Here is a 72,089-nt window from a genome sequence, read left to right as displayed (position 1 = left end):
CCGTCAAATTCGTCGTCTCCGGCGCGTCCCCGAGCCCGCTTCGACGCCCACTGCAACCGCGGTGAGCCCCCGGAGCGTTTCCCCCTTCTTCCCTGGTCTCTCCCGACCTCTAGGCCCTAGCTCCACCTCGACCGAGAGCTCCACGCCGCCGGCGATGTCGCCGTCGTGGCCACGGTCACCGTAGCGCCCAACCGAGCACACCATCGTGCTCCACACATCACCAGGAGCACGTAGAACGCACCTACGCCTCCCCAAACCCCCTGCAACACTGATCCCGACCGCACCCGAACTCCGGCCGCCGCAGCCGAGCTCATCGCCGTCGACTCCGGCCACCCCGACCCCAACAGGCTCCGCCAAGAGCTGCGGGTTGCCCTCAGCTCCACTCCGGTGGCCTCCGCGGTCCATTTGGTGGCCGAAACGACCAAAACCACTCTCGCCGCCGCGCTAATGGTCGCCGCCGGCCAGAACTCCGGCGGGCTGACGTGGCCTAGTTAATTAGTCACTAACCCCCCACCTACTGACGCTGACAAGTGGGCCCCAGGGCCTTAGTCAAAGCTAACCAGCCCGGGTCAACGCGGGATTAGCCCCTGTGTCACTGACGTGTGGACCCCACACGTCAGGTTTGACCCGAGCCAGCCCTGTTGACCTGCTGATGCCACTGTGACGTCAGGCTGACGCAGTAATTGAATTTCTGGATTTAAATTAAATCAGGAAATTCCAGAATATTAGTTAAACTTCAAAAATTCATAACTTTTATTCTGTAACTCCAAATTGGACAAATTATATATGAAAAATGATCAGAAAAATCCAATCTATCCATCTGTACTATTTTCATGCATGATCAAACAAGTTAAATTGATGTTTTAATCAGAACAAGGAAAAGCACTTTAAAAGGCCATATTTGAATTTGAAATTTGAATCTTTGATTCAAATTTGTTCAAACACTTCTGGTTTTAGTTGCATTAGCCCAACACACTCATATTGCCATGTTTCATGCATGCATCATATTGTTGCATATTGTTTGGTAATGTTTGTGTATCGATGTCCTTTGCGACAGGATCTGTTCCCGAGGAGTACCCTGATTACCCTAGCGAAGAACCGTATCCGTGCAACGAACCATCAGGCAAGCAACCAACCATTTGATCATATCGATACAATCCCATGTTCTCGCTCCTGCTCTCTTTTACTGCATTAAGACAACGCGATTCAAACTGCTGTGTGCTACGGTAGTTGAACCCATTTCCTCTGCATGACCTGTCATTGCCACAGTAACTAGATGAAACCCACTAGCATGTGTAGGAGTTGATTGAGCCATATGTATGTGTTGTTCCTACCTTGCTATGCCTGCTATGCTTAGAGTCGTGTCAGGTCTGGTTCATCTGGGTGATGGGCTAGAGTGAAATGATTATGTCGGTAATGAGAGTGGTGTGGTGAACACGATTTGGTAAAGGTATCGATGAGAGGCCATGTAGGAGTACATGGTGGGTTGTTTCATTGAAGCCGACCTTAAGCACTGAGATCTGTATGTGTGATTTAAGAATCAGCTACTACCATACATTGGGCCCTGAAATATGACCCCGCTCGACTTCTTATTCACCCTAGCTCTCTGTCCAGGAGTTGCAAGTAGTTTCTGGTGTTTGTAGCCTACTGGAGGCCGTGGACAGCGCTGACCGTAGGGGTGGGCTGTGATGCGGTAGGTACGTGGCACGGTGTACCGAATACCCGTTAGGTATCTCGGGAACCCTGTTCACATCGTTCGGGGCCGTATGGGAAACCTCGGCCGGACTCCCTGCGGATGGAACCTGAATAGGCGATAAACCTGGACTAGAGGCTTAAGTGTTTAGGTAGGTCGTGGTCTACACCCACGTCGGCTTTCGCTTGAAGTCTGCCGAGCACATGTCGTGTGCAGACGCTAAGTGGTGGAAACATGTATGAAGAAGTACACCCCTGCAGGGTTAACATGATCTATTCGAATAGCCGCGTCCGCGGTAAAGGACTACTTGGTTGCCTATACAGTTCATAGACAAGTAAATGGAAACTACTAAAAGCCTCAAGATAAGTGTGAGTGCCGAGGATGGCTCTTCCGTAGGAAGACGGAGGTGGATCCTCGGTAGTGTATTGAAGTGGTGAGTAGTGGACTCGTGTGCGCAAAACTATTTCAAGTTGGAGTATCGTAGGATAGTCTAGCCAAGAGTCAAAGCTGGCTTGCTGCAATAACTCCACCAACCCTTCTTGATACTATGCATGTATGTAGGATCTGATGTAAGTCTTGCTGAGTACCTTTGTACTCATGTTGCTATAATCTACATTTTTACAGAAGACGCTGCAACCCCTTCTGATGGGTTCTATGTAGACGTTGACATCAACGAGTAGGCTAAGACCCAGGTGGTGACCCTGAGCTTGTGATGGACCACGTAGTATAGTTAGGCTTCCAAGCCTCTTTTATTTTACTAGTTGTCTGTACCCAGACAAAGTACTTCCGCTGTTGGCTTGTATGACTGTATGACTTGTATGTTGGGTCGTGAGACCCGTACCTTTGTGTATGATATGTATGGCTCCCTGAGCCTTAAATAAAGTACTTGTGTCATAGAGTCATGTTGTGATGCTTCGTTGTATTTGCACATATCGAGCATATTGTGTGTATGATTGAAATGCTTGGTATGTGTGGGATCTGACTATCTAGTTGTTTATCTTTAGTAGCCTCTCTTACCGGGAAATGTCTCCTAGTGTTACCGCTGAGCCATGGTAGCTTGCTACTGCTCTGGAACACTTAGGCTGGCCGGCATGTGTCCTTCTTCGTTCCTGTGTCTGTCCCTTCGGGGAAATGTCACGCTTTGAGTACCGGAGTCCTGTTAGCCCGCTACAGCCCGGTTTACCGGAGTCCTGCTAGCCCAGTGCTACAGCCCGGACCCACTTGCTGATGACCGACACGTTCGAAGCTGGGTCATGGATGCCTGTCCCTGTAAGTCTGTGCCACTTTGGGTTTACGACTAGTCATGTCAGCCCGGGCTCTTTATCATATGGATGCTAGCGACACTATCATATACGTGAGCCAAAAGGCGCAAACGGTCCCGGGAAAAGGTAAGACGACACCCGTGGGGATACCGTGCGTGAGGCCACAAAGTGATATGAGGTGTTACCAGCTAGATCGATGTGACATCGAGTCGGGGTCCTGACACACTCTTCCAAACCTAGTTTCATCAATATAATCATCATAAATAGGAGGCATGCTATTATCATAATAAATTTTCTCATGGAAAATCCAGGGACTAAAAATATCATCTTCATCAAACATAGCATCCCCAAGCTTATGGATTTTCATACCATTTGCATCATGGATATTCAAAGAATTCATACCAACAACATTGCAATCATGCTGATCATTCAAAGATTTACTGCCAAACATTTTATTGCATTCTTCTTCTATCAATTGAGCGCAATTTTCCTTTCCATCATTTTCATGAAAGGCATTATAAAGATGAATAATATGAGGTAACCTCAATTCCATTTTTTTGTAGTTTTCTTTAAAAAATCAAACTAGTGATAAAACAAGAAACTAAAAGATTCAATGGCAAGATCTAAAGATATACCTTCAAGCTCTCACCTCCCCGGCAACGGCGCCAAAAAAGAGCTTGATGTCTACTACACAACTGTTGGTGTCACAACTGGCGGATCTCGGGTAGGTGGTCCCGAACTGTGCATCTAAGGCTAATGATAACAGGAGGCAGGGGACACAATGTTTACCCAGGTTTGAGCTCTCTCTATGGAGGTAATACCCTACTTCCTGCTTGATTGATGGTGATGAATATGAGTAATACAAGAGTTGATCTACGACGAGATCGTAATGGCTAAACCCTATAAGTCTAGCCTATGAGATTATGATTGATGTGTCTCTAACCCTAGAAGTCTAAACCCTCCAGTTTATATCGACATCGGGGGGGACTAGGGTTGTACAAAGTCGGTTACAGAGAAAGGAATCTAAATATCCGAATCGCCAAGCTTGCCTTCCACGCCAAGGAGAGTCCCATTCGGACACGGGACGAAGTCTTCTATCTTGTATCTTATAGCCCAACAGTCCGGCCAAAGTATATAGTCCGCTGTCAGAGGACCCCTTAGTCCCGGACTCCCTCAGTAGCCCCTGAACCAGGCTTGATTGACGATGAGTCCAGCGTGCAGATTATCTTCGACATTGCAAGGCGGGTTCCTTCTCCGAATACTCCAACATAGTCTTCCAAACACGGGAAACGCGTCCGGCTCTGCAAAACAAGTACCACACACAACCGTAGAGAGTATAATATTTCACGAGTCTAATCCGCTGACAACTTTTGGTAGCATGACATCACGCCACTGCCCGGTCATTATTCGAACCATTTTCAGCCTGCCGCCCCGTATTTAGAGGTGTGGTTTCACTGGCATGTCTTGTCGAAGGAGAGATCGTGTCACCTTATCACAGGATTCTCATCAATACGGGCATGTGTAACCCAACCGTGTCATCTGCACGGTGCATGGGGAATAGGTGGATTTTGAGGCAAGCCGGGAGGCGCATAACTTTCACTGCCTTTATAAGGGGATAGGGATTCATCCTCGTTCACCCATGCCTTCTCCTTCCTCTGCCCATCCACTCTCGAGCTCCAACGCCCAAGCTCCAGCTTTCTCCACCCAAAAAAGCACTCCAACCATGTCCAGATCCGGAGCTCGAGGCAAGTGGATGGCCTCCTCCTTCAAGAAGGAGGACATCAAGAAGCTTCGGGAGGCCGGGTACCTGGCCAAGGACATCGCTCATCGACTTCCAGCCAAGGGACAGATCATCCCCACCCCAGAGCCCCAGGAGAGGGTGGTGTTTCTCACCCATTTCGTGTGCGGGCTAGGATTCCCCCTCCACCCATTCGTCCGCGGAATGATGTTTTACTACGGGCTAGACTTCCATGACTTCGCTCCCAACTCCATCCTCAACATCTCGGCATTTATTGTCGTGTGTGAGGCCTTCCTCCACATCCCACCTCACTTCGGCCTATGGCTAAAGACTTTCAATGTGAAGCCAAAGGTGGTGAGCGGCCAACAAGCGGAGTGCGGAGGCGCCATGGTGGGCAAAATGCCCAACATCATTTGTCCCGAAGGCTCATTTGTGGAGATCGTGAAGGGGTGGCAATCGGGGTGGTTCTACATCACCGAGGCGCGCAACACCAACTGGGCGGCGGCCCCCGAATTCCAATCGGGAGTGCCAATGCGGCTCACCTGCTGGCAAGAGAAGGGCCTAGCATGGGGCTCTTCGGATGAGCTGACGGGCCACCAGACGTGTGTCAAGAACATGATAAGCAAGAAAATCAAGCTTGTCAATGTGATCCAGGTTATGCTCTTCCACCGGATCCTTCCATGCCAGCGCCGGACCTGTAATTTGTGGGAGTTCGACCCGACCAAGCACCAGACGCTGCTGGAGTTCTTCAGCACGACGAATGAAGACATCTGTAAGGTGCTCTTCAAGGCCCGCAAGGTACTACCGCCCACGATCGAGGATCGTGGGCTCAGCTCAAAATGTCAGGCTAATCCGGTAAGTTCTTTCGTGTTTTCAAGGTATATCCTTTACAGGCATATCTGAGGGAGGAATCTAAGCCTCCCTACCAATTTTTCAGGCCTGGGTAGAGATAGCGGAGCAGATTAACTGTCCGGCTCTGCTGCCCAAAGATCCAGAAATGCCTCTTCTAATGAAGGTGCTATTTCCGGTGCCTTATGAGGTGCCAGAGAAGAAGGCCAAGAAAAGGGCCCCGGGGACCAGAAGTGGTCTCCGTCGCAAGGGCACTTCGGACATGATATTAGAAGACACCAAGACGCACTCCTCCACCGAAGACGACGAGGAAGAGGAGGAGGAAGAAGAGATCTATTCCCCCCTGCTGGGGGAGAAAGAAGAGGAAGGGCTCTACACACAGGGAGGCCGATGAGTCCAAGAAGGGGAAAAATTCCCTTCCGGACAACTCCGCAGCGGCCACCAACAGCGGCGGGGAGTGGGAGCCCAGGGTCAAGCCCCTAGCCAACTCGTAAGTGTCCCAATAGAGTAATATATCCGGCATTTTTACTTTATTGTCTTTAATGTGCTACATCATGCACTCGCAGCCCGGCCCAGTCCAACATCACCCTGTCATCCTCTTTGGAGGGATTGCTAGACCCGTCGGCGATGAACAGCCTGTCCCTTCCGGCGGCCTCCTCCCCCAAGGCCACGGACAACACCGAGGTGTTGGCTTGAAGGATCCCAAGCCTAGGAGAGGATCAGGAGGCCATCATAGCGGTGCCTGAGGGTAAAACCCTAGTTGCCGAACACATTGGGGGACAGACCCCTATGGACACCGACGATGGGGGCCGTATCCAATTCGAACCTCAGTCGAATACAGCTCCAGAGACCCAAGTGGCTCCGGATTCAGGCCGGCTGCCTCTTTTGGACGAGGGGGCGAGCCAACCCCACCGATGACCTCTGTCCATACAGAGGCACCAGATAGATTACTGGAAGCGCTGCAAGGCGCTTCCTTTGTGGAAGAACACCGTAATCTTATAAGTACAGTGATTGCGAAGGTCCAGTCCACCAAAAATGGACTGACTGAAGCCTGCACTAGCCTTCTAACAGGCTTTGAGGTAAGTAATATAATTGTAAAAGAATATCACAGTGTAGACAGTAGCCCCTGATGCTTTGTTCGGTGTTCGGGAAGAAAAGCCAAACAGAGGATCAATATAATTTGCGTAGAAGTCTAACATAATATGTCTATGTGAATAAGCAGGCTTCGCTGCTAGCTTCTGCCGCTCATACTGTGGAGGTCTCCAGACTGAAGCAGAACCTGGAGCGGGCCGAGGAAGAGCTCGGCCTCGTGAAGAAGCAGCTGGTAGAGAACAAAGGTTTGTAGTAACCTGTATATTTAGGAGGGATTAATAGTTCGTACTGACTAAAATCTCATGAACTTTATTAGGGGCCATGACCGAGGTGGCGGCCCTCAACAAGGCATTAGCCGAGGCCGAGGACAAAGTGGCCAAGGAACGCGCCTTGCGTGATAAGCAAGAGGTCCGGGTCAGCGAGGTCCAGCAAGAGCTCCAGTACGCCATCAAGAAGTAGGAGTCCTTCGAGCGTGATTCTAAGACTCAAGAGTTCGAACTTGCCAAGTCCCACCAGAGCACACAAGATGCCCGAGCCGAAGCCTAGGGCGCCCTCCAGGAGATCCAGGCGGCCAAGTAAATTACAGCGGGTAAGGCTTTCATTATGCAAATCAGATATGTGAAGGAAACATTCCTGTTACTTACCCGGATTTGGAGCTCTCAAGGGACGTTTACAGATCTGCCGCGCATCATATCAGATGCTGCATCATTTTATCGAGCTGAAGAAGGGAGCTCGAAGGAGAAGCTATTCTAGTCTCAATACCTTGGACCAGAACTTCCGGTGCCCTTTAGCGAGTAGCTAAAACAGCTGGTCGAGCTGCATAAGGCGGCCGAACTGGCCATCAAGGACTTAATCATACAACTATGGCCTGCCGAGCCCATGCCTAACAGCTACTTCAGACTCGTCAAGCAGCTTGTGAGTACCTTCCCGCGGCTTGAAGCCATCAAGCGATCGGTTTGCATCGAAGGTGTGCGGATGGCCTTTGCCCATGCCAAGGTGCACTGGGCGAAGATGGATGCCAAGAAGCTGATGATCGAGGGGGCGCCTGAGGGCAAGGAGCACCGCCGTCCCGAAATGTATTTTGACAATGTCCTGGAGGGATCCCGCCTTGTGGCTGAGCAATGTACGAAGGATGTTATATTCCCATGAAAACATTCGTTTTATCCCAACCAGTAATTGTGAAACAAGGTTTTTATGTAATATAATGCTTGTTACTTTAAAATTTTACCTCCTGTGCGGCCGTTTATGAAATCTGAGAGTTGGCGAGTCGTCGGCTTCTGCCCCCATGTAGATAGTACGGGGGTGTTCAGGATAAATATAAACACTCTTTACTCCAAATTTTGGGTCCTTAAAGGAGGTGTTTAACACAACGAACAAGGCAAACGGACTATACGACTTTATCACCCTCACTTAGGCATAGGAATTTGACAATGAAAATTTTGGTGAAGCGCCTGGTATTTAGAAGACCGAAGTTGGGGCGCTAGACATGCCTAATAGGATAAGAACCGATTCCTCGCATAAAGCAGAAAAAATCTCTAAGGATTTGAAGACCTCTCGAACAACTAACCAGCTCTCGCCGCATCATGACAGTCAGTTTTTGGCTTTCTCTACTCAAGTGCTCATCCGGAAGAACCAGGACACAATCGTAGTAGTTCTCCCTTTAGTACCCTAGCCGATATAGCGGAACGTAAGGTAGTAAGCACAGGAGCCGGGCAACCCACCTATTGAGCAAAGACATGATTCGGAGCCGATGCATATAATGTTATAAGTTCGGGGTGCCAATCTATACTGTGAAAGTGTTCGGACTTTATTGCCGTGTTGCGGGGCGTGATGAAGCACCTGGCGAAGTACGTACCAGAGTGTACGGGTGCAACAAGTAATAAATACAAAGACAAGGAAAGAGTCAAGTAATAAGCTGACACCAAGAATATTGAGCCGATAATTATTTTCCATTGTAATTTGATTGATATGTCGAGGCGTAGTTGTACAAATAATGCGATAAGCAAGTAAGGCTATTTAACATGCCATGACCAAGGACAAGCTGCATATGGGTACTTAAAACAGGTATAACGATCATTAGCAGAGACCACTTGGGAATTCCCTTGTACGTCGAAGCCCCCTGCCTTGTTGGTGTGTCCGTCCCGCGATGGGTCCAGTGATCAGGTTATCAGAAAAGCCTCGAGAAGAGAAAAACCTGAAATAAAAAAGAAAAGGTGAAGGTATTCGGATCCAGGCACGGTTGAGCCGCATTGTGGACCATGGTCTAGCTATGCCTCTGTCCCTTCCAATGGTACTTTGAGTGCGTAGTTATGTACGCGTGGCACAAATTTCATCGCTTGATTGGGACTGGGACGGAGGCAGAATTGCTAGCTGAACTCTGGAAGAGCTGGACGGTCCTGCTGTAGTGTAGTTCGGACTCGCTTGATGGTGTCCGGGGGCTTTACTGCCAAATTGAGGTTCTGCTAAAGAAGGCTACTCTGTACTTCTACTGCAAGGGCCGCGGTGTGCTCCTCAGTACGGAGGGAGCGCCATGTATTTCCATTGACTGTTATAACACCGTGAGGTCCGGGCATCTTGAGCTTGAGGTAGGCGTAGTGCGGTATCGCATTTAATCGAGCAAATGCGGTTCGTCCGAGCAGTGCATGATAGCCACTGTGGAAGGGGACGACATCAAGGATTAACTCTTTGCTTCGGAAATTATGCGGGGATCCGAAGACCACTTCAAGTGTGATTGAGCCCATACAACAGGCCTCTACACTTGGTATGACACCTTTAAAGGTGGTTTTTGTGGTCTTGATCCTTGTGCGATCGATACCCATTTTATGCACTGTATCCTGATAGAGCAGGTTCAGGCTGCTGCCCCCATCCATGAGGACTCGCATGAGATAGAATCCGTCAAGAATTGGGTGAAGTACCAGTGCGGCTGAACCGCCATGATGGATATTGGTCGGATGGTCCCTGCGGTCGAAGGTGATCGGACAGGAGGACCATGGGTTAAATTTTGGGGTGACTGGCTCCATCGCGTAGACGTCCCTGAGTGCACGCTTGCGCTCCTTATTGGGGATATGTGTGGCATATATCATGCTCACCATTTTAACTTGGGGGGGGGTGGATTTCCTCTGTCCCCTGTGTTCAGTGGTCGGGATTCCTCATGATCGTCTTTGCTTTGTCACCCTTTCTCCTTATTCTCGGCATTTAACTTGCCGGCCTGTTTGAAAACCCAACATTCCCTATTGGTATGATTGGCTGGTTTATCCGGAGTGCCATGGATTTGGCATGATCGATCTAGTATGCGGTCCAGACTGGACGGGCCCAGATTGTTCCTTTTAAATGGCTTCTTCCCCTAACCGGACTTAGAGCCGCTGAATCCGGCATTGACCGCCGTGTCTTCGGTATTATCACCGTTGTTTCGACGCTTATGTCTATTGCGTCGGGGCTTGCCATTGCTTTTTTTGGCTTCAGAAGTGCCAGGATCACTTGTAATATTGTTGCTACGGGCTAGCCAGGTGTCAGGACCCCGACTCAATGCCACATCGATCTAGCATGTAACACCTCATATCACTTTGCGGCCTCACGCACGGTATTCCCACGGGTGTCGCCTTACCTTTGCCCGGGACCGTTTGCGCCTTTTGGCACACGTATATGACAGTGTCGCTAGCATCCATATGATAAGGAGCCCGGGCTGACATGGCTAGTCGTAAACCCAAAGCGGCACAGACTTACAGGGACAGGCATCCATGACCCAGCATCGAACGTGTCGGTCATCAGCGAGTGAATCCAGGCTGTAGCACTGGGCTAGCAGGACTCCGGTAAACCGGGCTGTAGCGGGCTAACAAGACTCCGGTATTCATCGCGTGACATTTCCCCGAAGGGACAGACACAGGAACGAAGAAGGACACATGCCGGCCAGCCTAAGTGTTCCGGAGCAGTAGCAAGCTACCATGGCTCGGTGGAAACACTAGGAGACATTTCCCCGTAAGAGAGGCTACTAAAGATAAACAACTAGATGGTCAGATCCCACACATACCAAGCATTTCAATAACATACACACAATATGCTCGATATGTGCAAATACAACATGGCATCACAACATGACTCTACGACTCAAGTATTTATTCAATAGGCTCCGAGGAGCGAGATATTACAAACATGGGTCTCATGACCCAACACTCAGAGCATACAAGTCAAAGCACAAGCGGAAGCTATCATGTCTGAGTACAGACATCTATAAATGAAAAAGGCTGAGAAGCCTGACTATCTACCAGATCCTGCCGAGGGCACAAGATCGTAGCTGAGGTATCAAGCTAAACGTCGAAGTCCACGTGAAACTACTAGCGAGACCGAAGTCTCTCTGCAAAAACATAAAATAGGCAAACGTGAGTACAGATGTACCCAGCAAGACTTACATCAGAACTATCTACATATGCATCATTATCAACAAAGGGGTGGTGGGGTTTAACTGCAGCAAGCCAGCTTTGACTCGGTGGCTATCCTAAACTACGACTGCGAGTAACTCTTTTGAGGTGGCGCACACGAGTCCACATATTCACCATATCAATACACCACTATGGATCCGCTCCCGTCTCCCTACGAAAACGCCATCCATAGCACTCACGCTTATCTTGCGTATTTTAGAGTATCCACTTTCACTTGTCTATGAACTGATATAAGCAACCCAGAAGTCCTTTTCCGCGGACACGGCTATTCGAATAGATGATATTAACCCTGCAGGGGTGTACTTCTTCATACATGTTTCCACCACTTAGCGTCTGCACACGACATGTGCTCGGCAGACTTCAAGCGAAAGCTGACGTGGGTGTAGACCATGACCTACCTAAACACTCAAGTCTCTAGTCCAGGTTTATCGCCTATTCGGGTTCCATCCATGAGGAGATCCGGCCGGAGTTTCGCTCACAGCCCCAAACGATGTGAACAGGGTTCCGTGACACCAAACGGGCGCCCGGTTTACCCGGCCACGTGCCTACCGCATCACAGCCCACCCCTACGGTCAGCGCTGTCCACGGCCTCCAGCATACTACAAACACCAGAAACTACTTGCAACTCCTGGACAGAGGACAAGGGTGAATAAGAAGTCGAGCGGGGTCATATTTCAGGGCCCAATGTATGGTAGTAGCTGAATCATGGATCACAAACACAGAACTCAGTTCCTGAGGACGGCTACAATGAGACAACCCACCATGTACTCCTACATGGCCTCTCACCGCTACCTTTACCAAATCGTGTTCACACACTTAGCTCACACACAGTAGGACATGTTCACACGCCTCTGATTCATCCCCGATGAATCAGACCTGAGTCAACTCTAAGCAGTAGCAGGCATGACAAACAAACATGAATGAGTACGCACAACAGGGCTCAAACAACTCCTACTCATGCTAGTGGGTTTCATCTATTTACTGTGGCAATGACAGGTCATGCAAAGGATAAAGGGGTTCAGCTACCGCAGCAAGTAACAGATAAATCGGTGTTGTCCTAATGCATTAAAAGAGAGCAGGGGCGAGAGAGTAGGATTGTATCGGAATGAACAAGGGGGTTTTGCTTGCCTGGCACTTCTGAAGATAACATTGAGTCTTCATCAGTGTCAACGATCACAACGTTGGACATCGTCTACCGGGATGGAACAGATACCGGCAACAAGAAGAATACAATCAATGCAATGCACAATATGATGCATGATCATGACATGGCAAAATGAATGTGTTTTGGGCTAATGCAACTAGCAATGGATTAAATGAAGTTGGTTTGAATACAAGATTCAAATTCAAACTCCATATGTGATTATTCAAATGCCATTCACTTCATTTGCCCTAAACAGTAGTGATAAGTTGTTCTAACATGCATGAAAATGGTACAGATGGATTCCTTGAATTTTTCTGATAATTTTTCATATATAATTTATTTAATTTGGAGTTACGGTTAATTTTCTATGATTTATTGAAGTTTAGGGCATTTTCTGGAATTTTCTGAATATAATAAAATAAACTAAATTCCAGAAAATGAATATTGCGTCAGCATAACGTTGGCATGACGTCAGCAGGTCAACGGGCGCCGTCCACGGCCGACAGCGGAGGTGCACCGTGCGCTCGCTACGGAGCACCATTTGACGTGCGGTTTGCTCCTACGGGTTCCTGGGAGGAAGGCGCATCTAAAGAGGTAAGTGACAGCAGCTGGGGTGGCCGGAGCTGCCGGCGGTGAGCTCTTTTGCGGCGGCCGGAGCTCGGGCAAGGTCGGGGTTGGCGTTCGGGGGCACGGGAGGGGAAGCTAGTGGCGGCTACGGGCTCCTGGAGACGTGTTGAGTGCGATGGTGTGCTCGGCTTCGAGCTGCAACGGCTCCAGCCACGGTGGTGACGAGGCACGGCGGCGGCGAGCTCTCGGGTCCGGCGGAAAGGCGGCTAGGGTACGGGAACGAGCGCGAGGAGGAGGGGGAATGGAAGAGTAGCTCACAGGGGTTGCGACGGTGGCCTCGGGGAGCTCGGGGAGGCACCCGAGCCGACGAATTTGACGAAGATGGCCGGCGGTCCCGAGGTTGAAGAAGCCGGCGGTGGCGACGTTGCAGGGGCTCCCACGGTGCGCTTCTCGGCAAGGAGGAAGAAGTGGTCGAGGCGGATCCCCTGGGTACTTCGGGTGGCAGCGAGGAGCACGGTGGCTACGGCGAACGGCGTCGGCGACGACGAGCTCCGCTCGGGCGCGTGCAGGGAGGAAAGCAGAGGAGAGAACGGGGTCCAGGGGAAAAGAGGGGAGGTGCAGGGGGCGGGGGGAAGTGCGTGGCGTGAGGGGGAGGCTCGGGAACGCCTCGGTGGAAGCAGGAGGTGGCCGAGGCGGCATCGGCGCTCGCCACCGAGCTGCTTCGGTGCGAGGGGAGGAAGAAGACAAGGGGGAGGGAGGAGGTGGGCTGGGCCAGCGGGAGGAGCTGGGCCGGCTACAGGTAAGTGGCCCAGGTGGGCTGCAGGTAATGTTTCCCTCCCTCTCTCTGTTTTTCCTATTTTACTTCTGTTTTCTATTTTTCTGACATTTGTTTGATTTAATAAATATATTAAATCATTTAATTTTATTATGCCAATTTTTGTAGGGGCTAATGGTATTATTCCAGAGCTCTTTTATAATTGGCATAATTTTTGGACCATATTTCATATATATAGAAATATCTTTCCAATGCAAATATTTATCGAATTAATCCAAATGGCCAAAATAAATGTCCATGAGCTCCTAAAAATATTGTTTTGATTTTTATCTCTGTCCAATATTTTCAGAGGCAACATGAGCATTTTCTTGGACCCTTTTGGGGAATTTTTTTATTTGGGTCATTTTCAAAATGATTCTGAGGGTTCCACCAATCCTCATTTCAAATTTAAATGAAATTTAAACATGATGCACACATGAAGCTAGCCTAGAGCATTACCAGAAGCTAGGGATGTGACAACTCACCCCCACTAAACAAGAATCTCGTCTCGAGATTCAAGCGTAGGGTAGGATGAAGGGGAAACACAAACTAGTACAAACTTCACGATCCAGGTTGCACTTCAAATGAACGTTGAGTTGAACACCATCTTTGTCTTGTCGTCTTGCTCTGAGAAATCCTGTCAACATGACAGGGGGGGGGAAAGAAGGAGACTCTAGAAGGGTCGATCTCCTCGAAGATCGAACAACTCAAGATTAACTTACGGAATGAGACATAGAACCATCTTTCGGGTTGAGACACGGGATACACATCAAGAGGGGTGGAGAGAAACGGATGACGAAGGTTCACTAGGTAGACAACAATTCCACACCTAAGAAGGTGGTAAACGATTGTCAACGTAGCGAGGAGTTGAGTTGCCATGATACCACGAAGAAACATCCTGGAGGAGGGTGATTCATAGACTATTACCCTAAGTGGCAAAAAGAATTACCTTTGATCCAGAGATCATTGAAACTCTTTAAACCAGCCTAAGACAATTCTCGAGCGATCGTTTGGAGGGGGTCGGTAGAATGGCATACTCAAACTTGGGTGCTGTGGATTACCTTGTTGAAGACAACGTAATGGATGATTTTTGCTTATCACCGGAAATGGAAGGGACCCATGGTAGAATGGCCCATTGGCGGTGCAAGCTGGGAACAAAATGCAAATGCTGAGAATGATTCTAGTAACTGGGGAGAGGCTCAACAATAGAGAGTTATTCCACTATTGGAATGGTTATAGCATAACCGAGGAAGTAGAGAGCAAACCTAGTTAGTGTCGACGGTAACACCTAACGCTTGTGCGTGCTCTCAAGAACTTGAGCATTTCCATATTCATCAAGATTTTACCAATTTCCGTGTCAAGGATCCTGGCAACACAACATACCACCATGATGAACAACGATGGACGATGCAGATGCATAGGAAGATAACATCAACTCAGGTTTCACCCTAGCAAGGCCAAGGAAACAAAATCTGGATGATCGACCGAGAGACATTTAGCACTCCGCTTCTAATGTTCTCCTTGACGTGCTAGTGTAACCTATTCATAGATATGGTTTGATAACTAGAACATCAAGTAAAGGTCGGACTTCGGGAGCAATAGAATCCATAAGGAACAGTTACAGAGGTAAATCCTACGAAATCCTTATGGGGAGGTGGCCAACTTCCTCAAACAAGATACTACAATAATAAGTCTTCCGGCTGGTGTGTTGGCCACGACATCCACTTTACCGGTTATCGAGGAACCAATATTATAGTTCTTGGGAAATATTCCAACCATCATATCTGCCTGAGACTCAGATCTGGTTGGTGTCAGGATATTCCAGACTCATCGAGTCTAGGAAGAAAAATGAAAGTTTGCAACACAAATCGACGAGATGACGTTGCGGGATTCTCGGGAGATGAACTACGATAGCAAGCTCCAAAACATGAGCTGGTTCTGCTACAAACATGTGAACACGTTGTCCCAGACAAGCATGCCCACATGGTAGTCTTACAATAAAACACTACCGAGTTCTGGTTGGGAACCATCATTGAGGATATAGGAATCTTGTGCAGGAACTAGTATTTGCACAGCAACTCCTTTACCTTGAACAAATCAATCAGTGGCTTGGTGTGCTAGGGATACATATAGAATGAAGGTTGCAAGTCTCCAGACCACAGAATACTTCGCACATGTGTATGACTGACTTGGGATGATTCCAGAGGAAGCAGAACTAACTTTCCCAAATTCACGGCGGCAACTTTCACCAAATGCACGTGTATAAGAGAAAGTCACTCCTTTCATCAAACAAATACTTCATGAGCTAGCATGAAGAAAATGCTTTCAAAAGTTTCCAACACTAGCTTAATGTTCAACAACATCATGGAGGAGATAAGGATGTTGTCAATGGGCTCAGCAACAATTCATCCAGATTCCCATGGAGATGGAATTCCATAACTATGTGATCAAGGTGATAGTATTGGTCAGACCAAAGATGTAATGGTGTATGCTCGAGGGATCCACCACGAATAAGACAACATTACGAGCATCGTTGGTACTGATTTGATTTGACGATAGCCCACACTCAAATCAAAGGATTGATAAGACAATAGGTCCAGCAACTGATCACAAGGACCAATCGATGAAGATATCATCTTTCTTCAACACACACTACACAAGAATATCCCTTTGGAACGAACTAAGTCAGACAAGCTTTTATCTTCCAACTCTCCAAGTTGTTGTCTAGCTTAACCAACTAGCTCAGGGATATCTAACACCGATTCTTGGAGAGAAGGTGGTTCACAAGAAACCAACTTGATCACGAACTCAACATAGCGGTCAGGTGACAACCCGGTAACACCTCCAAGAAGATATTTGGAAAGTCACGAACCACCGGTATGTTACTAAGCTCGAGAACAATCTTGCTTTTGAGGGCAAGACGATATGATCAGATGAGTGAGGACTTGACAAGATCCTAACTCATCAATCGAAGGGTGCACCGAAATAAGGACTAGGTAGCACGATCAGTCTTAGAAGGATGATTCAAAAACCAACATACTAAGAATGAAATTATTATCCTTTAACTACCAAGCAACGAGGTTGCTGGGAGTATTGATTTCACACATCACAATTCATTTGTCGGTATTCCGGTTGCATCAACACGAAGACCGAGGAATGACTAATGACGACAAGAAGTATCACTGTACCAGGAGTTCATAGGATGGGGTGCAATTCCTATAACAATCCCGATTTAAAGATGGTAATACTCCAAGATAGAGCAGAACAAAAGCTGGATTAGCAATTTGTTCTGTGGAGCACAACTTTTTTGACCCAATCCTAGATATGGAAGAGGTACTGGAGTTTGTTTCTCCTAGTCATTCCGCGATAGAATGGCTTGATGGACCACAAGAGTAATAGGCATCGATAAACGAACGCACACATACTCTTGACTATCAATTGATAGACGAAGGTCAGTAGACAACTAAAGAGGGACAACTCAAAGGAACATATAATTTTCTGAGTTGTGGATGCATAGATTAGTATGTCGAGCGAGATCAACATTTCTTCCAGATAACCCATGCAGAGAGGTAGGACTGGCAGAGTCGTAACATATAATGGAGAACTCATCAAGAGCACTCTGGTTGTGATCGTTCAGTTCAACGAGGAACTTCTGCCATAAGTAGTTCATGGTATTTGGAAGAAGGATGTACCACGAACCTCGAGGACTATCGCAAAGGTTACTAATATCCTAAAGGCACTAGCAATTACTATCAACATGAAGTGGGTAGAGTGAATCTCGGGTTCAGAACCCAGGAGTAGAATACCTACTACTAAGTAGCATCACGGGATGCTTTCGAGAATAAAAGCCAGAATCATCACACTGGGGATCACAAAACATTGCTAGATTACTAGGTGACTCCCTAAACACCTAGGGCCATAATAGTAACTCCAACATAATGTCAAGGCAATAGAATACCTCAACTCAACAATTAGTGTGATTGAGCTGGCATAAAGGAGCATCGAAACCAGAGGAAAAGGATTTTGCAAATGCATCAGACTATTTAGAAACCTGGAATGACTCGGACAGCATAACGGCTGTAAATGCTCAGAAGAGATTTAAGACATTCACAAAAATGGTGGCATAACCACTCAGAAGCACAATATCAAGGTTTCGAGATCAACAGTTAACATACAGAAGATAGTAGGAACTGAACTGAGGCTTGAATCCAACAATCTTATAAGTCTACTGATTAGTAACACGTGATCCTGATGGAAAGAAGAGATAGCCTAGTTCTTAATCCCCGCAGGAAAGATAAGATGACTCAGATCAGAAGGGCATGAGGTATAAGGAGTAAAAAGAGCCTTACGTTCCATCCCACAATCAATTCCCTTATATAACTAAAGAATTTCTAGACTCAACTTCGACCAGTTTGGCTTGGTAATCCTACAGGCAGTCAAGCTCTGATACCAACGCTGTCAGGACCCCGACTCAATGCCACATCGATCTAGCATGTAACACCTCATATCACTTTGCGGCCTCACGCACGGTATTCCCACGGGTGTCGCCTTACCTTTGCCCGGGACCGTTTGCGCCTTTTGGCACACGTATATGACAGTGTCGCTAGCATCCATATGATAAGGAGCCCGGGCTGACATGGCTAGTCGTAAACCCAAAGCGGCACAGACTTACAGGGACAGGCATCCATGACCCAGCATCGAACGTGTCGGTCATCAGCGAGTGAATCCAGGCTGTAGCACTGGGCTAGCAGGACTCCGGTGAACCGGGCTGTAGCGGGCTAACAGGACTCTGGTATTCATCGCGTGACATTTCCCCGAAGGGACAGACACAGGAACGAAGAAGGACACATGCCGGCCAGCCTAAGTGTTCCGGAGCAGTAGCAAGCTACCATGGCTCAGTGGAAACACTAGGAGACATTTCCCGGTAAGAGAGGCTACTAAAGATAAACAACTAGATGGTCAGATCCCACACATACCAAGCATTTCAATAACATACACACAATATGCTCGATATGTGCAAATACAACATGGCATCACAACATGACTCTACGACTCAAGTAATTTATTCGATAGGCTCCGAGGAGCGAGATATTACAAACATGGGTCTCATGACCCAACAATCAGAGCATACAAGTCAAAGCACAAGCGGAAGCTATCATGTCTGAGTACAGACATCTATAAATGAAAAAGGCTGAGAAGCCTGACTATCTACCAGATCCTGCCGAGGCACAAGATCGTAGCTGAGGTATCAAGCTAAACGTCGAAGTCCACGTGAAACTACTAGCGAGACCGAAGTCTCTCTGCAAAAACATAAAATAGGCAAACGTGAGTACAAATGTACCCAGCAAGACTTACATCAGAACTATCTACATATGCATCATTATCAACAAAGGGGTGGTGGGGTTTAACTGCAGCAAGCCAGCTTTGACTCGGTGGCTATCCTGAACTACGACTGCAAGTAACTCTTTTGAGGTGGCGCACACGAGTCCACATATTCACCATATCAATACACCACTATGGAATCCGCTCCCGTCTCCCTACGAGAACGCCATCCATAGCACTCACGCTTATCTTGCGTATTTTAGAGTATCCACTTTCACTTGTCTATGAACTGATATAAGCAACCCAGAAGTCCTTTTCCGCGGACACGGCTATTCGAATAGATGATATTAACCCTGCAGGGGTGTACTTCTTCATACATGTTTCCACCACTTAGCGTCTGCACACGACATGTGCTCGGCAGACTTCAAGCGAAAGCCGACGTGGGTGTAGACCACGACCTACCTAAACACTCAAGTCTCTAGTCCAGGTTTATCGCCTATTCGGGTTCCATCCATGAGGAGATCCGGCCGGAGTTTCGCTCACAGCCCCAAACGATGTGAACAGGGTTCCGTGACACCAAACGGGCGCCCGGTTTACCCGGCCACGTGCCTACCGCATCACAGCCCACCCCTACGGTCAGCGCTGTCCACGGCCTCCAGCATACTACAAACACCAGAAACTACTTGCAACTCCTGGACAGAGGACAAGGGTGAATAAGAAGTCGAGCGGGGTCATATTTCAGGGCCCAATGTATGGTAGTAGCTGAATCATGGATCACAAACACAGAACTCAGTTCCTGAGGACGGCTACAATGAGACAACCCACCATGTACTCCTACATGGCCTCTCACCGCTACCTTTACCAAATCGTGTTCACACACTTAGCTCACACACAGTAGGACATGTTCACACGCCTCTGATTCATCCCCGATGAATCAGACCTGACTCAACTCTAGGCAGTAGCAGGCATGACAAACAAACATGAATGAGTAGGCACAACAGGGCTCAAACAACTCCTACTCATGCTAGTGGGTTTCATCTATTTACTGTGGCAATGACAGGTCATGCAAAGGATAAAGGGGTTCAGCTACCGCAGCAAGTAACAGATAAATCGGTGTTGTCCTAATGCATTAAAAGAGAGCAGGGGCGAGAGAGTAGGATTGTATCGGAATGAACAAGGGGTTTTGCTTGCCTGGCACTTCTGAAGATAACATTGAGTCTTCATCAGTGTCAACGATCACAACGTCGGACATCGTCTACCGGGATGGAACAGATACCGGCAACAAGAAGAAATACAATCAATGCAATGCACAATATGATGCATGATCATGACATGGCAAAATGAATGTGTTTTGGGCTAATGCAACTAGCAATGGATTAAATGAAGTTGGTTTGAATACAAGATTCAAATTCAAACTCCATATGTGATTATTCAAATGCCATTCACTTCATTTGCCCTAAACAGTAGTGATAAGTTGTTCTAACATGCATGAAAATGGTACAGATGGATTCCTTGAATTTTTCTGATAATTTTTCATATATAATTTATTTAATTTGGAGTTACGGTTAATTTTCTATGATTTATTGAAGTTTAGGGCATTTTCTGGAATTTTCTGAATATAATAAAATAAACTAAATTCCAGAAAATGAATATTGCGTCAGCATGACGTTGGCATGACGTCAGCAGGTCAACGGGCGCCGTCCAGGTCAAACCTGACGTGTGGGGTCCACACGTCAGTGACACAGGGGCTAATCCCGTGTTGACCCGGGCTTTGACCCACTACGGGGCCCACTGTCAGTGGCTGTGGGGGGTGTTTAGTGCGTCATTAGTGCTAATTAGGCGTGCCACGTCGGCGGTCGCCGGAGTGTCACCGGCGACGACCACGGCCGACAGCGGAGGTGCACCGTGCGCTCGCTACGGAGCACCATTTGACGTGCGGTTTGCTCCTACGGGTTCCTGGGAGGAAGGCGCATCTAAAGAGGTAAGTGACAGCAGCTGGGGTGGCCGGAGCTGCCGGCGGTGAGCTCTTTTGCGGCGGCCGGAGCTCGGGCGAGGTCGGGGTTGGCGTTCGGGGGCACGGGAGGGGAAGCTAGTGGCGGCTACGGGCTCCTGGAGACGTGTTGAGTGCGGTGGTGTGCTCGGCTTCGAGCTGCAACGGCTCCAGCCACGGTGGTGACGAGGCACGGCGGTGGCGAGCTCTCGGGTCCGGCGGAAAGGCGGCTAGGGTACGGGAACGAGCGCGAGGAGGAGGGGGAATGGAAGAGTAGCTCACAGGGGTTGCGACGGTGGCCTCGGGGAGCTCGGGGAGGCACCCGAGCCGACGAATTTGACGAAGATGGCCGGCGGTCCCGAGGTTGAAGAAGCCGGCGGTGGCGACCTTGCAGGGGCTCCCGCGGTGCGCTTCTCGGCGAGGAGGAAGAAGTGGTCGAGGCGGATCCCCTGGGTACTTCGGATGGCAGCGAGGAGCACGGTGGCTACGGCGAACGGCGTCGGCGACGACGAGCTCCGCTCGGGCGCGTGCAGGGAGGAAAGCAGAGGAGAGAACGGGGTCCAGGGGAAAAGAGGGGAGGTGCAGGGGGCGAGGGGAAGTGCGTGGCGTGAGGGGGAGGCTCGGGAACGCCTCGGTGGAAGCAGGAGGTGGCCGAGGCGGCATCGGCGCTCGCCACCGAGCTGCTTCGGTGCGAGGGGAGGAAGAAGACAAGGGGGAGGGAGGAGGTGGGCTGGGCCAGCGGGAGGAGCTGGGCCGGCTACAGGTAAGTGGCCCAGGTGGGCTGCAGGTAATGTTTCCCTCCCTCTCTCTGTTTTTCCTATTTTACTTCTGTTTTCTATTTTTCTGACATTTGTTTGATTTAATAAATATATTAAATCATTTAATTTTATTATGCCAATTTTTGTAGGGGCTAATGGTATTATTCCAGAGCTCTTTTATAATTGGCATAATTTTTGGACCATATTTCATATATATAGAAATATCTTTCCAATGCAAATATTTATCGAATTAATCCAAATGGCCAAAATAAATGTCCATGAGCTCCTAAAAATATTGTTTTGATTTTTATCTCTGTCCAATATTTTCAGAGGCAACATGAGCATTTTCTTGGACCCTTTTGGGGAATTTTTTTATTTGGGTCATTTTCAAAATGATTCTGAGGGTTCCACCAATCCTCATTTCAAATTTAAATGAAATTTAAACATGATGCACACATGAAGCTAGCCTAGAGCATTACCAGAAGCTAGGGATGTGACACCAGGTGTCTTCGCCCGCACAAAAGCGGGTCATGAGTGTCGTAAGGGCTGACACGGACTTCGGTTTTTCTTGGCCGAGGTGTCTGGCCAACCATTCATCACGGATGTTGTGCTTAAAGATTGCTAGGGCTTCAGGATCCGGACAATCAACGATCTGATTCTTTTTAGTTAGGAACCGAGTCCAGAATTTCATGGCTGGCTCTCCGGGCTGTTGGATTATATGACTTAGGTCATCGGCATCCGGAGGTCGGACATATGTGCCTTGGAAGTTGTCGAGGAAGGAGGACTGTTTAACCAGTATCTAGCTGGTCCCTTGAGTTTAACCAGTATCTAGCTAGTCCCTTGAGTTTGAGCGGGAGGTATTTGATGGCGTGAAGATCATCGCCACGGGCCATATGAATGTGGAGAAGAAAATCCTCAATCCACAACGCGGCGTCTGTTGTGACATCATATGATTCAACGTTTATGGGTTTAAACCTTTCTGGGAAATCATGTCCCATTACTTCGTCAGTGAAGCAGAGGGGGTGTGTGGCGCCTCTATATCGGGCCAAGTCGTGACGTAGTTCGGATGTAGCTCGTTTGCGGTTTTCATCCTGGATGTGGTTATGTTTCTCACGTTCCGGCCGATGGATGTCATCGCGCGTCGAGGCACGCCCCCGTGATCCATAGATTGATCTTGTCTGACCTGCTCTCTTTTCCAAATTGCATCGCAGGTCATGTGTATATCCCTGGTTTGTTCGGCAAGGTAGAGTGGGCTAGTATTCGGCTTGAGGTCCCACTTTGTCCCGGCCACGTGGTGGTCGGTCAGCCATATTGTACCTTGATAGGACGGGCTCCAGCACCTCGTTATTGAACTGTGGTAACAGTTTGCACTTCGGGTAGCTTTTGGTTGGGCGCTCGAGGCCATATTCCTCACTGCCAGGACGTCAGTCCATCTTTCATTGAGTAGATCTTGATCAGCTTGAAGCTGCTGCTACTTATTTTTCAGTCTTCTTGCAGTGGCAATTAGCTGACGCTTAAAGCGTTCCTGTCCCAGGCACGATGAAATATTCGTCACCGAGGCTAACCTCATCCTCGGAGAGCGGAAGATAGTTGCTATCCTCCGAGTCTTTGTTCATGGCCTGTTTGCTAGGGCTAACTCGCCCATCATCCCGTTCCTCCTGTTCGGAGGTTGGCTAAACGGGGTATTCATTGTTTTCGGCACCGTCCGGAGTGTTGTCCTCTTCTGTGACGGTATTACTGTTTTTGCTGCGGCATGGCTTGGAGCGGCGCCGCTAATATCGGCGCTTCGGCTGTATCTTAGGAGGTTTATCCTCGACTGGATTTTCATCGTCGCCGTTGTTTTCTTTGGGTGTATCCACCATGTATATGTCGTACGAGGAGGTGGCTGTCGAACGCCCTTTAGGCAGTGGTTCTTGATCCTCCCCGGCATCGTTGTCCATACCGTCGATGTCTTCGGATTCGTAGTCAAGCATGTCGGTTAAGTCGTCGACAGTGGTTAAAAGTGGGTGGTGGGTGGGAAACGAAGTTCTTCGTCGTCCGCTTCCCATTCGACCCGGACATAGTTTGGCCGAGAATCCCCTGACAGGGAGAGCGATTTCAATGAATTTCACATGTCACCAAATCGCGAGTGCTGACAGATGTCCGCGGAGCTGAATTTCGGTTCTCTTTTATTTCGAGTCACTAAAAATTTCAGAAATTTTCAGAGAAAAGAAATGATGAAGAGATGGTTGAGAGGCTCTTCAAGCCGGTGTTCTAAAGAAGCCCCAGTACAACCTTCCTTGCACCATGGAGGTTCGACCATGTGAATGGCCAAGCGATGCATTCTTAGGGGCTGCCGGAATTTATGATGATTTTTATTATTTGGCGGAGAATGCAGGCATCACCGACTTCCTCCACGATAAGTGTGACCAATACCTCCTACTCACTAATACCTTTGTGCAAAATTTTCACTTTCGTTATAGGGAAGATCCTCCTATGGTAGAATTTCACTTATATGATGTACCTAAAAGAATGACTCTTTTTGATTTTTGCAATGTTGGCAAATTACCTTATGAGGCCTGCGTTAGTGAACCGCGTCCTAGAGATGTGGGAGATTTAATTGATGAAGTTACTGTAGGGGAAGAGAGAGGGGTGTCGGAAGCGAGAGTGGCTAGCTTACATTTCCCTATCTTACGTTATTATTCGTTATTTGCGGGGAGATGTTTGATTGGTCCTGGGGAGAGTGGAGGCCTTAGTGCCCCTGACCTTGCTATTTTATACCATGCTTTAATTCGTGATAGAACTTTTAGTTTGGGCGCTATGGTTGCTCGACGGTTGAGTTCAAACCGTTCGAGGGGTCCTATCTTCAGAGGTATTTATGCCTCCCGCCTTGCTAAACATTTTGAGATACCCATTAGGCTAGATGAAAGGGAAGAAATCTTGCTACCCACTAGATATTTAGACTATGATAGTATGGTAGAAAAATATTTTATTTCTAAATATGGTGACGAGAGGCTCCTCTATAACCTAGTGTTCAGTTAGGGTACTTGTCAGATTATTACTTTGCCTACACCTTCTTTGTTCGGTATTCACTCAGGTAGGTACCTCATCATGCCCGAGGACATTTATGCATACTGGGAGCGGATGCGATCCCCAGTTCCCGAGCAAGAATCATCATCTGATCCATACGAGGAGTCTATTTATCAGTGGGAGCCACAGGAGCTCGCCAACCCGTGGAAACCTCAGAGTCCTCCTTAGTACCCAAGAGAGGGCTACTTTGACTCGTGGGCATAGACCAACTTAGTCCAAAATCCTAAGCTTGGGGGAGTACGTATTTCTCACCGACATTACATTCATGTTCACACACTTATTCCAGTTGTCGGTATTCATACTTTTTCATTGTATTATCCATGTTAGTTAATTTATTTTCTTGCTTTCTTCTTGTGTGTTTGAAAAACTTTGAGATAATACAAAAAAATTAGTTGTAGCTTCTTTTTAGTTTTATTTTCCATGATTGTTTAGTTGTAGTATTAAAAAAACCAAAAAGATTTCTCTTTCTTATTTTGCTTGTTCGGAGCTTTCCCGTGTAAATAGTTTTTCTCGTTCTTGTTTTTGCTTTCTTCAGAAGAAAAAAACTCCAAAAATATTCAGTGTGTTCCTTTGAAATTCTTTTCTTTTTCTTTCAGTCGTAAGGAGAAGACCACGATGAAAATTTTGAGTGGCTCTCATATGCATTATTGTTGATCTAACAGAGAGCCCATATTACCTTGTCTTCTCCTTTGAATAAATGTTTGCAGATTCCGGCTTAGTCCAATGAACATGCACTATTTTTATTATTCACATCGTTCGGTCGTGCAAGTGAAAGGCAACAATGACGATATATGATGAAATGATTGAGATGGAGAAAAGATGGTATGAACTCGACCTATTTTGTTTTTGTAAACATGATTTGTTCGTCGTTCCTGATTCAGCCCGTTATGAATGAAATATGTTTGGAATGACAATTAGAGATTATAGTTACTCATGCCATGCCTAATTAGCTAGGAGTTCATAATGGTTTGTCTTGAGTGCCAACATGCTTTTAAAATGGTTGTGATGTAGTATGATTGGATGGTATCCTCCTTTGAATGATTCGAGTGGCTTGACATGGCACATGTTCACGCATGTAGTTGAAACAAAATCAACATAGCCTTCACAATATTTATGTTCATGGTTATTTATATCCTACTCATGCTTGCACTCAATGTTGGTTAATCTCAATGCATGTTTATGACTATTCTCGCTCTCTAGTTGGTCGCTCCTCAATCTCTTACTAACCATCACTTATACTAAGCGGGAATACTACTTGTGCATCGACTTCCATAAACCCAAAGTTGTTCCATATGAGTCCACCATACGTACCTATATGTGGTATTTACCTGCAGTTCCAAGTAAATTTGCATGTGCCAAAGTCTAAACCTTCAAATAATAACCTGTTGGTATGCCCGAATCGCTCATGCAGCAACTGGGGGCTGTCAGTATGTTCCATGCTAGGTGGGTTATTCTCATGATGAGTGTTTATTCACTTGTCATTCATGAGAAAGTGGCTGCTAATCGGGATGCCCAGTTCCATGCTCAAAATCAAATCAAAATATAAATATCAAACAGAACTCCCCAAGACTGTTGTTGGTACGGATGGTACCTGAGGGAGTCCTGGACTAGGGGGTGTCCGGACAGCCGGACTATTAATGTCCGCCGGACTATCAAGACTACGAAGATACAAGATTGAAGACTCTGCCCCGTGTCCGGATGGGACTTTCCTTGGCGTGGAAGGCAAGCTTGGAAATACGGATATGTAGATCTCCAACCATTGTAACCGACTTTGTGTAACCCTAGCCCTCTCCGGTATCTATATAAACCGGAGGGCTTTAGTCCGTAGGACAACATACAATCATACCAAAGGCTAGCTTCTAGGGTTTAGCCTCCTTGATCTCGTGGTAGATCTACTCTTGTACTACCCATATCATCAATATCAATCAAGCAGGAGTAGGGTTTTACCTCCATCGAGAGGGCCCGAACCTGGGTAAAAACATCGTGTCCCTTGTCTCCTGTTACCATCCGCCTAGACGCACAGTTCGGGACCCCCTACCCGAGATCCGCCAGTTTTGACACCGACATTGGTGCTTTCATTGAGAGTTCCTCTGTGTCGTCACCGATAGAGCGGATGCCTCCGCCCGTCTTCAAAGGCAGTACTTTCCCCGGAGGGGCCTTGGCCGCCGGCCAAACTATCCGGCTTGGTGGTTTTCTCATGACCGCCTACCCGGCCGCCGCTTCGACAATAACTTCTCAAGTCGTCGAAAGCGATCTTTACGTCAGCCCTAAAGCTGCCGAACAGTTAGATCGAATAGAGCTCTCATCTGTTAACGAGCTCTTGGATCGCATCGCTGCCCTGGGAGTCGCTACGGACTATAACCAGATTGGGCTTAAAACCGATCTGAGAGAGATTAACTCTCCCCAGGCCACCCACCACGTCGCAGTGGTGGAAGAGCAATATGGCAACTCTTTGCCAGTGCTGAAAACAATTCATGTCCGGATTCCCGAACCCTCCATGCCGGATTCCCGCGGAGGGACGGACTTCGATCGAGCATTGAACTTAAAATCACGCATCGCCCCGGACTTGCTGGATTGTCCCCAGCAAAACACACTTCCGAATTCGGAAACCCCTTGGCCTTTGAGCCTCAAGACGGGCAGGGATCCGGATTTTATTCCACCCACCCGCCCAGACATATGCGATCTATCTCTAATACGGCAAGAGCCTACAGAAACAGTACATCACTACTGGGCCAGATTCCTCCTGGTTATGGACAGGATAAAGGACTGCCGAGGGGAAAACGCAATATTAATCTTCCGCAATAACTGCACGGACAAGGGAATACTAAACGCCATTGATCGTCGCAAAATTACGCGCTTCACCGATCTGGCATCCATTGTACGAAAGTACTGTGCGATGGAGAGTTTCCGGAAAACCGAAAATCAATTTTGGGATAATTCGGCCTTAACCCAGTCCGCAGTAAAAGGGCGCCTTACACTCAGGCCCCAGATGCAAAAACGAAAAAACAAAAAACCAGTCAGGGAAACGGAACCGTACTGGAGGGATGGCTCAATGGACCCTGTAAGCTTCATAATACAGAGGGAGCCGTCCCAACACATAGCCCTCGAGCATGTTGGATATTACGGCAGGTGGCCAAAAGTGGCGAAGAGCTTCTAGCTCCGGGAAACCACTCCAACAATACCAGCACGGTATCAACAATACCAGCATATGACATCAAGCTGAATTCGGAAAAATGCGTGTTCGGCGTACCAGCCGGAAAGCTGCTGGGCTTCATTGTATCCAGTAGTGGAATTGAAGCAAATCCAGCCAAAATCCGAGCTCTGTCACAGTTGGATATTCCAAAAGACCTCAAACAAATACAAAAATTAACAAGATGCGTGGCAGAATTAAGCCGCTTTATCTCCCGTTTAGGAGAAAAGGCGTTGCCCCTCTATCGCCTCCTCAGGCGCACCGAACACTTCAAGTGGACGGATGCTGCCACTACCGGACTCGAAGAAATAAAGGCCATACTGGCAACAAATCCGGTCCTGGCTGCGCCCACTCTGGGTGAACCAATGTTGTTATACATCGCAGCAACATATCAAGTTGTAAGCGAGTGCTCGTCGTCGAACGAGCAACAGAAGGGCATAAATTCCCTCTTCAAAAACCAGTGTATTATGTATCCACTGTGTTAACCCCCTGCAAATCCCGTTACCCGCACTATCAGAAGATAGCATACGCGGTGTTCATGGCGTCTCGAAAGCTCCGGCACTACTTTTAAGAGTGCTCGATAACAGTGGCCTCTGAAGTACCACTCAATGACATTATAAATAACCGCGACGCAATGGGCAGGATAGCAAAATGGGCCATTGAGCTCTTACCATTCGATATCACTTACAAACCTCGACGAGCTATAAAGTCACAAGTTTTGGCTGACTTCGTCGCCGAATGGACTGAAGCCGAACTCCCTAAAGAGTACGGCGCATACTCCAATTGGACTATGCATTTCGACGGCTCCAAAATGTTGGCCGGACTGGGGGCTGGCGTCGTACTGACGTCCCCCACCAGAGATACAGTCCAGTATGTACTTCAAATAATGTACACGGACTCCAACAATGCAGCCGAATACGAGGACCTGTTACATGGTCTCCGGATGGCGGTCTCCATGGGCATTCAACGCCTAGAGGTGCGCGGGGACTCAAACCTTGCAATATCCCAAATAAATGGAGACTTCGACGCCAAGGATCCGAAAATAGCAGCATATCGTAATGCTGTCCTAAAAATGTCAGCTCGGTTTGAAGGACTCGAATTCCATCACATAGCCCGAGATAATAACCAAGCGGCCGACGTCCTGGCACGCATCGGTGCTAAACGTGATGCTGTCCCTCCAAATATCTTCCTGGAACGGCTCTTCAAGCCATCCTACTATGGGAAGAGGAGTCCGGTAGCTACAAACCGGAGAAAACCGCACCAACTGGTGATTCGGCAGACGACTTAACACCCTCCGCCCACGCCATAATGGCAGTAATCGCCGCGTGGACAGAACCTTTCCTAGCCTACTTACTTAGGCAGGAACTTCCCGAAGACCAAAATGAGGCCCGCTGCATAGTCCGGCGATCGAAGGCCTACAAGGTCCATGAGGGAGAACTTTATAAGAAAAGTACCACCGGAGTCCTTCAAAGGTGTATCTCCGAAGAAGAAGGGCGAAACCTCCTGGCTGAAATTCATGCTCGGACTAGGCGGACACCACGCAGCAGCCCGGGCCCTTGTAGGAAAGGCATTCCGTACAGGATTTTATTGGCCGACGGCTCGGGCAGACGCACAGGACTTGGTCCAGCGATGCGTTGGTTGTCAGCTCTTTGCTAATCAGAGCCATATGCCACCCACCGCCCTCAAAACCATACCCATTACCTGGCCGTTCGCGGTCTGGGGGCTTGACATGGTTGGACCCCTTAAAGGGGGAACCCACAAGAAAAAGTACCTATTGGTCATGGTGGATAAATTCACAAATGGATAGAGGCCAAACCGGTCAAAACGGCAGAGTCCGGACCAGTGATAGACTTTATATCAGGGGTGGTACACCGTTACGGAGTCCCCCACAGCATCATCACCGACAACGACACCAACTTCACAGCCGACGAGGTTAAGTCATGGTGCAAAAATATGGGCATCAAGCTCGACTATGCGTCAGTCTATCACCCTCAAACCAACGGTCAAGTGGAAAGAGCAAATGGTCTAATAATGAGCGGCATTAAACCTAGACTAGTGAGGTCACTCACCAAATCCGACACACAATGGGTCGAGGAGCTGAACTCCGTACTCTGGGGGCTGCGGACAACACCTAACCGTACTACCGGATTCACACCATTTTTTATGGTATACGGCGCAGAGGCAGTCTTGCCCTGTGACATTATTCATGACTCACCTCGAGTGCGCATGTATGAGGAAAGAGAAGCCGAGCTTGATCGGCAGGACAGCTTGGACATATTGGAGGAAGAACGTGACATCACGAAGGCTCGTTCTGCATTTTATCAGCAGCAGGCCCGAAGATATCAAAGCAGAGAAGTATGGGCCAAGACTTACAACATTGGTGAACTAGTTCTACGCCTGCCGGACAAGAAAAAGGACAAGCTCAAGCCCAAATGGGAGGGTCCCTTCATCATAGATCAAGTACTGACCGGCGGAGCGTACCGTCTACGAAATGCGTCGGATCACCGACTCGAGCCGAACCCATGGAATGCAGCCCGCCTCTGACGATTCTATGCCTAGCGCCGGACTAAGAGTTCGTCCCCTTCCCCCGTCCATACTTTTACACTTCGGCTGTCTTTTGTTTCTCTTTTTATCCTTCTCATTTAAAAGCCCTTTCGGGCCTATTTTTGCATTCTTTGCATAAGCATGATGTGCCATCCGCACTCATTATTCCTGGGGGCTTCTTTTACAGAAGCTCAATTATACGCATGATGTGCCTTCCGCACTCATTATTCATGGGGGATTCTTTTACAGAAGCTCAATTATACGCATGATGTGCCATCCGCACTCATTATTCCTGGGGGCTTCTTTTACAGAAGCTCAATTATACGGGTTCTTTACCCATCACATGTGTCAAGCTTCCACATGTACCTTTTATTCGCCATTATATGCATCGATATGACTTATGTTTTGGCCAAGCTAGGTTACCTGGCTCCTGTGCTTACCCCTACGTTCCCGATTGTTCGGCTAGGAGGTAAAGGGAGCACCTCTGCGATTGTTACTGCCGGGTCAGCCGGATGTGTACCTCAGACTGGGTGAAGCCGAAAGCTAGCGTTCTTAAGGGAATATTCGGTCGGTGACTTAAAAGATGACTTTTTACCTATTTATCTATCTGCCCCCAGATGTTTTACTGCTTTCTTTGCAGTCCGGACATGCACTTTAGGGCATGCCTCCCAGCGAAAGGAACCCTTAACGGAACTATTCTCCCTGGAAGATGTTTCTTACTAACCATGTAATATAACATAACTAGTTGGGCACTTGTCTGATAAAGCACGAATGACCCCTACGCCTGGTCTCCATGCATACCACGGTTGTTTCTTAACCAAAAAGGTATTCGGACACACTCTGGACTCTAGGGTCCCGAGGTCGAAGCGAAAAGGTCGGCAAAGACAAACGATCTACAATCCGGCTAGAAGGCATTTCACATGTCACTTTAAAGGATAACATACATTGTCCAATTTATTGATTGTATTCCTCCTCAATCCCGTCTAACAGGCTGTCTAATTTACAGTCCTGTTGGGAAAATTTAGCAGCCAACTCTACTTGGCTATACACTAAACTCACAGGGATCTCCTTCCCATCGGGCACCACCGGTCCAACTTCGGCCATGTGGTTGGGATTTGCCTTCTTGTATCGCGTCTTCACCATGGCCCAAGCCTCCCTCGCACCTTGATGGCAAGCCGAAATCTTCCACAAATGGAAGCGCTGCCGTACTCCCTGCAGCTTCTCCGCAAGCTCCCCGAGGCCCTCGGGTAGGGTGAGGGTTGGCCATAAAGCCTGAACGACGCCGCTCATTGCCTGCCGAACTCGTTCGAGTAGATGCAACAGTTCGGGAAGTTGTTCACCCATTGATATGGGCATCTCCTCTGCAGGACAACCCGTGAGTATACCTACAAGACATATCATGTCAAAACGCTTCCTCGCCGGACTCTTCTTTTCAAAAGAGTTCGCTCAAGCACTTACTATAAATGCTGCGACGAAGCCGCTGATTCTCCTTAACGGAGCCGGACAGCTTGGCCTTTACGCCTTTCAGCTCTTCTCCGAGCATGGCCTTGGCATCTTGGAGCTTGTTCCTTTCCTGCTGAACTCTATTCAGCACACTCTCACCGGCCTTCAGCTGCCGTAGCAATGCTTGCCTGTCCGGATCTTGTCCGGCAGTACCTGCAAATGTCATTATTAGACTCGCGCGCACGCCGCACAGCGCTTATATTTATTAATAAAAATGTGTTACTAGGAGGGGTCTTTCCGTCTCCTCCTGCGGCAGCAAGTGCGGCCTCAAGTTGGGCCTTGCAATCTTGCAGCTCCCGAGACAGCTGGGCGTTCTTCTCGTTAAGTGCCTAAAATTTACAATGATCCTTAAATCAGTTAGCATAACTAATTTAAGTCTCGGGGGCTACTGGTATATACAACCATTAAAATTTCCTTACCCGTATGTCTTTCACATACTGCTCCGTGGCTCTGGTAAAACCATTTTGAGCAGCACGGAGATGCGCGTCCCCTGCGTTAAAGGCATCCAATGCCTTAGGGGAAAAGATCGCTTCTTGAAATACTATCTGGCGGCGCCTATGGTTCATGGCGCTCTCCACCTCAGACTTGGTGGCGGGCAGTCTGTCGGTATCCTCCGTTGGATCTGGCTCGCGTCTTGCGCTTGCCTCCCCCTCCGGGCCGGGCGCTGGGGCCTGGCCGATGTTGGTCGGATTGGCAATTCCTGTGCTCGCAGTCCGGCGAGCGCTTTTTCTCCTACAAAAATCATGGGCACTTAGACATTTCCTCGGAACGTTGCTCTAAAAATTCAAATACGAGCTATACCTTTGCGGCGATGTTTCCGTCCGCACTGCGCTCCTTTTCCGCCTGCTGGTTCGGACTGACCTCTATTGGTCGGCCGCCGCGGGCTCGGCTTCCTGCCATAAAGGCGCTTCCTGCAAAATACCATCGTTCGCGAAGGTCAGAAATGGGCAGAGATGAGATAATGGTGTCCGGACTTCGGTCACAGTCACCTGGGAAGCCGGACATAGTCTGGGGTAGTCCGCCGTAATGGCGACCAAAGCATTGTCTATGCTGAGCTGGTGATACACCCCGTCGATCAGCTCCACCTCGATATCCGGGTCCTCTTCGGAGGCCGGACCCAGGGACCCTTCTGGATCCTCGGGTTGCGGAGCGGGACTTACCATGTCCTCCACAATCCGGCATAGACCCTGCGCCGAAGACATAATGTAAGAAGCTTAAACTTCGAAAGCATGGGCTGGGCCCTTCAAGGTGTTCACTTACCCATCCTCTGGGGTTGATCATGGAAAACCCATTCAAAGGGTTCGTTTGAAGGAAATCCTCCTTCTCCCCCTTGTACAGATTGGACAGGATCTTCACCAGATCCTCGATCGAATCCAGCCCTTTGCGGCCATGCCGGGTAGCATCGTCTTCCCCGTTAAAATCCCACATGGGGTGGCCAATGTATTGCAGTGGTTGTACCCCTCGCTTGATGCATGTCGCCATGACTCCGATCATGGTCAAGCCGGAATGAGCCATTAATCTTATCCGGCCCATCAAGTAATGGACGCTCTTGTCTTCATCCAATCGGGGGCCCCACGGGCGCCAGCTGAGGCGTTTCTTCAAGGGAGCAGCACTAAATTCCGGGAGGCCGATCCGGACTAGGTCTGGCAGCGGAGCGTCTTCTATATAAAACCATTCCGAGGGCCAGTCTTCGGACGCCTTCTTGGGAGTGCCGGATAGGTATCCGGTCCCGGCGATGCGCCATATATCGGCGCCGCCCACTTGATATATGGACCCCTGGTAAGAATGGGGTACGAGGAAAAACAGCCTCTTCCACAATGCGAAATGGGGCTCAATGCCCAGGAACAGCTCACAGAGAGCTACGTAGCCCGCGATATGCAGGACAGGGGCGGGCGTGAGGTGGTGGAGCTGCAGTCCGTAGAACTTCAGGAGCCCGCGGAGGAACGGATGTATTGGAAATCCGAGTCCCCTTGTCAGATAAGGGACAAAACATACTCGATCCCCCTTATTGGGGCTTGGAGTGTCCTCCGCCTGTCTCCCACCTTGATAAGTAACCAGTCCGGCCGGAACTGGGATCATGATGGCCGGAGGGAGGAATCCCCCCGTTTGGAGCTTCTCGAGCTCGTTGTGCGAAATAGAGCACCTCCTCCAACTCCCCGGCGGTGGGCTGGGAGCGCGCGAAGAAGAGGCGTGGTGACGATCCATGGTGGAATGGATTTCTAGGTCAAAGGCGCTTCGATGGAGTATTCGCGGGAGGAAGATGGTGTGGTTTGGATCTGAATTCTTGCCTCTTTTATAGGCGGTCGACTCGCACAATTGGGGGGTGAAATGCAAAAAACACCCTGGCTTTTCACATTCGTGCGACGCATGGAAGAGGGCCTTTATTTGGCGTAGAAGCCAAGGAACACAGTATTCAAGATGAAGCCGGACACCGTTCGGCAGGTACATGGAATTTGACGGGAGAACCCGCCTTGCAACGCCGAAGACTATAAACGCGCTGGACTTATCGTCATTGAAGCCTGGTTTGGGGGCTACTGAGGGAGTCCTGAACTAGGGGGTGTCCGGACAGCCGGACTATTAATGTTCGCCGGACTATCAAGACTACGAAGATACAAGATTGAAGACTCTGCCCCGTGTCCGGATGGGACTTTCCTTGGCGTGGAAGGCAAGCTTGGCAATACGGATATGTAGATCTCCTACCATTGTAACCGACTTTGTGTAACCCTAGCCCTCTCCGGTATCTATATAAACCGGAGGGCTTTAGTCCGTAGGACAACATACAATCATACCAAAGGCTAGCTTCTAGGGTTTAGCCTCCTTGATCTTGTGGTAGATCTACTCTTGTACTACCCATATCATCAATATCAATCAAGCAGGAGTAGGGTTTTACCTCCATCGAGAGGGCCCGAACCTGGGTAAAAACATCGTGTCCCTTGTCTCCTATTACCATCCGCCTAGACGCACAGTTCGGGACCCCCTACCCGAGATCCGCCGGTTTTGACACCGACAGTACCCGTTGTTTCGGACCAGCCGTGGAGTGTTCTTGTTAGTGGAGGGGTAATAAAAATTTTACAACTATTTTGGGGAACCACCTATAATGTATCTAGCATGGAAGATACCGATATCTCTTGGTTGTTATGTTGACAATGAAACCATACCGCTGAAAATTATATTCATCTCTGTTTTAAAGATCGAGCTCTGGCACCTCTTCAAATCTCTGCTCCCCTTTGTGAAGGGCCTATCTACTTACTTTTATTGTTGAGTCATCATCCTCTTATAAAAAGCACTAGTTAGAGAGCACCATTATCATTTGTATGCATTGTTATTAATTGATATTGAGTATGACTATGACTGGATCTCTTTTACCATGAATTACAATGTCTAGTCAGTTCAGGGGTGCTCTGCATTTATGTTTTGCGGTCTCAGAAAGGGCTAGCGAGATACCATTTTATTATATCATATCATGATTGTTTTGAAAAGGTGTTGTCATTTGAGATTTATTATTATTGCTCGCTAGTTGATTTTGCCATTGATATGAGTAAATGTGAGACCTAAATGTTATTGTGAGTATGGTTAGTTCATAATGTTTCCTGAAAACCTGAATGCTGGCTATACATATTTGCGACAACAAGATCAAACAGAGTTGTTAAAAGTTTTTATTTGTCACTTTCAGTTTGTCAACTGAATTTCTTGAGGACAAGCAATGGGTTAAGCTTGGGGGAGTTGATACGTCTCCATCGTATCGACTTTTCCAAACTCTTTTGCCCTTGTTTTGGACCCTAATTTGCATGATTTGAATGGAACTAACCCGGACTGACGCTATTTTTAGTAGAATTGCCATGGTGTTATTTTTGTACAGAAATAAAAGTTCTCAGACTTACATGAAAATTTACGAAGAATATTTTTTGAATGAATAAAAATACTGGCAAAAGAATTAGCCAGAGGGAACCCACCAGGAGACACACAAGGGTGGGAGGCGCCCTACCCCCTGGGTATGCCCCCTAGCTTGTGGTTCCCCTAGAGACCCCCCGATGTCAACTCCAACTCCATATAACCTTATTCTGGGAGAAAAAAATCACAGAGAAAGATTCATCGCGTTTTATGATATGGAGCCTCCGCCACCCCCTGTTCTTTATCGGGAGGCCTGTTCTTTATCTGGAGTCCGTTCAGGGCTCCGGAGAGGGGGATTCGTCGCCATCATCATCACCAACCTTCCTCCATCACCAAATTTGTCGAGGTAATCTCGCGACAGATGCTAGGGGGTGGCTTATCATGGATGGGGCCAAGAGGACATCGTCGGGCCCTACAGGCGGGAGTGAGCACGAGCTCGATCGCACACGAAACGTACCTAGGTTCGGGCCTCTCGGGCAGATAACACCCCTAGTCCTGCTCTGCAGGGTCTCTGGATGATGACTATGATAAAATGGTGGCTACAAGCTTGCTCCTTGAGCTGTGTTGCTAGAGGAGGAAGAAGGGCAGAGCTGTTATCTTGCATCTCCTAGCTATGGTGTGTGTGAGTAGAGTAAGGCCTGAACCCTTTGCATGGATGATCCTGGGGGGCTTATATAGGCCTGCCCCCCAGGGGTACAATGGTAATACGGCCGGGTGTAGGACCCGGACGTCAATGTCTAGGGTCACCGAGTTCTCCGCGGGCTACTGGGACCCGCCTCCCGAGGGCCCCGTCGGCTGCCGAGAATCCGACTGACAGGTAGGCCCCGCCACCTGCGGGCCATGCTGATTGCCTTTTGCTCTAGCGTTGTAGTTGATGACGGAGGCCTCGCCAGGAGTCGCATGGCTACAGTCCCACCGCTTGGTCAGCACACACTGTAGCCATAAGTCATTACAAAAAAAATACACTTCTGTGATGATACATGTTTGTCACAGTAGGTCGTGTTTTTTGTCATTCATGTACATCCATGACAAATTTATGACAGAATCAAGATAGTCATACCTGTGCTGTCGTAGAAGTATTCCATGACATTACCAAAATTATCATCACGGAAGTGTCCACTTCCATGACGATAAATCACGCGTCACATAAGTGCTTTCATCAAGGGTGACCGACACGTGGCATCCACCGTCGTTAAGCTATCGAGTCGGATTTTGGATCTGATAACCCGTTAACAGCCCCGAACAATGGGGATTTTTCATGTGTAATATCATCATTGGCTGGAGGAAACATGTGTCGGCTCATCGCTGGGACAGATGTCATCCACTCATTGGACAAAAGGCGCCTATGATACGTCGACACATGGCATGGCCCAACAGAGGTCCATTGCTGTGAAAAGGCCGGCCCGTTTGACTTGGTCAAATGGTGGCGGGCCGGCCCATGGAAAGCCCATTTATAGCTCGCTAACCCAAGGCCCGTTACGCCCTATTCGAATTAGGCCCAGTAGCGTCATCTGGGCCATCCAATATGATCCCAACCCATTTTCACTTTTGGCCCATGTATGGCCCATGACGTCTTTCGGCCCATATGAGGCCCTATGTAACTCTTGGCCTATTAACGACCCGTGGTGAAACTGGCCCGTAATGAACAGTGTATCACTTTACACCCATTAACGGCCCGTGGTGAAACTGGCCCGTATAGCACAATGTATCACTTTATACCCATTAACGACCCGTTATTCAGTTGGGCCATTTCTGGCCCTTGTTATCTTTCGGCCTTCTCGGAGCCCATTTATTCTGGGGCTCATTTCCAGCATTCGTTTACTTACGACCCTTTACTGTCATTTTCTGCTTGTGGGCCAAATTCAGCCCATGGTTACAGTCGGCCCGTTTGTGGTCCGTTAAACGTTGGGCCGTTTTCATAGCGTCATCAAATACGGCCTATTAACGATGGTCCGTTATGGTCGGCCCATGAAAGGACGATTCCAACTCTAGCCCGTTTACGGACTGAATGCGGTTTGTTTGGCCCATGTTTGGCCAATCGATCATACGGCCCATATAAGGCCCATTGATGATACGGCCCGTAGAAGGACCATTGTTTCTATGGCCCGTAGAAGGCCCACTGTTTATACGGCCCGTAGAAGGCCCACGGTTTCTACGGCCCGTAGGTCCAGTGCCACTACAGTAAATATTAGCCCATGGCTATTGTGGCCTAGTTTTAAGAAATAGGTTATTGTGGCCTAGTTTAAAGAAATAGGTTATTGCAGCCACTAGCAAACCACAGAAAAAGAACTGCACTGACTACAAGCAAACAAATAAACAAGACAACAAGGAGATAAATAAGCAAGCAACTTACACTAGGCTATCACAGCTATTACATCCACTGGGCATCAAAGTTCGCCACCAGTGCAAATATAGGGAACACAGCAGCATATAAACTTCGCAGCAAAACAAGTCCAGAACTGAAACCACTTCAGAAGAGCTCAAGAACCAATATCCTGGGTACCCATAATGCTGACAAGATGCTTAGCAAGCTTATTAACTTTCTCTTGTTTGGCGCTTGAGTCCTCCAGTGCTTGCTGTTGCACCAGAAAGTATGCATCTAAATTCCGCAGGGACTTCCTCAGTCCTTCGGCTTCCTGTCGCATAACATCTGATCGATGCTTTCAACTTGAAGTTGAGACTCAAGAAGCCGAACTGATTCAGGCAACGAGTTCGAAGAGCTGGTGCCAGCAGTGGTAGCCAGTAACTCGAACACTACATCAAGACAGGACTTTGGGGTTGTCTCAGCGCCCTCAATATAGTTTTTATCAGCTTTCTGGGAGACCAACAGGGATGTCTCACTATCTTGAACCTTATCTGCATTACTTCCTTTACCATTGCATAACAGGGTACTCTTCTCCAATATTTTATCAACGTTCTAAAAGAGAAACAAACAAACACATCTGAGGTTTACAATGTAGTATATGAAACTCATTTTTGTAAACCAGGTCAGTAGTAAGGTGGACAGGATAATAGCATGAAACAAACATATATCTATGTAGTATGGTCACTGTATGGTCTATGTCATTCTAGTTTATGTTGCCAAATCAAGATAGATACAGTTCGAATCATATCTATTTAAGACAAAGCAGCATAGACAGAATATAAGTGTGAGAAACTACACAACAATAACAACACTTGTAATGTGCATGGCATGAGAACATAACGATTTATTCAATTGAAACTGAAATCAACATAGAGCAAGTTACAAAAGCAAACAGCCAAACAAGTTGAAGAAACAGTTTTAAAACATACCTGTTGCGCCATTGGAGTTTCAATTGCATCCTTCAAATCTGAAATTGGTTGGTATCAGTAAATACAGTGATGCAAGAGCAAAGTAGTATGAACCATAGCAACGGAACCTGACCTGAGAACAATTCTTCTTCTACTTTAAGCGTTGACTTCGAGTTCGGAGTGGTGGTCCTCGTGATTTGGGCACTGCAGTTGCCTTACTAATTGCTCGTGTTTGGGTGCTCTGTGGTGGAGACGGTGCTGTGTCAACGGGAACTGGGTGTCTATCTACTAGGGTTGGGGTTAGAAGGGGTGTAGCTGGTTCTCTGTCCAACTAGGTAGGGGTACAATCTGCATGAGTGTGGGTTATGTGTGGTGGGGCTGGTTCTTGGGCAAGTACAACCGTGGTTCTATCTGCATCGACAGGTAGCACGATCTTTTCTGAAGACCGTGTTTTTACTCCCACAGATACTGCCATCACTCCCTCCAATTGAAATGGCCGATAAACAAGAAAAGTAATTGAATGTACAGACATTGGAAGAAAATAGGGCATGAAATAATTCACATTTATGTTGTCTAAGCAAACAGAATAGTAGGACATAATTTCACATATATGATGGCTAATTAAACAGGATAGCATGACACAATTTCACATGTATGATGGCTAACTAAATAGGATAGAATGACATACTTCAAAATATGATGACTATGTAAACAGGATGACATGATATAACTATATGATGTGTCTATTAAAGTGGTTGGCATGCCAAAAATCACAAACATGCCCTCGATGGAAACATGATGGCATGATATAATTCACGGATAGAATGACATAATTTAAAAGATGATGACCATGTAAACAGGATGAGATGATATAACTATATTATGTCTTTAGAAAATGGGTTGGCATGCCATAATTCAGATACATGTTGTCTATGTAAACATCATGGCAATCGCATACATGATGTGTCAACTAAGGAGATGGCATTCAATATTGTGTATATGACGTAAAAACTAAGCATTTCAATACAACATATGCATTATATGAGTAATATAACCCTGCCAAGTTTGAGCATACACCTCAGGGGGGATAATAGGACTGGTCGTCTGCCTCTGAATCCTCCTCTGAAGAGCTATCTGTAACCAGCAAGATATCTGCTTCAGCAGGTAGCATTGTCTGCTCTGAAGACCTTGTTTTCACTCCAGATTTCTCCATCACCAATTCAAATGGCTGATGCACAGGAAGAGCAGTTGAATATACAAACATTGTCCACAAAAGCAATGAGAAATACAAAAAAAGGATGACATGATATAATTCACATATATGACGCTTGCCTAAACAGCATGGCATTGCATAATTCACATACATAATGCCTTGCAACAAGATAACATTGTATAATTCACATATATAATGTCTTGCAACAAGATGGCATTGCATAATTCACATATATGGTAATTAGACACTAAACAGGTGGCATTCACACAAAGCATGTCTAAACCAAGCAAATGACATAGCAAGGCAAGATACCATACGGACAATATGAGTAACATAACCCTGCCAAGTTAGGGCATGCACCTCAGGGGGGGGGAATATGACTGGTCATCTGTCTCTGAATTCTCCTCTGAGGAGCTATCGGTAACCAGCAAGACATGCACTTTGTCAGATAGTATTGTCTGCTCTGAAGACCTTGTTTCCACTCCAGATTTTTCCATGACCGTGCCGAATGGCTGATGCACAAGAAGAGTAATTGAATGTACTAAAATTGTTGACAAATTTAACACATAATAAAAAAATGATGGCATGATATAATTTACATATAAGATGACTGGCTAACCAGGGTGGCATTGCAAAATTCACATATATGATTCCTCGCTAGAAAAGATGGCATTGCATGATTCACATATACGATAAAGAAACTAAACAGATGGCATTGACACAAAGCATGTCTAAACTAAGCAGATGACATCTTTAATGTATACAGTAAGCAATGCAAGGCACCATATGCATGATATTACCAACATCAGCATGCCATGTTAGAGCGAAGACCTCATGGGGTAAATAGGAGTGGTCTTCTCCTTCTGAATCCCCCTCAGAATAGTTATCTTCCTCTTGATTATGATCCGAAATGGGTGGAGGGGGGGATGCCTTTGCGCCCATGATGGAATGACGACTGCATGAAACTTTTTTGCCACGCAAGGCTCGTCTCTTTTGCTCTACATGATCAGTTCTATTGTGTACAATAACTAGCATGCATAGGAATAAAACATAGTGAGATTATGTAAGGAGTGCATGCACAAATCTAGAGTGATGGTAGCAAACTGTGGATAGACCCAAAACCAATGATAGCAGGAAGATAATAGCTTTAGTTAAAAAATACAGATCATGGATCCGTTAATGTTTGTTTGCACCCAACATGAAACTCATAGTAGATACCGGAGATTAACCAGATAGTAGACAGATAGTACTGATTGCTGCCCCAATATGTACCCCACAACCATTTAAAAACTCAAGTTTCAGCATTAGTTTGGACCTGACTCGGATTATAATAGGTGAACACAACGATAATGTAGCATGTCAGCATATTAAGCGACGCATAACATAAGCAGACACGGAAGAGTGCGACCTCTCTTGCGGACCCGTCTAGTCCTCAAGGTCATTTGCTCAGTTGATGATGGTAATGCAGTTGTTATGGCTGCCGGCGGCAGGGAAGAAGATCTGAGGCGGTGAAAGATAGTCTGGAGAGCGGATCCCAGCTGTGGTGAACCCTTCCGTTGTTGGAGCAGCTGAGCTGGGGTGGAACACAACGCTGCAGGAGCAGGACAAAACCATAGAAGGTTTTCTTTCACAATGCAGGGATAGGAAATAGACAGGAATAGGATAGGAATGCACGTGCAAAACAGAGGATTTAAAAACACAGGATTTCTGCCGATCTGGGTGTTTGATTCACAACAATTGGAAGACCACAGGATGCAAAAAAGCATGGTGAGATTAAGTCAAACCACAAGAAAATGTACGGTTATAATGCTATTATGCCACTATCTCTTAGTCTTGTGCTTGATGAACAGGAATATGAAAAGGAGGACAAGTGGAAATTAGAATTCCTACAGTTTTTTTTCAAGGAGACACTAAAGGAACAAATCCTACAGTTTTCCTTTGCTCCATTCCTTTGCACCAAATTCATGAAAAGTAGTACCATAGAAAACTTTCCAATTCCTATGTTTTTCATTAACTTTTCATTTCAAGCAGTGGCAATTCTGGTAGGCAAGCTTGAGCAAGGAAAATCCTAGACTAAAAAAATGTTTTTGTGCTACTTCTATTACTTTGGACCCAGGCCACTGCCATACTAGCTCAACTCCCAGGCCCATCGACAAATGCACAGCTCAAACGCGCAGAGATAAATAATGATGGCGTTCAAGAGAGTCCATCACGGATAGCTAACTTGCCTGGTACCTCACTGCTTGTCATGTAGTAGGATAAAATAATCGTATTTCCCGTTACTACGAGTGCTTAGTGGATAATATATATAACATGTAGAGTAAAAAAGAGATGCAAAAAGTGTACAACCTCTTTCGCGAAGCCATGTTGATCTCAGTGTGATTGGGTTAGCCGGTGAGGATGCTCCGACTGACTTTGCTGTCGGTGGAGGGGAAGAAGATCTTAGGCGTCTGGAGATGGAGCCCGAGGTACTGCTCCGCTGTGATGGAGGGTTTCGTTGTTGGAGCAGCTCCGGTGAGTTGTAAGACGCCGAGGCTGAAGCAGGACAAGAGAGAAAATGAACAACGTTAACCTGAGTGGAATTCTAATAGCATCTCCAATACATGACGTAAAGTACATAACCACAAAGTGCTAGATGTAAAATACATCAACCGCTCATCTCTGAACTTAACTGTCGAAAGTAAACTTAACTGTCGAAACTGAACTTAACTGTCGAAACTGAATTTTGCTATCGAAACTGAATTTTGCTATCAAAACTGAACGCACTAGCAAGGTGAGGCTACATGTCGGTCGACTGACTTTTTCATCTCTGGTCAGTCGATTTTTCAGCCGTTGGATACGAAATCAAGGGCCTACGGTTCATCTTCAACTTCCACCCCCTGAGCCGCCAGCACCACCAGCCAAACAGCAGCCCCCCGCCGCCCATGGCCGGCGGTGCGCCGCCCCACCCGCCCCGAAAACACTCCCCACCACCGGTCCGCCGCCGCCCCGGCCATCCCTCTAGGCCCCCCCATGCCGAGCTTTTTCTCCGGCGATCCCCACGCCACGGCCGCGCCAACGCCCCGCCAACGCCTACGACCACCGCCCCCATCCTGAACCCTAAGATAGATAGTGGGATACCTCTCCGGCGAGCCCCCCTCCCCGCTGCGGCTGGTTCTTCCTTCACCCTGGCGAGCCCACCCCTTGAAAATCGACTGGCCCAAAAGTCGATTCAGTCGACTGAAGTGTAGCCAAATCGGAGCAGAATCGCAAGCAAGAGCAAGAGCAGTAGCGCGAGCAAGAGCAATAGCAAGAGCAGACCAGGCAGGGGACCGAGAGCAAGAGCAGAGCAGCAGCGCGAGCGAGAGCTAAATTAGCAGCAGCTCCTACTGATGTCGACGTCGCCGCCGAGGGAGCGACGCAGTGGAGGAAGTGGCCGGTGACGCCGCCATGGATGGAGCCGCCCCGTGTCGGCTCGGGACAGAGCGCCAGCAACACCGTGAGATCAAATCAAGAAGAAAATGCAGTGATTAGTGTACAACCTCTTTGGTGGCGCCGATTAGGCCGCAGCTTCATCTGAGGAAACGGTGATGATGATGCTCTTCCGGTGGTGCAGGTGAAGATGGAGGTGTGGGAATGGAGGTGGCGCGAAAGACGAGGGGAACATCGGGGCAGCTCCTTGGAGGTGGAGGACGGGGTGGTTGAACCGGCGGGACGATGAGATCGACGACAGATCCTCATCCGGTACGGTGGATGAGGGACATCGAGGTGTTGTTGTGCACGACGTCGTCGGGGAAGAGGCTCTGGCTGGGTGGCGGACAGAGCAGGGTGTGGGGTTTCGTCGCGGGTTTTCGCGGCCTCGGTGTACGAATGGGTGGGCGGATGGGATGGCAGTGGGGAACCATGGCTTGGAGACGCGCTTGTCCGAAATATGGGGCAAGTTACGGAAGTACCCCCCCACCGATTTGAGGCAGTTCTTTCGGTTCAGGGGTACCATGGGCATTTCGTGTGTCGGCATTTCACAGGAGGTGGGAGTTTTCGCGTGCGTTGTAATTTCGGAATAGCAAGGCGCGGGTTGAGATGGAGGGAGTTGTCGGAGCACAACGAGACAAAGATATATCTTAAATATTTCGGGCTAACAAGGCGCGGGTTGAAGAGGCGGGAATTTCGCAGCATGATAGATAGAGACGCTAGCTTCAATTTTCGGCATAACAAGGCGCGGCTTGAAATTTCGGAAGAACAAGCTTAACGTGTACCAAAAAAAAAGACAATTTGCACCTCAACACGCACAACACACACACAAACACCATTTAGACTAGAGTAAGGTACACGTGCATTGCACGCATGAGATTTGACACCGAAATTATGAATAAATACCACATTATAGCATGCAAGCTTTGAGTCATATATGCATGATGTAGATGTTCGTTTAATTTTTATAGTTCATTTCATTCAAAATCATCTAGTTTTTATAAGAAAGCTAATCTATTTTAAGATTCATGGAATTGTGCATTGTAATACATAAAGTAAAAACAAATAATGGCAAATCATGTAGAAAAACATTTGGGCAATTCTGATATGGAAGATTCTAGAACAAATAAGAAGTGTTTGTGTTTTTATGTTTCTGCATTATGCTTTAGTTCAACCATGGGGTCTTCTAGATTATACATGTGGCGAAATCTGGTGTAATCTAGATGATATTCAACGGACAATAGTGCTCAAATTTGCCATCTTTGGACCATCGGATTCGCCTCATCCAACGACCATCTTTCAAAGTTAAAGTTACCCGCACACAATATAAAATATATATATATATATATATTTATATATATATAATATATATATAGACGGTCTATTCTGCTAATATTAGTAGAATAACTATTCTGCACACCACTTTGGCACTGCACGCTCAACAGAAGTGCACTGCATCATTTTTGACGACGAGCACTGCACCAAAGACTAGTGAGCTTCTCGTCGGAAAAAACTGCACGCGTTATTTTTTTGTTACTGTTTTCGCTCTAATTTTTTAACTGTTTATCGGAATGAGGCGTGTAATATACCATTGAAAAGCTATGGATTAAGCGCAACTTCGACATGTTGAACACTTTTCGAGATTCCACACGGTTTAAGAGCAGTTTTGAAAATAGTGCAGCGGATGACGAGTGGCAGCGAGCGTTTTTCGCGTTTTTTTCTAAACCGCTTGTCGGAACGAAGCAAATAATACGCCGTTGGATAGATATCGTCGAGGCGCATATTTTTCATATATAAATCTTTCTCTAATTCATTACGGTTTAAGAGCAGTTTCAAATTTACTAAATCGCGGAACTCTGTTTTTCAAATTTTTTTAATTTTTGGTACTGTTTTTGCTCCAGTTTTCTAACCATTTGTCGGAACGAGGCGTGTGATACGCCATTGGAAAGCTACAAATGAGGCGCCACTTTCATATGTTGAAATATTTTTGAAATTCCTTACGGTCTTAATTTAATTTTGAAAATCGTGCGGCGGACAACGAGTGGCAGCGGCCGTTTTTGGCAAATTTTCGCAAACCGCTGGTCGGAATGATTAAAACGACACGCCGTTGGAAATATATCGACGATACGCAAATCTTTCATGTAGAACACTCTCTCTAGTTCTTTACGGGTTAAGAGGAATTTCGAATTTACCGAAATGCGGACACTCTGTTTTTCGCGACAACCAAATCGACGTGGGTACTTCATCCAACTGAAAACCGCACTGCAACGGACAAAAAACAGCACTGCATCACACGGGTAAGAGAACTGCATGGTTTTGTTCAGGATTAAAACCGCACTGCATCGAACGGGCAAGCGAGCTGCATAATTTCTTTTGTCAGGCGTTATTTTTCTCATACGAGTTTTGTTGTCTTTTTTTAATGAACGAGAGTGGACAGCAGAGACTAGGGCAAGGGCAAGTGAACCACATCATATATCAAAGTGGACCGCATTACTATCTCGTTGTTTCGCTAAATTTTTAGCACATTCATGTTGGGCACAAGTGAACAACATCACTCTGAAAAAAATGAACCACATCCGAGTACCAAATGCACTGCATGTGTTGATGTAGTTGACTAAATTTTGGTACACACGAAACAAATTGCACTTCATACAGAGAGGTAATGAAACATCATTCTTTTTACACAAACAGTACACACAAGACACTAAATTCAACATACGAGACACTTGTTTTCTTCATCACACGATGAGCTAATGCACTGCAAGCCCACGTTTTTGAACCGCATGAGGTGCCCTAAACTGTAGTGCACTAAACATACAAAGAAAACACAAACTCATCACACAAATCGATGGTGCTTCCTGGGAAAGAACATGCCAACGCACTGCAAAAACATGCCAATGCACTGCAAAAACATGCCAATGCACTGCATAGAAAAATAGATGGTGCTTCTCTGAAAAAGAAACACCAACGCACTGCAAAAAAATGGCAATGCACTGCACGGAATGCGGCTGACGAACAGCTCGCTCAAGCAAGTGAAATGAAATATGACTCAAAAAAATCACCATGGTACGGATCCCGCATGGGGTGATGTGCTGCACATGGTTGCAGTCCTTTTGTTCCTGCAAAAAATAGCAAAAAAATGAACCACATCCAATTTGTGAATCGAAGTAACAAAGAAATTGCACTGAATTGACAAAGGAAAATGACCCGGCAGCACCTCCTATGGTCCTCTCACTGCTCGTGGTTGTCATCGCTCGATCTGATGGCGCACTGACCCCGTAGCTGCTCTGGTGTAGACAAATCAAGGGGAGAGAGAGCATTAAGGAGGACAGGAGGGAAAGAGGCTCGGAGCATCATCGATGGTCGCATCACTCTGCCCCGCGGGGCGACGCCCTCGACCGTGGCGTGCCGTGGGCCGGGGGAGGTGCTGCTGGATCCAGGGCTGAGGGAGGTGGCACTGGGGTGGGGATGCGGATGGTGCCCGCGCCGGGCACCAAGGTGCAGAGGGGCCGACATCTGCGGTCGGATCCGGAGATGGACTGCATCGACGTGCCTACCGTCTTGCACACGCACATGTTGCAAACTGCTTGGGGCGCAGAGGGGCTGGTGGTGGAGCTCCTCGTCCTTCTCCCCTTGCAGTGGATGGCGTGGGACAGGGTGAGAACCCCATCCGAACTGTACGACGCCGTGTTCCTCGTCGAATCTGATGGGGAGGTGCTGCTCCTCCCATATCGAGAGCATCCTCATGGCACAATTTGAACTCGGTGGAGTGGCCCTGAAGGCACGGGAGAGATCCACGATGGTGAGCCGCCATTGATGGAGCAACATAGGGCGGATCCGGCCAGGAGTATAGGGAGAGGGAGAATCCACAATCGTCCAAATTGCAGCGCTCATGGCCGGGGGCGAACAGATCCAGCACTCATCCACCCGAGCTTGGATGGTCGTGCATCACTGCCCCCCATTGGTGCTCCTCCACATCGGCGTGGTGCGTGGCGGAGGCGCATCGGGGCGATAGCATCGCGATGGCGTGGGGGAAGGAGGTGGGCCGGCAGCGCGGGTGAAGGTGGCGGCTAGGCGGCACGGGGGAGGAAGGTGGGGCAGCGGCGTCGGGGAGGCAGGTGGGGCGGCGACGCATGGAGGAAGTTGGGGCGGCGGCACCAGCGAGGCAGGTGGGCGGCGGCGCCAGGGAGGCAGGTGGTTCTGCATCACGGGGGAAGGTTGCAGGCTGGGGGCCGAGGGGGCATTAGTGGGAGAAAGAGAGGGGATAAGATCAATTTTTTCTTGCGGGAGAAGTTCGGTTGCGTTCTTTTCAGGTTTGTTTATAGCTACGGGTCACTCGGTGGTGTTAGCAGAATAAGGATTTGGTGTGCAGAATAAGACTCTAGAGGGTCTTATCATAATAGACCCACCCTATATATATATATATATATATATATAGGGGTATAGATATAGATATGTGATGCGAAAGCCGCCCATGATCTCCAATTAGAATAGTGTGTGCATGCACGGATGTGACGTGGGCAAATGATGTCTGCCATCGGTATCTCAAATTCAAATTAGTGTGACCTTGTTCAATGTGTATACATTGCAACATGCTTGTTTCCAAACCACACCGCGCAGATCTCCGTTATATTCATGCATGCATGGGTTTCAAACATCAGGATCTCTTATTCAAATATTTGAATTCAACTTTACATTGATTATGACCTCACCTATTCTTTTACACCCACACAGTAGTCTTCTCTTTATAATTGTACCACCAACTTTCTCTCGTGCATGCATGCACACACACTACCAGTTAGCATTATCCATCGCACGCATGCAATCCTTTTCTTCAGGTCAGTCTCCCATGAAGGAACACACCCACACACATCCCCCTCTCCATCATATCGGGCATTCTTTGTCTCTCACGCGTGCATGCGCAACGATCGATGTTCCTCTATGTATGTGTGTATATAGCTAGGTCTTCCATAGTTTTCCACACAAACCGATCAATCGATATATCCAGTGAGGTCTCACCCTCTTTCCCACGTCCACATCGATCAATCTATACCTCTCTATATAGGATTAACATATATAGCTAATACACCCACATTAATTATATATCCAACGTCCCCCTCTCATCATCCATGGCTTCCGCTTCATCTCTCAAACGCGTGCACAATGGCGAAGACAGGGGGCAGTAAGGGCCCTGCCCCCCCTAACATCACTACATATCGAGGCTAATATGAATGTGATCATTAGACAATTGCTGTTAAAAAAGGTTTAATTTCATGAATTGACCCTCCTCGTAAAGGATTAGCAATGCTTGGCCCCCTAGCTCATTTATTTTTCATGGCTCCGCCACTGCGTGCAATAGCGCACGTGTTCGCCCCCTCTCTCTAAATATCGATCTTGCACTTGTGCATTCCTTCATAGTCTCCCTCCACTCGGCCCCTCGCACCATCTTCTAGCTCCCACCGGATTTTGCCACATGTACAATCTAGCAGACTCCATGGTTGAACTTAAGCATAATGCACAAACCTCAAAACAATAGTGGTTCTCTTTTGTTCTAGAATCTTCCGTATCATAACTGCCCAAACTTTTTTTCTAGTTGAATTCCCATTATTTGTTTTTACTTTATGCTTTAAAACGCACAATTCCATGAATCATAAAATAGATTAAGGGCTTCTTTGATTCAAAGGATTCTCAAAGTAATTTTGGAGGATTCTAATCATTAGGAATTTTTCCTATCTTGGTTGTTTGATTGTAGGATTGTAAACCATAGGATTTTTTCCATATAATTCATTTGCACTAGATTTCATAGGAAACATCCCATCCACTCAAACCTCTTTGAAAGAATTCTGCGTTTTTTCTATGCACAATCAAGCAATCGTACAATCCTGTAGGATTCAAGATGACATTCCACTATAATCCCATGTTTTTCCTATTCCCGCGTTCTTAGCTTTTTTATAAAAACTAATTGATTTTGAATGAGATGAACTATAAGAATTAAAAGAAGGGATACATCACGCGTGCAATGCACGTGTACCTTACTAGTACTTCGAGTATGTGCAAAACACGTAAATTAGAATACCAATGGCACGCTACACAGTGTCTCTCTTACAGTTCATGAAGCCACGTGGCACATGTGGAGGTGTTGTCATGACCTCCTTGCGTGGATTGATCACAGTGACGTGCTGCTGGTTCCAGAAGAATGTACTCGTCCTCCCTGAGCCATATTGACGGTACATGCACGAAGCGAAGATGTGCACGCATGCCACGCACGCACTCATTCCCTCGCACGCACATGCGGGTACACGTGCGAACGCAATTTTGTACCAAGATCCAGCCCATGTGATAATTTGACGCGTGTAAAATCGTTCACTTCATTGATGGTCAATTAATACAGCGCATGCAAATTGAGTGGACATGAGGGCGGAAGAAAGACATTATTACTCCACTACGCGCATGCGAGTAGTTAAATCGTGGGTTGCTAGTAGTACTTCCATTGGTCTCCTTCGTATTTTTTGCCAATTTTTGACAGTAACATAATATTTACGCATTTGAGCAGTGTAGTACTTGAAATTTATGTTCCGCTAAACTCATCGGGAGCCGTTTCGGGCCTCGAAACCAAAACCATCAATTAATCTTTACCTTGTTCCCATCACATTCGAAAGCTTGCTCACACCTACCAGTACGTACTAAACCTGAACGTGTTCCCACTATGCAGGTATTAGTACTAGTGCTAGTACTTAGGTTATAAAAAGGGGAATTACCTAACCGAAAATTACTCTACCTTTCCTCCTCATAAGTGCTTCTTCTTCGTCCGTCGTTGCCATGGCCGGTGAGCAGAGCTCTAGGTCGAGAACTACTTGTAACAAGGGAGTGGCAACCAAGGCTGCAGAAAAAAAAGAGGGCTCGCTGCCACGCAGAGACCTCGAAAGATCTCTCACGGGCAGGCGATGGCTCCCAGGAGCGCCCTAGCCGTGGAGTCGAACATGCCGAGCCGGCTGAGCTGGAGTTGTTATCCCTCGAAGATGCTATAGGCCCTCGTCATGGAACAGAAGGAGGAGTTGGCGAAGCTCCGCATCAAGCACCCGACTGCTGTCAATGTACGTAATGCGGCCGTGGAACAGATGATGAAGGCTCGCGTCGAGAAATCCTGCGTCATGGACAGAATGAAGAAGATGGCGGAGGAGACGCACAAGGAGATGGAGGTCGTGGAGGCGATGAAGAAGCAGTCATGACTCCGCGGAGAATTAGATCAATTGGGGTGATAATCTTCCTTCTTCTTTTGCTGCTGTGTTTCATCTTTTGCTTCGGGTGTTTCGCCTCACGTGTCACGTTCTCTGTGAGGCATGAATAGAACAATGGTTTTTGTTTTTTGAGGGAATGAATAGAACAATGCTAACAATGAGATGACTAGCAAATTAGATCATTTTTTATCGCCATATGGCACTGGGCTGCCGTGTTTCGTGCTCCTCCGTCGCAGTACTACTCCAGTGGAAAACTTGAGTATACCGCACGGTTCTTTGCTCCTCCTCGATCAGGTCATCGGCGCATTTATACGAGCAGTCAAATCACAAGGCCCCACCTTCCAGCAGTAATGAGCCGTCAAATCACAAAGGCCCTCGCCTCTCGTGAAACCGACCAAGCTAGACTGCCCCGCACTCTAGCCTTTTAAAAAATGTAAACTTTTGTACAACAGTAGTATCGATGGATTGCGCCATGGACCAAACTTGAATTAAAAAAAAGGTGGTACATATAGAGAGCGCTTGTTGCAAAATTATGCATAAAGTACTATTAAAAAGGCTAGTCACAATAATGGTGTCCAGCACAACTCACCCCTCAAATAAACTAAGCACCCTAGAATTCTTTGACAAAACTAAGCACCCTGAAATTCTTTGACAACTAAACTGCTGGCTATATGATGTTGGCCATATATATTGTACGTATATAATGTGAAGAAACGAGTGCTAGTACTATACCAACTGAAAGATGAAATGTAACAAATACTAGTATGTACGTACTGAAGAGTTAAAGTAACAAGAAGAAACATAACATAGTTCTGCTGGGGGCTCAGCACAACACACCCCTCAAATTAAATTAAGCACACCTGAAATTAAGCTTTGCAACTATCTCGATAGAAACTGCATTAGAACCACCATGAGCAACGACACTGCCACCTTACTCGGAGTCCTCGTCCACATCCTTGACTTCGTCCTTGTTCCTCTTCTTCTTGGCCGATACTTCTTTGCTTGAACCGCCAACATGGCTATTGCTCTTCATCCAACCCTTGTAGATATTGAAACAAAGGTAGCTATCCATTGCAGTGTAGTGGATGTGGTCTATATCTAGTACATTCCGCTGCCATGCATGACGATGAAACGTGTTTGGAGGTTTCTCCAGTTTACCGCACGAAGGATGAACCATGGCTCCTGCCAAGGTCAGCATTGAAGGCTGACGAGAGGACACCAGCCGATTCTTTTGGAGGTCGAAGGTGTTGCCTACAACGAGGCCTATCCGACGCAGGACTTCTTTGTCTTTACCAAAGTCTACAGTAACGAATTTGACTAGGTTGCTCTCGAGGAAGTCCTTAAAATCCTGGCACTCAGCGTCGGCATGGCATATGTGGTAGACCAAGCATAAGTCATGCACGCAAACCTGGATGACGGAGGGCTTCTTCCTCTCTTCGTCATTTAGATCCTTCTCTTGTCCCACGACTGTGGTGTACTCAACATCTAGCCTAGCGACCCACTCATCATCTGAGTCTTCGAACATGCGTCTGAAGCGAGAAAGGCATCCTTTCACCATCGCGGAAGAACGGGTGTAGTTGACGTCGAACTCATCGCCGGTGATGGTTCTAACCTTGTACTCACCGCCGATCAGGGAGATTTCGGATGCCATGGATTTGGGAGGAGGGTTAGGATTAGTGGAACTGCCGCCGTAATGTGAATGGACGGGACGACTAGGAGCGAACCGCCGTAGTATTAAAGGACGTGCAGGGACGAGTAGGAGCGAACTTCCAGCGTGCGAACGGCAGGGTAGTGGCTTTCCATTCTTCCATGATACAGGCTTCCGAGAGCCCTTGTATCTGAGATGAAACGGTTGCATGGCGTGATTCGAGACCTATGGGTGAATATCCTATCCTGGATGGTTATTCTGCAAATTTGCAGCAACTTAGCATGCGACAGTTTGATCTCAGATCCAAGGGCTGCCAGTACCCCGTATCATGGTCGCACCTACCACGACCGTCGCGTCGCACGCCGGTCGCGCCCTTGGAGATTTAACATGGTGCGTTAGGCTATCTGATGTTGGCATGTCATACATAGTCATCACTTAGTCACTCATACTACAACAAGGTTAGCTATAAGGTTAGTCATCACTTAGGAGAAAATTTTACTACTCCCTCCGTTTACTCCTCATCCCTACTACGTACTTTGGTTAGTACTCCCTCCATTTACTTATACAAGGCCACTATATAAAAATACATTTTGCATCTATACAAGGCCACAAATAGTAATCGAGACAAAAGTTACTACTCCCTCCTTTCCAGTTTATGGCTCAATTTCAAAATCTCTCCAACCAAGGTAGACGGTGAGTGGTCGAATTAATTTCGTAGTTTGCACAGTACGCTCGTTTTTCTCAAGAAGTTATGTTTACCGAGGCATTAATTAGAACGAATGCATGAATGACCACTAAATTTCCATGAACTTGTACATGCATTGGTTAGTTTCCTCTTGACACTGCTTGCGTCGGGTGATCTAACGCACCTCGAAATCCAACATGTAATGGTACTACTACTAGTATAGTAGAATTGAGACTTATCAAACGGAAAAACGAATGTTTTTTAGATGAGCCCTATAAACCCTAGTGGGTACGTACTCCGTAAAAACAGATTTTTCCAAAACTAAGTCGCTCCCTTTCATGAATTCTGTAGTATACTCCTCCGTCGACGCTCCCTTTCATGAATTATGTACTTCCTGTCGCCGACATGTGGGACATATAGCAACCGGGTCGACGTGTCAAGCACCAAATAACAGTGCAGAACAGCAGGGGGGACGCACCCCACTCGTACCGGCCCAGTAGTAGTAATGAGCAATGAGACGTCAAATCACAATGCCGCACTTTCCCAGACGGACGAAGAAACCATTATTTCACACTTCAGTTCGACATCATCTCAAACCATGTACCAATATTGCTTCTGCCTCAAGAGGGACACGCGCATCGCCTTGGTACATCATGACATGTGGGACCGCACAACAGGCCATGCTCCCCCGCCGATCGCTCGGTAAAATCACCTCATTTTTACTATACTTCCTCCATATCGGTTTACTACATGGCATGCACGTCGTTCTAGGTCGAGAATTTAACTGGCTATATATATGTGATGAACAATACTCTAGCCTTTTAAAATGTATTATTTTGTACAGTAGTACTATTGATGGATTGCACCATGGCGCAAAAATTGAAATTTAAAAAAAGGTGGTACATATAGAGAGCGCTCGTCGCCAAATTATGCATATAGTACTATTAAAAAAGCTAGTACGTGCTTAATTGTGGTGCTAACTTCTATTAAAGAAATACTAGTAGTATGTACATACTGAAGAGTTTAAGTAACGAGAAGAAACATAACATAGTTCTGCTGGGGGCTCAGCACAACACACCTCTCAAATTAAACTAAGCACACCTGAAATTAAACTATGGAACTAATCCGGTAGACACTGCATTAGAAGTTTAGAACCACCATGAGCAACAACACTGCCACCTTACTCGGAGTCCTCGTCTACGTCCTCGACTTCGTCCTTGTCCCTCTTCCTCTTGGCCGATACTTCTTTGCTTGAACCGCCAACTTGGTTGTTGCTCTTCATCCAACCCTTATAGATATTGAAACAAAAGTAGCCATCCATTGTAGTGTAGTGGATGTGGTATATATCTAGTACATTCCGCTGCCATGCATGACGATCAAACGTGTAATGAGGTTTCTCCTGTTTACGGTATGAAGGATGAACCATGGCTCCTGCCAGGGTCAGCATTGAGGGCTGACGAGAGGGCAGCAGCCGATTCTTCTGGAGGTTGAAGGGGTTGCCTACAATGAGGCCTATCCGACCTAGGACTTCTTTGTCGTTCTTAAAGTCTACAGTAACGAATTTCACGATTTTGTCCTCGAGGAAGTTCTTAAAATCCTAGCACTCAACGTCGGCATGACATATGTGGTAGACCAAGAAAATGTTATGTACGCAAACCTGGATCATGGCAGGCTTCTTCCTCTCTTCCTCCTTTAGATCCTTCTCTCGTCCCAGGACTGTGGTGTACTCAACATCTAGCCCAGCGACCCACTCATTATCTGAGTTTTCTAACATGCTTCTGAAGCGAGAAAGGCATCCTTTCACCATCGCGGAAGTATAGGTGTAGATGACGTCGAACTCATCGCCGATGATGGTTCTAACCTTGTACTCACTGCCGGTCGGGGAGATTTGGGACGCCATGGATTTGGGTGGAGGGTTAGGATTAGTAGAACTGCCATAATGTGAATGGACGGGACGACTAGGAGCGAACCACCGTAGTATTAAAGGACGTGCGGGGACGAGTAGGAGCGAACTGCCAGCATGCAAACTACTGGGTAGTGGCTTTCCATTCTCCCATGATAGGGCTTCCGAGAGCCCTTGGATCTGAGTTCGAACGATTGCATGGCGTGATTCTAGACCTATGGGTGAATATCCTATCCTGGAGGGTTATTCTGCAAATTTTCAGCAACTTAGCATGCGACTGTTTGATCTCAGATCCAAGGGCTACCAGCAGCCCTTATCATGGTCGTGCCTACCACGACCGTCGCGTCGCTCGCGCGGTCGCGCCCTTGGAGATTTAACACGGTGCGTTAGGCTATCTGATGTTGGTATGTCATACATAGTCATCACTTAGTCACTCATACTACAATAAGGCTGGCTATAAGTGTATTTTTTTTACTCCTCTCTATCTCTTTCTTCGTACTCCCTCCGTCCCATAATATAAGAACGTTTTTGACACTAGTGTATTGTCAAAATCGTTCTCATATTATGGGACACAGGGAGTACTAGTATTTATTGCATTTGCCAAGGAGTGACCTCTTCCAATGAAATGGTGTTGCTAAGTTTGCTTCATTTAATTAGCTATAGACTCAAAATTGTCTTTTCACATAGGTACACGCGCTTAGCACCGTTTCTTCCTTGGGTCACCAAACTAGTCTCTCTCTTCTTGATTAACTTGCCACATTAGACTTTATGCCTATGTGGCAAGCTTAAGCACCTCTAGGAGCAAGTAAGTACAATATTGCGCTTTACATGGCATTTTTGCATATGTGGAGGAAAGAGAGGCAAGGAAAAAGTGGAGAAGTGGGATCTCATGCAAGAGCCAGCCTCTACTACATGGTGGAGCATTGGGAGAGGCACCTGTATGTAGGTGGTCTGGAATCGGGAGACTCACGCTGGTCGTAGCGCCGCAGTTAAAATGATAATGACAAGTCAAATCATGGGGCCCCACCTGTCCAGCAGTAACTTGCTGTCAAATTACATAGCCCTATGTTTGCAGCAGCCTACTCCCTCGTCTTCTCGCGCCTCTGTCGAACCGACTTGGCGGAATTGCCCCGCCGCCTACCACACAGGAAAAACCCCGCCCTCGACTTTTAAATAGTATACAGTATACTAATTTTGTATCCATGGATTGCGCCCGCGCCATGGAGCAAAGCGTCTAGAAAATGGCGGTACACATGTACGGAGTATACAGCACGCCCGTCGCGTTCGCGTCGCACCACAGATGGTCGGTCGGTCTGACACGCTGCTCTCCGAATGGAACACGCGTCATATTGCGTTCGCACACACATGTGGGACGGCAATAGAAAACCAACCATAGGCACACTCCCCGTCCCCGCAAGTCGGGTGACTTAATAGAAGAGGGAGATGAGCGATAGTACTAGAGAAGTGTTGTACTATGTTGGTGCCTGGACGATCCCTGCAAGACACGGAAGATCAGTTCGTCCATGCATGTCACATCCCTAGCTTCTGGCATTGCTCTAGCCTAGCCTCATGTGTGCATCATGTTTAACTTTTGAATGAACTTGAAATGGGGATTGCTCAAACCCTAGCATTAAAGGAATTCACTAGGTTCACCTAAAATACTTTCAAGTAAGTCCAAATGGCTTTCAAAAATGTTCATGATTTTTGACAAAGGTGAAAAACCTCTACCAAAAATGATGCCAATATTTTTGGGCCATTATGGATTTTTGAATAATCCATATTGTATTTGAATTGGGGCATTTAAATACTATTAATATTTTTAAAAGCTCCAACAATTCTGAAAATAGTTAAGGGCCTCTGTAATAATTCATTTAATGGCCACAATTATTTGCAGGATTTATTAAAATGATTTGGGCTATAAACTAAATCAGAAACAAAACTACAGAAATAGAAAAGAGAAACAAAATAGAAAAAAAGGGGAGAGAGGCCACCTGGGCCACTTACCTGCTTACCTGCCTGGCCCAGCTTCTCCCGCGGTCCAGCCCAGCCCATCTCCACCCCTCCTCCTGTCGCCTTCCTCCTCGCGCCAGTAGGCAGAGGAGGGACACCGCGACGCCGCCGAGCTCGCCACGCCACCTCCCTCCTTGCCTGCCTCACCGAGGCGCCTCGAAGCCTCCTCGGCATCGCTCTAGACCCCTGACCCCCCCTCACTCTTCCGTGCACCTCTTCCCTCTCTCCCTGCCTCGCTTCCCTCGCCCCCTCCCCCGAAGCAGAGTGCAGCCGCCGACGCCGTTCGCCGTAGCTGCAGCCACCGCCTTCCCCTCGCTTCTCTGACCGGACCAGAGGCTCCGCCTCGACCCCCTCTTCCTCCCCACCGACCCACGCCCTACCGGAAGCCCTGTAGTGACGCCATCACCGCCATCTTCATCGCCACGGCCGGCGATCGTCGCCGTTCGATTCACCGCCGACAGGTCGCCCCCGAGCCCGCTGAGACGTGCTCTGCAACCACAGTGAGCTCTTGGATCGATTCCCCCTCCTCTCCTGCTCGCGTTCTTGCTCTAGCCCCGTTCCCCACCTCCGCCGAAGCTCGCCGCCGCCACGGCCGACGAGCTCCATGCTCCTGAGCTCGTCCGCTCGCCCGAGCATCACCAGCGTGCTCACCGCGCTCCCGCGAACCCGAAACACCCACGAGTGCTCCCTGCCATGCCCTATAACGCCATCTCCGCGGTTGCCCGAACTCCGGCCGCCGCCTTTGAGCTCGCCGCCGTTGATATAGGTCGCCCCCGGCCTAACTGACCACACCACTCGACGCGCGGGATCTTCAGCGTCACGTAGCTGCCCACCGCCGGCCATTTGGTCGCCGGAGGAGGAATTTCGACCCCCTCCGCCGTCTCGGGCTTCACCGGCGACGAGCCGCCGGCGTATTAGCCTCGACTGACCAGGGGTTTGACCTCCCCTGGGTCCATGATAGGTGGGCCCGGCCCCTGCTAACTTTGGTTAAGTTAATAACTACTTTTAGTTAAGCCACTGACCCACTGACAGTAGGCCCCACCCCTGGTCAAACCCCAGTCAGCGCTGGGTTTGACCGGGATTAACTCCTGTGACACTGACATATGGGTCCCACAGGTCAGATTTGACCTGGACAACGGCCGTTGACTTGTTGACGTCACTGTGAAGTCATGCTGACGCAGTAATAGGTTTTCTGGATTTAATATTATTCAGAAAATTCCAGAAAATGCCTAAAACTTCAATAAATCATAGAAAATTAACCGTAACTCCAAATTAAATAAATTATATATGAAAAATTATCAGAAAAATTCAAGGAATCCATCTGTACCATTTTCATGCATGTTAGAACAACTTATAGCTGCTGTTTAGCACAAATCAAATAAAGGGCATTTAAATATCCACATATGGAGTTTGAATTTGAATCTTGGATTCAAACCAACTTCATTTAATCTGGTGCTAGTTGCATTAGCCCAAAACACATTCATTTTGCCATGTCATGATCATGCATCATATTGTGCATTGCATTGATTGTGTTCCCTTCTGTGTTGCCGGTATTTGTCCCCTCTCGATAGACGTGATACCGATGATGTGATCGTTGACACTGATGAAGACTCAATGTTATCTTCAGAAGTGCCAGGCAAGCAAAAACCCCTTGTTCATTCCGATACAATCCTACTCTCTCGCCCCTGCTCTCTTTTAATGCATTAGGACAACACCGATTTATCTGTTACTTGCTGCGGTAGCTGAACCCCTTTATCCTTTGCATGACCTGTCATTGCCACAGTAAATAGATGAAACCCACTAGCATGAGTAGGAGTTGTTTGAGCCCTGTTGTGCCTACTCATTCATGCTTGTTTGTCATGCCTGCTACTGCTTAGAGTTGAGTCAGGTCTGATTCATCGGGGATGAATCAGAGGCGTGTGTGTGTGAGCTAAGTGTGTGAACACGATTTGGTAAAGGTAGCGGTGAGAGGCCATGTAGGAGTACATGGTGGGTTGTCTCATTGTAGCCGTCCTCAGGAACTGAGTTCTGTGTTTGTGATCCATGATTCAGTTACTACCATACATTGGGCCCTGAAATATGACCCCGCTCGACTTCTCATTCACCCTCGTCCTCTGTCCAGGAGTTGCAAGTAGTTTCTGGTGTTTGTAGTATGCTGGAGGCCGTGGACATAGCTGACTGTAGGGGTGGGCTGTGATGCGGTAGGCACGTGGCCGGGTAAACCGGGCGCCCGTTTGGTGTCACGGAACCCTGTTCACATCGTTTGGGGCTATGAGCGAAACTCCGGCCGGATCTCCTCATGGATGGAACCCGAATAGGCGATAAACCTGGACTAGAGACTTGAGTGTTTAGGTAGGTCGTGGTCTACACCCACGTCGGCTTTCGCTTGAAGTCTGCCGAGCACATGTCGTGTGCAGACGCTAAGTGGTGGAAACATGTATGAAGAAGTACACCCCTGCAGGGTTAACATCATCTATTCGAATAGCCGTGTCCGCGGAAAAGGACTTCTGGATTGCTTATATCAGTTCATAGACAAGTGAAAGTGGATACTTTAAAATACGCAAGATAAGCGTGAGTGCTATGGATGGCGTTCCCGTAGGGAGACGGGAGCGGATCCATAGTGGTGTATTGATATGGTGAATATGTGGACTCGTGTGCGCCACCTCAAAAGAGTCGCTTGCAGTCGTAGTTTAGGATAGCCACCGAGTCAAAGCTGGCTTGCTGCAGTCAAACTCCACCACCCCTTTGTTGATAATGATGCATATGTAGTTAGTTCTGATGTAAGTCTTGGTGGGTACATTTGTACTCACGTTTGCCTATTTTATGTTTTTGCAGAGAGACTTCGGTCTCACTAGTAGTTCCACGTGGACTTCGACGTTTAGCTTGATACCTCAGCTACGATCTTGTGCCCTCGGCAGTATCTGATAGATAGTCAGGCTTCTCAGCCTTTTTCATTTATAGTTGTCTGCACTCAGACATGATAGCTTCCGCTTGTGCTTTGACTTGTATGCTCTGATTGTTGGGTCATGAGACCCATGTTTGTAATATCTCGCTCCTCGGAGCCTAATGAATAAATTACTTGAGTCATAGAGTCCTGTTGTGATGCTATGCTGTATTTGCACATATCGAGCATATTGTGTGTATGTTATTGAAATGCTTGGTATGTGTGGGATCTGACCATCTAGTTGTTTATCTTTAGTAGCCTCTCTTACCGGGAAATGTCTCCTAGTGTTTCCACCGAGCCATGGTAGCTTGCTACTGCTCCGGAACACTTAGGCTGGCCGGCATGTGTCCTTCTTCGTTCCTGTGTCTGTCCCTTCGGGGAAATGTCACGCGACGAATACCGGAGTCCTATTAGCCTGCTACAGCCCGGTTCACCGGAGTCCTGCTAGCCCAGTGCTACAGCCTGGATTCACTCGCTGATGACCGACACGTTCGATGCTGGGTCATGGATGCCTGTCCCTGTAAGTTTGTGCCACTTTGGGTTTACGACTAGCCATGTCAGCCCAGGCTCCTTATCATATGGATGCTAGCGACACTGTCATATACGTGTGCCAAAAGGCGCAAACGGTCCCGGGCAAAGGTAAGGCGACACCCGTGGGAATACCGTGCGTGAGGCCGCAAAGTGATATGAGGTGTTACATGCTAGATCGATGTGGCATTGAGTCGGGGTCCTGACAGCATTGGTATCAGAGCTTGACTGCCTGTAGGATTACCAAGCCAAACTGGTCGAAGTTGAGTCTAGAAATTCTTTAGTTATGTAAGGGAATTGATTGTGGGATGGAACGTAAGGCTCTTTTTACTTCTTATACCTTATGCCCTTCTGATCTGAGTCATCATCTTATCTTCTACGGGGATTAAGAACTAGGCTATCTCTTCTTTCTATTAGGATCACGTGATACTAATCCGTAGACCTATAGAATTGTTGGACTTAAGCCTCGTTTCAGTTCCTATTACTTCCGTATGTTAAATTGTTGATCTCGAAACTTTGATATTGTGCCTTTGAGTGGTTATGCCACCATTTTTGTGAATGTCTCAAATCTTTTCTGAGCATTTACAGCCGTTATGCTGTCCGAGTCATCCCAGGTTTCCAAACAGTCTGATGCATTTGCAAATCCCTTCCTCCTATTTCCGATGTGCCTTTGGTCAGATTAATCACACAAATTGTTGAGTTGAGGTACTCTACCGCCTCAACCTTTATGTTAGAGTTATTACTATGACCCTAGGTGTCTCAGGGGATCATCTAGTAGTCTAGCCATGTTTTGTGTCCCAGTGTGATGATTCTGGTTTTTATTCTCGAAAGCATCCCGTGATGCCACTTAGTAGTAGGTATTCTACTCCTTGGGCTTTGAACCCGAGGTTCACTCCACTTACTTCATGTTGATAGTGTTTGCTAGTTCCTTAGGCTATTAATAACCTTTACGATAGTCCTCGAGATCCGTGGTATTTCCTTCTTCCAAATACTATGAACCGCTTATGGCAGATGTTTATTGGATCAAAAAAATCACAATTAGAGTACTCTTGAGGAGTTCTCCATTCATAAATCGTGACTCTGCCAGTTATACCTTTCTGCATGGGTTATCCGGAACAAATATGTTGAACTTGGTTCGACATACTAATCTATGCATCCACAACTCAGAAAGTTATATGTTCCTTTGAGTTGTTCTCTTTAGTTGCATTCTGACCCTCGTCTATCAATTGATATCAAGAGTATGCATGCATTCGTTTATCGATGCCTATTACTCTTGTGATCCGTCAAGCCATTCTATTGCAGAATGACTAGGAGAAACAAACTCCAGTACCTCATCCATATCTAGGATTGGGTCAAAGTAGTTGTATTCCGCAGATCAAATGCCAATCCAGCTTTTGGTTCTGCTCTACCTTGGAGTATTACATATTTTATATCGAGATTATTATAGGAATTGCACACCATCCCATGAACTCTTGGTACGGTGATACTTCTTGCCATCACTGTTCATTCCTCGGCCCTCGTGTTGATGCAACCGGAATACCGACAAATGAATTGTGATGTGTGAAATCAATACTGCTAGCAACTCTGTTGCTTGGTAGTTAAAGGATAATAATTTCATTCTTAGTATGTTGGTTTTCGAATCATCATTCTAAGGTTGATCATGCTACCTAGTCCTTGTTCTCGGTGCACTCTTTGATTGATGAGTTAGGATTTTGTCAAGTCCTCGCTCATTTGATCATATCATCTTGCCCTGAAAAGCAAGATTGTTCTCGAGCTTAGTAACATATCGGTGGTTCGTGATTTCCGAAGATCTTCTCGGAAGTATTACCAGGTCGTCACCTGACCGTTATGTTGAGCCCGTGATCAAGTTGGTTTCTTGTGAACCACCTTCTCTCCAAGAATCGGTGTTAGATATCCCTGAGCTAGTTGGTTAAGCTAGACAACAACTTGGAGAGTTGGAAGATAAAAGCTTGTCTGACTTAGTTCGTTCCAAAGGGATATTCTTGTGTAGTGTGTGTTGAAGAAAGATGATATCTTCATCGATTGGTCCCTGTGATCAGTTGCTGGACCTATTGTCTTATCAATCCTTTGATTTGAGTGTGGGCTATCGTCAAATCAAATCAGTACCAACGATGCTCGTAATGTTGTCTTACTCGTGGCTGATCCCTCGAGCATACACCCCTACATCTTTGGTCTGACCAATGCTAGCACTTGTTCACTTAACTATGGAATTCCTTTTAAAAGGAAACCCGGATGAATTGTTGTTGAGCCCATTGACAACATCCTTATTCCCTCCATGATTTTGTTGAACATTAAGTTAGTGTTGGAAACTTTTGAAAGCATTTCTTCATGCTAGTTCATGAAGCATATGTTCGAATGTAAGAAGTGACTTCCTCCAATTCATGTGCATCTGATGCAAGTTGCCGCCATGGATTCGAGAAAGTCAATGTAGCTTCGTTGGAATCATTCCAAATCAGTCATGCACACGTGCGAAGAATGCTGTGGTTTGTAGACTTGCAACCTTCATTCCATATGTGTATCCTAGCACACCAAGCCACTAACTGATTTGTTCTAGGAGAAGGAGTTCTTTTAAGAGCTAACCCGGGCTTAATCAAGAACTGTGATATCCTCGATGATGGTTCCCAACCAGAACTCGGTAGTGTTTTATTATAAGACTACCTTGTGGTCATGCTTGTCTGGGATAACATGTTCACATGTTTGTAGCAGAACCAACTCGTGTTTTGGAGCTTGCTATCGTAGTTCATTTCCTGAGAATATCGCAACGTCATCTCATCGATTTGTGTTGCAAACTTTCATTTTCTCCCTAGACTCGATGAGTCTGGAATAACCTGACACCAACCAGATCTGAATCTCAGGCAGATATGATGGTTGGAACATTTCCCAAGAACTATAATATTGGTCCCTCGATAACCGGTAAAGTGGATGTCGTGGCCAACACACCCAGCCGGAAGACCTGATATTATAATATCTTGATTGAGGAAGTTGGCCACCTCCCCATAGGGATTTCGTAGGATTTACTCCCTAGTTGCCCCTATGGATTTTGAGATCCCGAAGTCCGACCTTTTTACTTGATGTTCTAGATATCAAACCATATCTATGAATGGGTTACACTAGCACATCAAGGAGAACATTAGAAGCGGAGTGCTAAATGTCTCTCGGTCGATCATCCAGATTTTATTTCCTTGGCCCCGCCAAGGGTGAGATCTGAGAAGGTGTTATCTTCCTTTGCATCTGCATCATCCATCATCATTCATCATGGTAGCAAGTTGTGTTGCCAGGATCCTTGACACGGATGTTGGTAAAACCTTGATGAATATGGAAATGCTCAAGTTCTTGAGAGCACGCACAAGCGTTAGGTGTTACCGTCGACACTAACTAGGTTTGCTCTCAACTTCCTCGGTTATGCTATAACCATTCCAATAGTGGAATAACTCTCTATTGTTGAGCCTCTCCCCAGTTACTAGAATCATTCCTAGCATTTGCATTTTTGTTCCTAGCTTGCACCGCCAATGTGCCATTCTACCATGGGTCTCTTCCATTTCCGGTGATAAGTAAATTCATCCATTGTGTTGTCTTCAACAAGGTAGTCCACATCATCCAAGTCCGAGTATGCCATTCTATCGACCCCCTCCAAATGATCGCTTGTGATTGCCTTAGGCTGGTTTAAAGAGTTTCAATGATCTCTGAATCAAAGGTAATTCTTTTTGCCACTTAAGGGGAGATATCTACGAGTCTCGGTTCCGAAGGTGTCTCATTGTGGTATCATGGCAACTCAACTCCTCGCTACGTTGACAATCGTTTACCACCTTCTTAGGTGTGGAATTGTTGTCTACCTAGTGAACCTTCGTCATCCGTTTCTCTCCACCCCTCTTGATGTGTATCTCGTGTCTCAACCGAGAGATGGTCATATGTTCCATTCCGTGAGTTAATCCTGAGTTGTTCGTTCTTTAAGAAGTTTAATCCTTCTAGAGTCTTCTTCCCTCCATGTCATGTTGACAGGATTTCTCAGAGCAGGATTTCAAGGTAATAATGGTGATCGAATCAACATTCCTATGAAGTGCACCCTGGATCCTGAAGATTATACTAGTTGCGTTTCCCCTCCACCCTACCATACGCTTGAATCTCGAGACGAGATTCTTGTTTAGTGGGGGTGAGTTGTCACATCCCTAGCTTCTGGCATTGCTCTAGCCTAGCCTCATGTGTGCATCATGTTTAACTTTTGAATGAACTTGAAATGGGGATTGCTCAAACCCTAGCATTAAAGGAATTCACTAGGTTCACCTAAAATACTTTCAAGTAAGTCCAAATGGCTTTCAAAAATGTTCATGATTTTTGACAAAGGTGAAAAACCTCTACCAAAAATGATGCCAATATTTTTGGGCCATTATGGATTTTTGAATAATCCATATTGTATTTGAATTGGGGCATTTAAATATTATTAATATTTTTAAAAGCTCCAACAATTCTGAAAATAGTTAAGGGCCTCTGTAATAATTCATTTAATGGCCACAATTATTTGCAGGATTTATTAAAATGATTTGGGCTATAAACTAAATCAGAAACAAAACTACAGAAATAGAAAAGAGAAACAAAATAGAAAAAAAGGGGAGAGAGGCCACCTGGGCCACTTACCTGCTTACCTGCCTGGCCCAGCTTCTCCCGCGGCCCAGCCCAGCCCATCTCCACCCCTCCTCCTGTCGCCTTCCTCCTCGCGCCAGTAGGCAGAGGAGGGACACCGCGACGCCGCCGAGCTCGCCACGCCACCTCCCTCCTTGCCTGCCTCACCGAGGCGCCTCGAAGCCTCCTCGGCATCGCTCTGGACCCCTGACCCCCCCTCACTCTTCCGTGCACCTCTTCCCTCTCTCCCTGCCTCGCTTCCCTCGCCCCCTCCCCCGAAGCAGAGTGCAGCCGCCGACGCCGTTCGCCGTAGCTGCAGCCACCGCCTTCCCCTCGCTTCTCTGACCGGACCAGAGGCTCCGCCTCGACCCCCTCTTCCTCCCCACCGACCCACGCCCTACCGGAAGCCCTGTAGTGACGCCATCACCGCCATCTTCATCGCCACGGCCGGCGATCGTCGCTGTTCGATTCACCGCCGACAGGTCGCTCCCGAGCCCGCTGAGACGCGCTCTGCAACCACAGTGAGCTCTTGGATCGATTCCCCCTCCTCTCCTGCTCGCGTTCTTGCTCTAGCCCCGTTCCCCACCTCCGCCGAAGCTCGCCGCCGCCACGGCCGATGAGCTCCATGCTCCTGAGCTCGTCCGCTCGCCCGAGCATCACCAGCGTGCTCACCGCGCTCCTGCGAACCCGAAACACCCACGAGTGCTCCCTGCCATGCCCTATAACGCCATCTCCGCGGTTGCCCGAACTCCGGCCGCCGCCTTTGAGCTCGCCGCCGTCGATATAGGTCGCCCCCGGCCTAACTGACCACACCACTCGACGCGCGGGATCTTCAGCGTCACGTAGCTGCCCTCTGCCGGTCATTTGGTCGCCGGAGGAGGAATTCCGACCCCCTCCGCCGTCTCGGGCTTCACCGGCGACGAGCCGCCGGCGTATTAGCCTCGGCTGACCAGGGGTTTGACCTCCCCTGGGTCCATGACAGGTGGGCCCGGCCCCTGCTAACTTTGGTTAAGTTAATAACTACTTTTAGTTAAGCCACTGACCCACTGACAGTAGGCCCCACCCCTGGTCAAACCCCAGTCAGCGCTGGGTTTGACCGGGATTAACTCCTGTGACACTGACATATGGGTCCCACAGGTCAGATTTGACCTGGACAACGGCCGTTGACTTGTTGACGTCACTGTGAGGTCATGCTGACGCAGTAATAGGTTTTCTGGATTTAATATTATTCAGAAAATTCCAGAAAATGCCTAAAACTTCAATAAATCATAGAAAATTAACCGTAACTCCAAATTAAATAAATTATATATGAAAAATTATCAGAAAAATTCAAGGAATCCATCTGTACCATTTTCATGCATGTTAGAACAACTTATAGCTGCTGTTTAGCACAAATCAAATAAAGGGCATTTAAATATCCACATATGGAGTTTGAATTTGAATCTTGGATTCAAACCAACTTCATTTAATCTGGTGCTAGTTGCATTAGCCCAAAACACATTCATTTTGCCATGTCATGATCATGCATCATATTGTGCATTGCATTGATTGTGTTCCCTTCTGTGTTGCCGGTATTTGTCCCCTCTCGATAGACGTGATACCGATGATGTGATCGTTGACACTGATGAAGACTCAATGTTATCTTCAGAAGTGCCAGGCAAGCAAAACCCCCTTGTACATTCCGATACAATCCTACTCTCTCGCCCCTGCTCTCTTTTAATGCATTAGGACAACACCGATTTATCTGTTACTTGCTGCGGTAGCTGAACCCCTTTATCCTTTGCATGACCTGTCATTGCCACAGTAAATAGATGAAACCCACTAGCATGAGTAGGAGTTGTTTGAGCCCTGTTGTGCCTACTCATTCATGCTTGTTTGTCATGCCTGCTACTGCTTAGAGTTGAGTCAGGTCTGATTCATCGGGGATGAATCAGAGGCGTGTGAACATGTCCTACTGTGTGTGAGCTAAGTGTGTGAACATGATTTGGTAAAGGTAGCGGTGAGAGGCCATGTAGGAGTACATGGTGGGTTGTCTCATTGTAGCCGTCCTCAGGAACTGAGTTCTGTGTTTGTGATCCATGATTCAGTTACTACCATACATTGGGCCCTGAAATATGACCCCGCTCGACTTCTCATTCACCCTCGTCCTCTGTCCAGGAGTTGCAAGTAGTTTCTGGTGTTTGTAGTATGCTGGAGGCCGTGGACAGCGCTGACCGTAGGGGTGGGCTGTGATGCGGTAGGCACGTGGCCGGGTAAACCGGGCGCCCGTTTGGTGTCACGGAACCCTGTTCACATCGTTTGGGGCTGTGAGCGAAACTCCGGCCGGATCTCCTCATGGATGGAACCCGAATAGGCGATAAACCTGGACTAGAGACTTGAGTGTTTAGGTAGGTCGTGGTCTACACCCACGTCGGCTTTCGCTTGAAGTCTGCCGAGCACATGTCGTGTGCAGACGCTAAGTGGTGGAAACATGTATGAAGAAGTACACCCCTGCAGGGTTAACATCATCTATTCGAATAGCCGTGTCCGCGGAAAAGGACTTCTGGATTGCTTATATCAGTTCATAGACAAGTGAAAGTGGATACTTTAAAATATGCAAGATAAGCGTGAGTGCTATGGATGGCGTTCCCGTAGGGAGACGGGAGCGGATCCATAGTGGTGTATTGATATGGTGAATATGTGGACTCGTGTGCGCCACCTCAAAAGAGTCGCTTGCAGTCGTAGTTTAGGATAGCCACCGAGTCAAAGCTGGCTTGCTGCAGTCAAACTCCACCACCCCTTTGTTGATAATGATGCATATGTAGTTAGTTCTGATGTAAGTCTTGGTGGGTACATTTGTACTCACGTTTGCCTATTTTATGTTTTTGCAGAGAGACTTCGGTCTCACTAGTAGTTCCACGTGGACTTCGACGTTTAGCTTGATACCTCAGCTACGATCTTGTGCCCTCGGCAGTATCTGATAGATAGTCAGGCTTCTCAGCCTTTTTCATTTATAGTTGTCTGCACTCAGACATGATAGCTTCCGCTTGTGCTTTGACTTGTATGCTCTGATTGTTGGGTCATGAGACCCATGTTTGTAATATCTCGCTCCTCGGAGCCTAATGAATAAATTACTTGAGTCATAGAGTCCTGTTGTGATGCTATGCTGTATTTGCACATATCGAGCATATTGTGTGTATGTTATTGAAATGCTTGGTATGTGTGGGATCTGACCATCTAGTTGTTTATCTTTAGTAGCCTCTCTTACCGGGAAATGTCTCCTAGTGTTTCCACCGAGCCATGGTAGCTTGCTACTGCTCCGGAACACTTAGGCTGGCCGGCATGTGTCCTTCTTCGTTCCTGTGTCTGTCCCTTCGGGGAAATGTCACGCGACGAATACCGGAGTCCTGTTAGCCTGCTACAGCCCGGTTCACCGGAGTCCTGCTAGCCCAGTGCTACAGCCTGGATTCACTCGCTGATGACCGACACGTTCGATGCTGGGTCATGGATGCCTGTCCCTGTAAGTTTGTGCCACTTTGGGTTTACGACTAGCCATGTCAGCCCGGGCTCCTTATCATATGGATGCTAGCGACACTGTCATATACGTGTGCCAAAAGGCGCAAACGGTCCCGGGCAAAGGTAAGGCGACACCCGTGGGAATACCGTGCGTGAGGCCGCAAAGTGATATGAGGTGTTACATGCTAGATCGATGTGGCATTGAGTCGGGGTCCTGACAGTGCATGTGACCAGACTCCAGCAGACACACCTGGATTGGCTATCGTCTACATATCTAAAAAAAAGGTTTCTTGTCATCTCGCAAAATTAGGTGTCATGTGCTTCGGATCACTGTGAGGGTTAAATAGCGACAACTGAGTTGGGCTAGTCATTGGGGGCACATGCACGAACAGTGACTACTCGGTTGCCATCTAGGTCAAGCCGGCTATGTTAATTAGGACATCTATCGACGGACCCCTTTTCTACGAGTTTATCTTTAACTTGAGCTTTGTTCCTCATCTAGTTTGTCCGTCGGGATTCATGTTGTCTCCTTTTGCCAGTGAGGTTATGATTTCTTGTCATGTGGCATTTTTTCGTGTTATATGTTATAATTCGGCGCTTCAGATCAAAATGATGACAACTGCGCCTCCGGGCCACATGCATGAAGACTTCTCGACAGTCATTGACGAGGTCAAGCCGGCTCCGGTAGACAAAAGAAAACTAAGTACTACTCCACTATATAGGCAGGAGCCTCCGTGCTTGCTTGCTAGTGTTGCTCTCTTCACACTGTCTCGGCCTCTCCAGATCTAAACACGACAGCGGTGGCCACTCTCTCTCTCTCTCTCTCTCTCTCTCTCTCTCTCTCTCTCTCTGCTCACCGCTGGTCGTAGATCCAGCCGGATCCTCTCTACCGGGGAAGGTGAGAAGGTGCAATCTTCACGCGGTCGTCCTAGGCGACGGCTCTTACCCACTGCTGGGCGCATCCCGATCAGCCTGCCTTGCCGTTCTCTCCCAGGCACCGCTGGCGAGGGAGGGCCTCCAACCCCTTCTTCCTCGCTGCCGTAGTGTGGGCAGATCCGGCCTCCCGCCGCCCACCTAGCGACATCCCTGCGACCATTAGGTATAACTTGCTTTGAAACTGGCCTTGCTCTACTTCCTGAGCTCCTGACGTCGCTGCATTTGTATCTTTTACTATTTCTCAGCCCCCCTCATAGATAGGATCGATCGGCTGTTTGAAAACCATCTAATTTTTTACGTTTAAGAGGTAAAACTAGTTCATGCACTTGAATCTAGTACTACTTGGTTCAAACATGGAAGAAAGGGTGTGGGGGGTGGGGGAGGATTTGTTACCTGAATCTAGGACTTGGTCAAAAGAGGAGATAGTGGGGGTGAAAAGTAGCAGAGACTGGCTATCCAACTGGTCTCTAGGTCTAATAGGGAAATAAAGGGAAACACAGTAAAAACTCAATATAAACCCGATCTATTGGTTGAAAAAGGAAAGAAAGTGGGGACTGGGGGACAAGTCAATAGAGAAAGTCCAGCAATAGATTTGCTAGCCTCACATAGTATAAGGTGGCTATACCGAACAAAAATGGGACCAACCCAGATATCCTGTTCTGATGTTTGTTGCCCCAAGCCACTCTTATGTAATGCCACTGGTAAAATGTAGCAGTCGCAGTGTTAAAAGTAAGGACACATTAAACCAATGTTGTTTTCAATGTAATGCCTCCAGTAATATGAATCAATGGCACTTCTTTACATGTTCTTCTAAATTTCCCATTAAGATAAGTTGGTTCTTTTCATTAGAAATGCAACTGTCCTGGTCCGCCTACTCTCCCGTGCCCAAAGTAATGTCGTATTTAACAGTTGTCATAGTTAATCCTAATGCCCACAGTAATATCTATCAATGCCACTGCTATAGAAATTGCTACTGCCCTTGTAGGATTGCCATTCAGATAAGGAACATGCTTCTTTTCATTTGATGCATGTTTCATCACTTGTTAGTCACCCTCCTTTCCACCTTTTTTGTGCAAACAGAGATATACATTTCATGCTCGATCTTAGTTGAACTGCACAAATGGTATCCAAATTATAGTTGAGCATTCCAGGAGCTTCACAACCAACCTTGATGTTGCTCAATTTTATTGCAACTAACGAAGAAGAAGCTCTGTGGGTTTCGTTTTCTGATGGAAATGGAACCGGGGCTGGAGCCCTTTTCTTAAAAAAAATTTGAAGAAGAAGCTGCTAGCTCACGGGACATTGCTTCATTTTAGGTTAAATGCACCAAAAGGTCCCATGAATTGAATCATCCATGTTGGTGGCTTAAAGAGCCCGCTTCAGCATCCCAGTCTAAGCACCCCCGGGCTCCATCCTTGCGACGCACGGTACACCTCGTTTGCCACCTGCTCGACCCTAGTCTCACTGTTAAAATGAACTAATAATACAGTTAAAATAGAGCGAGTGGCATCTCTATCATTTCATTTCCAATGTAGATAAAGAAAGTGCTTCTCTTTGTTAAAGCATGTTTCATCAACTAGTCACATTGGGAATGTTTAAGCGTTTCTGCAAACTGGGGTGCTTAATTTTATTTGATATGTACAAAAATAGAGATTTGAAGGTCTCAAGGCACCTCCTTGTACTACCGCTTGCAATGATGTTCATCACTGGCAGAAGGTGTATCTGGGAGACTTGGGACGATGTCCAGTATGACGCGTACCGTATGAGGCGTCGCAGGGCCCATCTCGCCCTCGCAGCATGGCATACTATGATACTATCGCAATATTTTCTTCTATTTATTTTGTGTGTTTCATCAACTAGTGACACTATAATGTAATCATGCTTTTTCATTATCTGTGCAAATAGGGTTATTCAGCTGCATTTTGGTGGAACTGCAGAAATGTACGTATGGAACCGGCATATATGCAGAGTGCGAGGTGTGCCACGTAAAAATTACCGACACAAACCATGCTGCATGCACGCATTGGCATCCACCACCACCAGGGGGATGTGTGGCGCTCTCTGTGGACGGATCTTTCTCAGTAGCAAATCCTCTAACCAAATACTAGTAGCTTATATTGGCAGTTTTCTAGGGAGTACTCTTTTCTGAAAGAAGCACCAATCTATTTTTCTTTATTTGTACACTGTGTCACAACTTTGACCCAAAGGTCCAGAGCTATTTTAGGGTGATTGGCGTAGTATTCGGAGACTGATTGTAAGCATGATT

The sequence above is a fragment of the Triticum aestivum genome, chromosome 6B, assembly GCF_018294505.1.
Source record: "Triticum aestivum cultivar Chinese Spring chromosome 6B, IWGSC CS RefSeq v2.1, whole genome shotgun sequence".
NCBI classification, from domain to species: Eukaryota; Viridiplantae; Streptophyta; class Magnoliopsida; order Poales; family Poaceae; genus Triticum; species Triticum aestivum.
This window is presented reverse-complemented; position numbering follows the sequence as displayed.